This window comes from Odocoileus virginianus, chromosome 21, assembly GCF_023699985.2.
Source record: "Odocoileus virginianus isolate 20LAN1187 ecotype Illinois chromosome 21, Ovbor_1.2, whole genome shotgun sequence".
NCBI lineage: Eukaryota > Metazoa > Chordata > Mammalia > Artiodactyla > Cervidae > Odocoileus > Odocoileus virginianus.
The window spans coordinates 25514253-25586341 of record NC_069694.1 but is presented as its reverse complement, the minus strand read 5'-3'; the positions used below and the strand labels follow the sequence as shown (position 1 = coordinate 25586341).

The window sequence follows — 72089 nt, the reverse complement described above, 5'->3', positions numbered from 1 at the left end:
TTTCTACTGAATCTTTCTCCTGGGCTTTAAATTTAATGCTTCCTGTGAGTTTTCTATATCTCCCTTCCATGGGATGAAATAGACATCTGAAAAGGAAAGAAGTAAATACTTTGGGTTATAATGCTAAAACACAAGCATCAAGAGTTAATTTTTATTTTTTAAGTGCTTACTATGTGCCATATACTGTGGTATTTTACATGGATAATTTCTAGTCATCACAACAATTCCGCAAAAGACTTTCATTATATGCACTTTTTGGTTGAAGAAACTGACACAGAGATATTAAGTGACTTGGCAATCTTATCAGTGAAAGAGAAAGACACAGAAAATACCCTAAAGGAAGGCCAGGATGTGTGACAATTGATAAAAGCCAATATTTAGGGCTATATAATCTATGCCATTACTATTCCAAATACTTTGTATATATTTATTAATATTATTACCAGAATTATACGTTTTAAGAGATGAGAAAACTGAGAGACAGAATATTCGAAGTCAAGTTAGCTGATGGTCCCAGAGAATCCCTGAGATTTAGAGAATGGTCAGAATACAAAATAAAAGAAGACTGCATTCCTGATTTTTCACAGGGAGAAAAACTTGCCCACTTTGAACATTTTGCAGAGTTATGTCAACAAAATATAAATATTCAATATATTAAGCAACTTAAATATCAGTGTTTATTGTTAGAGTTGCTAACATAACTTTTGGCTTCCCTGGTAGCTCAGATGATAAAGAATCTACCTGCAATGCTACAGTCCCAGGTTTGACCCATGGGTCAGTAAGTTCCTTAGAAGGGAAGAGCTACCTACTCCAGTATCCTTACCTGGAGAATTCCATGGACAGAGGCTACAGTCTTGGGGTTGCAAAGAGTCAGACACATAACTATTATGATAATGACAAAGATGGTACTAATTGTTATATCAATAGTTCCCTAAGTGCATAAATTTGTTAAGAAGTAGAATCAGTATCATAATTAGATATAGCTAGATGTAGATCCAGATATAGCTATCTATATCTATGTGAGTGTGTGTGCTCAGGCATGTCTGACTCTTTGTGACCCAATGGACTGTAGCCTGCCAGGTTTCTCTGTCCATGGAATTTTCCAGGCAAGAATACTGGAGTGGATTATCATTTCCTACTCCAGGGTATATTCCTGACCGGATTGAAACCCGCATCTCTTGCATTGGCAGGTGGGTTCTTTACCACTAGCACCACCTCAGAAGCCCAATATACATCAATATTGATCGATAGAGTATAGACATAGAGATAGATGACAGACAGACACATGGGTAGATCTATTTCTACTCACATGTCCTTCTATCTATTTACCTATCTATCCACCAGCTTTTACTGTAGTGTCAAACAACCCCAATATTTCAATTGTTTTGAATATTTATTTCTTATTCATGTACACAGTTCAGTTCAGTCACTCAGTTATGTCCAACTCTTTGCGACCCCATGGACTGTAACACACTAGGCTTCCCTGTCCATCACCAACTCCCAGAGCTTGCTCAAACCCACGCCCATTCAGTCGGTGATGCTGTCCAACCATCTCATCCTCTGTTGTCTGGAGTTAGACATCTGTCTTACATTGTCTGTAGTTAGATTAGGCTGATCTGGGCTGTTCCAGGTTCTGGACTATGCTGTACTTGGTTCTATATGTCTTCTCACTTCAGAAACAAAACTAAAATTAGAGTTCCCCTCTGTGACATGATTTTCTTAAAATGGAGGCCAAAAAAGAGAAAGAAACATGCACAGGTACTTTAAAAAATTTGGTTCACATGTGGTATATGGCATATTAGCTCACATTTAATTGTCCAAGAGTCAACTTAGTTGTGAGTCTCAGAGCTATTAAATGTAGTAACACTTGTTTATACAAAAATACAGTCCATTTCTTCCTCAAATGGACTTTGAGATCTGTTAAAGTTTCTTTCACTTTATAGAAGAAATGTTATGTATTTCTGTGAGTGTCTTAAGCACTGCCTTGTCATGTGGCTGTGACTGATGAAAATGATGATAATAATAGACATGATCTAATAGACATGACCTTCACCCTCTGAGAGTTGATGGGGCAATTGATGTGATGCCAAGATGGACGTAATACTCACAGCACATCAAGTAATTTAGACATCTTTAAACTCCTGGAAGGTACATGATATTAGTTAATATAAATGAAATCCTTTCATGTCAGTTCAGAATATACATATGCAGCCTTGTCTCCAGGTCAGTGGCATAAGGAGGAATTAAGCAATTTAGTTTGTTTCTAAGGACAAAATCAGTTGAACTCAGTTTGGTATTTCATTCTTAAGGTAAGTTGGGATAAAATGAGTGGGAAGTCTTCTTTTTCATGTTATATAACATGGAGTGCACTGTGAAGACTTAATTATAAAACTAAAATTAAGTAATAAATTATTATAAATTCATTAATAGTTTTATAAGAAGATACTGGAGAAGGAAATAACAACCCACTCCAGTATTCTTGCCTAGAGAATCCCATAGACAGTGGAGTTTGGCAGGCTACAGTCCCTGGCATTGCAAAGAGTCAGACACAACTGAGTGACTAACATTCACTCAAGAAGATACTATTAAAATTCTTCCTTGCTAATCAGCTGTATGGGAGGAAATAAATATATGGAAGAAAAAAAAATTTTAAATTATGTGTTCAAAATTTAATAAAATAATTGATGCTGTAATTTCAAACTCATGACAAAATCAACATTGTTTATAATCATGAAAAATTAAAAAGATCCTAAATATCCAAAAATATGAAGAAGTTACTCAAATTTTGACATGTTTGCATAATTAATATTATTAATAGGAAGTTATCAATAGATTATACACTTTTTATACTACATATTTTGTGAACAGTACAAGTCCAGGAATAAAATACAGTGAAAATAGTGGAAAGAGAGAGACAAAATACGTAATGTAAACATTAGCTGTATTTGAGTAATAAGAATATTTAATTTTCCTTTATTTGAAAAATGTTAGGTGATAGGCACGGTTCTCAGCATCTTGTGAATATTAATTTATTTAAGCCTCCAAATTACTCCATGAAAGAGGGACTATATATTAGTTTTCCATAGCTGTGTAAAAAAAAGTATCATAAACTTAGCAGCTGTTTATTATGGTGTAGCTACTGCGGATTGGGTGTCCAGGCATGGCTTAGCTGTGTCTTCTGTTTCAGGTACCTGGGTGTTCATTGGAAGGACTGATGCTGAAGCTGAAACTCCAGCACTTTGGCCACCTCATGCGAAGAGTTGACTCATTGGAAAAGATCCTGATGCTGGGAGGGATTGGGGGCAGGAGGAGAAGGGGGCAAGAGAGGATGAGAGGGTTGGATGGCATCACCGACTTGATGGGCATGAGTTTGAGTAAACTCCGGTAGTTGGTGATGGACAGGGAGGCCTGGCGTGCTGCGATTGAACTGAGCGATTGAACTGAACTGAACTGAACTGAAAGCTGCAGTTGCGCTTTAACAGGGCTGCCCTGTGATCTGGAGTCTCAACTAGGAAAGAATCTTCTTCTGAGCTCGCATACACTGTGGGCAGAATTCATTTCCTGTTACTTTAAAAGTAAAGGCCCAGACTTCTGACCATCACTGGGAAAACATCCTTGGGTTTTTAGAAGCTGCCTGAACTTCCCTGCCATGAGCTCTTCTCCATAGGGCATTCAAGGCCTCATTCAAGGACATTTGTGGCCTCAGTGTCAGCAGGGAACATCTCTTAGTGCAGCCTGCTAAGACAGAGTCATACAATGCGATGGAGTCATGGGAGGGATGGTGTGTCTTGTTTCCCATACAGTGTTCCCTAATCAATGGAGTGACATACCATCATTTTGACATATTCTATCTATTAGAGACAAGTCACAGATTCTGCATGCACTCAGGAGGAAATCATACAAGGGCATGACTTTTTGGAGGTGATCTAATTTGCATCAGCCATATACTGTTTTTGTTTTTTCCTCTTTTTTTTGTTAATCAGAGGATTGAGATTGAGAGAGATAAATTAGCTTGCCTATGGTTAGAAGTTAGTTGTAGGAAATGGTATGTGGATCTAGGATCCTTGCTTTTAATCATTTCTCTAAAATTCAGTATACATTCAGTGTATAATTTGAGTGTCTCCAATGTATTAAGTATTGTGATAAACTTTGGAACTATTGTAGCAGAAGAGATATGATTTTTGCTCTTAAAGAGTATGCTGTCAGGAGGGGGTTTCAGGATGGGGGATACATGTACACCCATGGCTGATTCATGTGAGTGTATGGCAAAAACCATCACAATATTGTAAAGTAATTAGCCTCCAATTATAATAAATAAATTAATTTACAAAAAAAAAGTGTATGCTTTCTAGTAGGCAGATGACTTCCCAGGTAGGCAATAAGTATAGTTGAGTATAAAGACCATGCTGACCAAGTGTGGGGATACTGTGGAAGCCCAGAGAATGGTCACCTAATCTAGAATTGTAGAATCAATGGAGACTTCCAAGAAAACATGACCTGAAAGCTATGGCAAGATGAATGAATAGGAAGGGAGAAGGAGGGCAAGAAATGAATGAAAGTAGTAGGTAGGTGAAGTGCTTTGGGAGATGGAAGCAACCAAGTTGAGAGGTGCTTCGTCAGAGTAACATCCCTCTGACCAAAATTAAAAATGTCTCTACAACTTCAGTCAGAGGTTATGGGACCATGATGGGAATGGTTTTAACACTCCTTAATGACCAAAACACTGCTGCGTTATGTGTAAGGAAGGGAATTGTGAAGGACTTGGCTTTATATGACATGATGCCAAGTCACTGAAGAAAAAAAGTTTTTCAATGTATAAATCTTCACTTGGATGCAGATAGAAAGATAACTGCAGGCTATGGGCCCAGCTAGAATATGATTGTAATAATCTGGGTGAGAGATAACAGTGATTTGGACCAGGTTAGTGAGATTTGGGTTGGAAAGAGTTGATCCATTTAGAAACTATCTCTATGCTTTTTGGTTTGTCTTACAGATTTTTTTTTTTTTTTGGTATGTTTTTCAGAATTATATTTAATAAGCATATTTCACCTTTAATGTCAGAGAACTGTGCTTTTAATAAGGGATCAATAAAGCAGATATTCTCCCCAAATACAGTGCTCAACTCATTTTCCTACTAAAGTTAGATTAATTTACTGAGAAGAATAATTTTTACCAGCTGAGACATTTGTGCATTTTTTTCCACCTTCTTTTCTAAATAGCTTAAGGTTTCGTAATGAAAGGCTGCTTTATTAGTTCTAATGGGTTCCCTGTCACATGAATCTATCCAGAATTATACTTTCATAGTTATCAATTGAAAAATCAAAGGACCCAAAAGCATATCTTATCAGGGCCATGGGATAAGGATGTGAGTATGTTCTTAGAGAGGGGCTACAAAGCTCATATTGCAGCACAGAGGACTGTGGTATCTCATAAGAAGGTGTGAGGAACTCAATGTGAGTCTCAGCATTGTTTCCTGCCCAGATGCTCAAAGAAATGTGGCCCAAAAAAGTTGACAGAAAGAGTCTGAAGTCCTGCATTTAGGAGCATCTGCTCAATTTCCATCATCTCAGAACATTCCACTGAATAGCCTTGCTATATACATTTTCCCCAAGCATTACAATAGGATGACTAGAGTTTGAATGATTCATTCTAAATAGTGATGAGACCTCAATGTGCTCGAACTCTCCTCAGTTTGGAAAAGAAAAAAAAAACAAAACAATGCTCAATAAATCATGCTTGCCCCACCCACTAATATTAGGCTATTATCTGAAAGCATTTTGGGAGATAGACAGTAGGCTGGATAATGACCGCCTAAATATTTCAAGTATTAGTTCTTGAAGCTTGTAAATCTTATTTGAGGAAAAGATTTTTACAGATACAAAATAAAGGATTTTAAGATGTCGAGATTACCTTCGGTGATGCATTTGGACCCTGAATGCTATCAGAAGTATTCTTATAATAGAGAGAGACAACAGGAGAGAACACAGAAGAGAATGTGATGCTGGATGGAGATGTAGCCACAATGGAGGGATGCCAAGAGCTGCCAGAAGCTGGAAGAGGTGAGGGATGGATTCTAGTATAGAGCCTCCAGAGGACGTGTCACTCTGCGGACACCTTGATTTCAGACTTCTAACCTCTAGAACTGTTAGAAAACACAATTATGTGCTTTAAGCCTCTAAGTTTGTGTTAATTTGTTATGACAGCCCTAGGAAAGTACCACAGCAAGGATGAAATATTGTTAGAACACTTTCTGTGCAGATTAAGAAAGGACTTCGCTCTTTGAATGGGCGGAGTTCTATAGACAAGCAGTGTGGAGAGAAGATACACGTGGATTGGATTTTAGCCTCCACTTACCTCTTCAGAAGGTACCTTTGTGGAGAGGACAACTTGTGTCACAGTCTTAAGAGTGGAAGAGATAACAAGATTCTGGGTTTACACAAAGGAAGACTGCTAAAAATTAAAAAGAAAGTGCAGAAATAAGAGTCAGATGACATGAAGGCCACACTCCAAAAATAATGATTATAATTCTCCTTTCAGAGCATATCTCAAAACTACTTCATGTGAATTATCTCTGTGTCCCAGCAATACACCGTGAGGGAGACATTAGCTCTATTGCCTTTGAATTCTGTTGGATGCTCTAAGAAGATTCACTTCCAAATATTCTCCTCTGTTTCTTAGTTTCCTGTCACCGTTGGGTTGACTAGGCAGAATCATTTTATTCTATAGAGAGTTTAATTAGGCAATTCTTTCAGGAAGCCCCATCAAGTCTAGATTGATTAAGATTGCTTTCAGAATGATATTTAATTGGGATAATGGTTTAAATTGGTTATTGATGAGGGAAGATTTGCTTGTGACTAGCTTAATTCCCTCTGGATGAGATTAGAAAGCTTTCCCCAGACAGTGTGTGGTTCTTCAGATAATTTGAAAAAAAATATATCAGGCATGAAAATTAGTGATTGAGATAATGCTTGGCTAAGGTGATCTAAGAATTTAACCAAACCATTAAGGGTATAAACTCTCAAGAGGAGACACATTCTAAGTGACAAACCATTTCCTCAGAATTGGCTGTGAATTTCATGCTAATTCTCTGCATTCATAATGTATACTAAGGGTCAGAATTAGACATTTGCAGGATAAGCAACAGCTAAGAAGTCCAGAGTCCGGCTACGGACAGAATTAGGTGCTCAACACTCCATTCTTTTAATCACAACACTACTGTGAGTAAAAGCTTTATCACTCTCATTTAGCAAGGTTCTGAGATAACAAATAGACATTCCAAGTTTACACAATGAGTGAATAATGATTGGAAGCTTTAAAGCTCAGATCCCTGGAAGTCTGACACTAGTTCGTTCATTTAGCAATTGTTTAATAAATGCCCACAGTGAACTACACACTACTCTAGGCACTTGGGATAAAGCAGAATAAAACAGATTCTGTCATCAGAAAGCTTACATCTGAGTGTGGGATTCAGAGAGTAAATGGGTACAAAAGAAAATAAATTCTATGTCAGGGTACATGCATGTGTACTAAGTTGCTTCAGTCATGTCCGACTCTTTGTGTCCCTAAGGACCATAACCTGCCAGGCTCCTCTGTCTATAGGATTATCCAGGCAAGAATATTGGAGTGGGTACCCCCTCCTCCAGGGGTTCTTCCCAACCCAGGATGAAACCCACATCTCTTATGTCTCCTGCATTGGCAAGCAAGTTCTTTAACACTGGCACCACCTGGGAAGCCCATATCAGGATATAGGGGAAGTCAAATATTCCAAAACATACTGTTCTCTACTCAATACTTTTCTCTTTTTTCCCAAGATTTGGCTTTGGAAGGGACTGCACAGGGTCATGGACTCAGACAAGAACTTTGAACTGTTAGTTTCCAGGAAGACATCATAGAAGTAGATGAGGGCAAGGTGAAGAGTCCCTTGCTTCTATCTAAGCAGTTATAATGATGATTTTTTAAAAATGAGGTAATAATCCCCTGTTGTTGAGCTTCTCAGAGTGTCCCATTAAATCATTTTTAGCACCCCATTTTTTTTTTTTTTTTTTTTGCTAATCACTGGTGCCCTAGAACAAACAGGAGCGAATTCTTACTTGAGTGTAGATTTCTTTGGTAACAACATCCAAGGTTAGAATCACACCTTGTCACCCACTAGTTGAGCCTGTTTCTTATCTGTAAAGGTGACTGAAGAATCAATGGGTAAACACAGGGAAAGTGCTTAGGATAGGGCTTGGTATATAGTAATGCTAAACAAATATTAGCAATTAATAATCATTATTATTCCTTCAAGATAATTTATGGTGAAGGAGCTTGTTGGTGATTGGGCAAGGTCTTTGGTGACAAAAGTCTGAGGCTTCTTTCTTTCCTCAGCTCCTTCCCTGGCTTGTCCTATGACTGACTCTTTCCCTTATATGAGTAAGTCACAACCCAAGTAGCTTAGTCCTGCCTCCTCCTCATGCTTTCCAAGTATTTGCTTGTCAACTTCATTGTGAATTCCTCTAAATTCTGCATTTGCGTTTTCTTGCCTGTATGGCTTCCAGTAAGTTTCCTAACCATCTGGGCCTAAGTATTTTTGCTTTTCAAAATCAGGATAGTAGCACCAGTATAGAATTGTTAAGGAAGTTAATAATTACTAATACTACATTATATGTATACATATATAAATATATATATATATAACCATATTTATTGATAACTTATTTGTATCAGGCAGACAGTAAATACTTTATGAATGTCTTCTCAACACCACTGTCCAGTGAGAAATATTTTTCTAAATTTGTTTCACAGATGAGAAAACTGAGACTTAGTGATTGAATATGATATAAAATTGATATAAAAAAGTAATGTAAGATTAAATAGCAATAGGTGGGACATTATAAAAGAAGCAATGATACAGTTTCCTCTAGAGGACTGAAGACATTGCTATGGTCACGTGTTAATAAAATTTCCAAATGGCATTGCTTTAAATTTATATTAGAACTTAAAGAACCTGGAAATCTTTGATCAGCCAGGGCAGCAAACAGTGCTAGCAGGAAATACAACTTTTAGAGTTAAAAACTACCTCCATACATTTTTTCCATGCTTTCAAAATTTCTGAAAAAGTGGTGTATCTTAAAATGGAGGTCATTGTAGGTCATGCTATTTCTTTTTTATCTAAAAATCTGTGATCAAAACAATGATTTTATTTTGTTGTTGTTTAAATAACATGTTGTTTTGCATCAGGAAAACTGGAATTATCCGTGTTTATTATATATATATATATATCTTCTGGGGAATATCTCTCTCAATTTACTTCCAATAATCAAAGAAACAGAACTACATTTTGTGTTTGTTAAATTCTGCTAGGTTGGGGTCAGGAGAACTGGCTGCAAACCCTTACTTTTCCATTCACTAACTCTGTAGTTAAGGTCATGTATGGAACAATTTGATAATTTGTTTCCTCTGCTATGAAACCAGGATAATTTTCCTGTCCAACTCATAGGGTTGTTTACAAATTTAATAAATAGGAACTCTCATGACATCTTGAATATTTTGTATGAAATGCCTTTTATATTTTGTAAATTATTTTTCTTAAATTTTTATTGGAATACAGTTGCTTTCCAATGTTGTGTTACTTTCTGCTGTACAGTAAAGTGAATCAGTTATATATTTTCCACTCTTTAGGTTTCCTTCCCATTTAGGTCACCCCAGGTCGTTGAGTAGAGTTCCCTTTGCCAACCAGTAGATTCTCATCAGTTATTTATTTTATACATAGTGGTGTATATATGCCAGTTCTAATCTCCCCATTTGTCCCACTCCCTTTTCTCCCCTTGGTAACTGTAAGTTTCTTCTCTCCATTTATGACTCTATTCTTTGCTAACAAGTTCATCTATATAATTTTTCTAGATTGCACATATAAGCAATTATTATATATATATATTTATGTCACTCTGTATGGCAGTCTTTCCTTTTATGGCTGAGTAATATCCCTTTGTATTATATATGTACCACATCTTCTTTTTCCATTCCTTTGTTGATGAACATTTAGACTGCTTCTATATTTTGACTATTGTAAATAGTGCTGCAATGAATATCAGAGTGCCTGCATTTTTTCAAATTATGATTTTCTCTAGATATACACCTTGGAGTGGGATTGCTAGGTCATATGTTTGCTCTCTAGTCTTTTAAGGAACCTCCATAATGTTTTCCATAATGGCTGTACCACTTTATATTCCCACCAATAAAGTAGCAGGATTCCCTTTTCTCCACACTTTTTTCAGCATTTATTGTTTGTAGACTTTTTGGTGATGGCTACCCTAACTAGTGTGAAGTGATACTTCAGTATAGTTTTGATTTGCATTTCTCTCATAATTAGTGATACTGAGCATCTGTTCATGTGCTTTTTGGCCATTTGTTTGTCATCTTAGAAGGATGGCTATTTAAATCTTCCCCTTATTTTTTTGGTTGGGTTATTCCATGCACCTATGTTCACCTAATCTATGACAAAGGAGGCAAGGATATACAATGGAGAAAAGACAATCTCTTCAATAAGTGGTGCTGGGAAAACTGGACAGTGACATGTAAAAGAATGAAACTGGGATACTCCCTAATATCATTACACCAAAATAAACTAAAAAACGGATTACAGACCTAAATGTAAGGGCAGACACTAAAAAACTCTTAGAGGAAAACATAGGCATAGGCAGAACACTCTGATGTAAATTGCAGCAAGATTTTTTTGATCCACCTCCTAGAGTAATGAAAATAAAAACAAAAATAAACAACTGGGATCTAATTAAACTTAAAAACTTTTGCACAGCAAAGGAAACCATAACCAAAGGGAAAAGACAGCTCTTAGAATGGGAGAAAATATTTGCAAAGGAAGCAACCAAAAAGAGATTAATCCCCAAAGTATATATACAGCTCACGTAGCTCAATACATTTTTGTAAATTCATTATGGCCCTCAAAAAATTAATTTTCTGTATTTTGTTTATTCAGGTAATATTGGCCTTTTAAATAAACCTATGATTATAAACATGTGAAAAACAAAATTGAAGAAACACACACACACACAACACACAGAGGCACATGTTATTGTTAGGCAATCAACTGTTGGAAATGAAAGAACCATCAAAATTAAGCTTGTATCAAGTGCCCCACACTATCCTTGAAGTTGAATATGCAGTTGTGAACAGGATGAGCACAAGCCCTGCCCACAGTGCCTTATAATCTTGCAGGATTTAAAGCATCTGCACAGTTCAGTAGAGGCATCCATTGTCCCTCAGGGTGCAGGGAATTGTTCTGTTTTAAAAATTTATTTAGAAAGTAAGTGAATCACTCTGGTCATTCAGACAGCTTTTCAGTTTTTAAGTTAGTACCAGTAGTATAGAAATAGGAGAAACCACTTTTCAAAACACGGGTAAGACCTGTTTTGTTTTCTGACACTGGATATTGTAAAATGTAGGCAAAGACAGAGTAATGACTTAAATTCACTTATCTCTAAAATATGCTTTTTTAATTTAAAAAATAGGTGTATTCTTTGGTTTTATTTTTAAAGACCTTTCTACCATTACAAATTCATAAAAATTGCCCATAAAACAATGAAGAAATAAGTCATCTAGTACTGTTTCTTTGCATGTTTAATTATTAAGCAAACTTAGTGAGAATTTCCTTCAGAATTAGTAATAAAACTCTGGATTTCAGTTGCATTCTAATCAGCAAATGAGTGTCTAAAAGAATAGATTAATCTGTGAAAGCTTCCTACTTGTATGCAAAAAGCCTGTTTAACATTTGAATGGCTATCTAGGTGTCATTCTGGTAGCAGACTTTCTAGAATGGGAAGACAAAAGATCACCTTTGTGGGGGTATATGTTTATCTTGAGATTAATGTGAAACATCAGTAAAGAAGATTCTATGTCTATTGCACTCAAAGTGATTTTCTTTTCCTATTACCATATAGCTAATTTCTTAATTATTCTAGATTTCTTTCTGATACATTTAACAAACCAAATAAAATGTCCATTCACTCTGTTATTAAATAATGCCTTTTCCACATTGCCAATTATTGATTGAGAGTAACTCTTGGCCTTTAAATAATTCAGATCTAAGGAAAATAGAAATAAAACCTCTGTCAAGAGAATAACTGAGTGATTCTTGAAAAATAGCTGAAGATATTTGTTCAATTCTGCTGCCAGAAAGCCCCAGAAGAAATGAAGAAAATGTGTCTTGCAACAAGATGGGAGGACTAGATCAAATATATATTTCATAGCAAATATATAATAAAAATCCCACAAAATTATATACAATATAAAAACAAAATACTGGAAGCAATGCGATTCAGAAAATTTTAAAATTAAAGGATGGTCAAAGGCATAGAAAATGATATAAAAACTACAAGCAGACTTAGGCAGAAACACAGTATTAAGAGTTATAAATATATATATTTTTAACATCTACTTCCCAATTAAAGTACCCTCATAGCTCAGTTGGTGAAGAATCCTCCTGCAATGCAGGAGACCCTGGTTCAATTCCTGGGTCAGGAAGATCCCCTGGAGAAGGGATAGGCTACCCACTCCAGTATTCTTGGGCTTCCTTTATGGCTCGGGTAGTAAAGAATCTGCCTGCAATGCAGGAGACCTGGGTTAGATCCCTGGGTTGGGAAGATCCCCTGGAGACAGGAAAGACTACTCCAATATTCTGGCCTGGAGAATTCCATGGTCTGTATAGTCTATGGGGTCTCAAAGAGTCAGACATGACTGAGCGACTTTCACTTTCCCAGTTAAAGTAGACAATAATAAGAATGATACAGACAATTTACTTTTAAGTGGGCATTCAACAGTTCATATAATAGGTTTGATAAAAATTAAACCATTTTTATTAAAATTCTAACTAGTGGAATTAGTATGTCTTGGATACTTTGATACAAAAGGCATGATTTCCCATTCCAGCTCAGCCACCTTGGTCAGTTCTTACAGTTTTCCCAAGTTTCAGAAATCTTATTGTAAAATGGAAATTGTAGAGGTCCTTACCTTATACAGTTATTGTATGTGTTAAATGGTTAATAATAAGTAAAGCTCTTAGAACATTGTCTGGCATTATATAAGTATCAGCTGTTATTACTTCTGGTTCTTTTCTTCTCAAATAATAAGTTCTCTGTTCTATATATCTTTTTTAAGCTATCATATTATTTTTCTTTTACTTCTGCATCTGGAGGGTTGTGCAGCTTTGCTTCAGCTTGCTTCAATTCTCAATAATGCCAGTTTTTTTTTCTTTATTGCCTGTCAATATATTTCAATTTTATTGCTGCATTTCATATATCCTCATGTGTCCATAAAATAATGATTGTTTTTCATCTCTGAAATTATTTCATTTTATCTCCATATGATATCTTAACTCTCAATTTATTAAAAAAACACACCTTCTTACAAATAGTTTATGATATTTAGGCAATGCTTTCTAAAAGTTTAATCTTTCAAGTGATTATCTCCAGAGAATCTTATTTTTTCTGAATTATAAGATAATGCAAGTTTTTAATATATTTCCTGAAAAATAGCTAGAATAGCTATGTACACTTTTGATATATGTTTGCAGTTTTTATTCATTCACAGAGGTGATAGATGGGTCTGTAGTACTCTTCACTGTGTGATCAGTGACTAGACCTTTTATAGCCATCAGATATCCATTCAGTTATCAAGAAAGTATATGCTGAGGAGTTACTAACTTGCAGACACAGTTCTAAATGATGGGGATACATGAAGCACAGGCCAGAAATGATTACTGCTTATGTAATGGACAGACAGTAGATAAACAATATATGTATACCTAAAATAACCTTGGAGAAGGACATGGCAACCCACTTCAGTACTCTTGCCTGGAAAACCCCATGGACGGAGGAGCCTAGTGGGCTACAGTCCATGGGGTTGCGAAGAGTCAGACACGACTAAACGACTTCACTTTCACTTTTCACTTTCATGCATTGGAGAAGGAAATGGCAGCCCACTCCAGTGTTCTTGCCTGGAGAATCCCAGGGACGGGGGAGCCTGGTGGGCTGCCGTCTATGGGGTCACACAGAGTTGGACACAACTGAAGCAACTTAACAGCAGCAGCAAAATAACCTATGGATAAGGAACTGGAGAGTTTTAGAGACTAGAATGGAAGGAGGATGCAATTAGACAAAGAACTTAATGAAGAAAGGTAGGTTTTCTGCAAGCAAATGGGCATAGGACATTCTAGGCATATGTGCAAGGCCAGTGTAAAGGCTCTGAGGTGCATAGAGTTGGTCTGTTTGAGAAACAGTCAAAGACCAGTGTAGCCGGACCAGAAATATAAGCCCAAAGCTCTCATGCAGCCTTTTATTAAATTACTGATACCCAACAAATACTCGATTGTCCTGGAGCTCCTTGCATGAGGGAGGATACTTTCTTCCCCTCACTATTAGGTTTTTTGACTGAAATAGAGTCAAATGCACTTTTTTTTAACTTTCTGAGGACAGAGGTTAAGGGTACTCTTTCACCATCTAATAGCATCCAGTTTTCTGATCAAATATACTTTTTATATTCCACAATTAGACACAATGGGGAGAAAAAGGGAAAATCTTTTCCTGATTTCCTTGAGAGTATATCCTATTCTGTGTTAGATTGGAACATATGCTATGTGTAGGATTATGTGTTTTTCTAAATCTGTTGGCATTCATACCACTGATAGAAGGTTTATCCGTATGATCATATATGCTCTATGCAAGTTTTTAATACATAGATCTGTTGTCAATTTTTGCTTTTTTACATATCTTAGTTAATAGAGAATTTCAAGGAGACAACACCAGATCAATCCATTGCTGTGTTCACCTGTGAGTTCTAAGGGAACAGCTTTGAGGAGTGGATGATGGATTTGATTTGATAGACCTTGAAACTTTCCATTTAGAGCTCTCTGGTGTGTAGCAAAACTCAGGGGGGACGTCAAGTTTGGAAATAGAGCTCTTTGAGTGTTTCAAATAGAAGTGAGTGTTTTGCGTATTCTGAAGCAAGGTGAATATTTCTCATTTTAACAGTCCCTGTGCTTGGTGAAAGGCTGTCTAAGTGGCATTGATTAAATTTATCTCCTTTGCTTTACTTCTCTTAGCTTATCCCTTTTTAAGATTCTTTTCAGATTTTTTCTTCTCATACAGATCTTCCTTTATCAAACAATCTATCATTAGGGATTTGGTGTTTATTGCCTCATGACTACCTCTTTTATTTTGTATCACTATCCTTCATGAAATAACTATATATGCTTTTGTCTTTTTCTTTAAAATTGTCTTCATCATTAGATTTCAGGTTCACTGAAAACAGGGTTGATATCACTTTTGTTTATCATTGTACTCTAACACAATGTTTGCCCCGTATGAAAAGTTATTATTTGTAGAAGGAATGAGAGGAAGACCAAATAACACAGAAGATGCTTGATAAATAGGTATTCAATGAGCACATTATGAGAGAAGAAAAAGGAAACATGAGATGAAGGGAACTGTGGAAGAAAATCATATCACCAAGGAAATAAAAACACAACACAGAGAGAGAGAGAGAGAGAGAGAGAGAGAGAGAGAGAGAGAAATAAAAGTAGAAAATGAGAAAAGATCCAGATTTAGTCAACCTAGTGTTGTTCAATGGTAGCTTCTTGTTTTTCTGGAAAAACTTCTAAGAAACACATATTATAATTAAGTATAAAATTTGTTTTTTATCACCAATAAATTTCTAGTTAGCACAAATATTCCTGTTATAACACCAGTAGACAAATAACCTCACCTACGGAATAATACTTCATACATTATGCATAAGATTCAAGAGACAGAGTTTCACTAGAGATTCATGTCTTCTAAGTTATACATCTATCCAAAAGGAATTAGTCTGGTTTTGGTAAGAATGTGAGTGGGACCAAAGAGGTATATGTGAGGTGAGAGGATATTAGAAACATCAACTTGATCAAAATTCTCTATGAGAGATCAGAGAAAATAGAGAATATAGGCTGTGTTCAAAGATAAATTGAGGCATATTAAAATTTTAAGAGTTTATTTGACCAAAAATCCACTGGAATAGGGTAGCACCAAACTGCAAGTAGTTAGGAGTACTCCAAACTTAGGAGCTGGGGAAAAGCTTTTGTAGAGAAAAGGCAGAAGCAAAGTAAGAAAATTATTGATTCATTATAAAGCCCAGTTGTCTGTTAGCAATTGATTGTCCTTGCATTTGTTTTTTGGTTTTTTTTTTGGCTGTTGCTATGTTTCTGGATTTTTTTTTTTTAATGTGGACCATTCTTAAAGTCTGTATTAAATATGATACAATATTGTTTCTGTTTTCATTTTGGGTTTTTTGGGGGACCACAAGGCATTTGGGATCTCAGCTCCTCAAGCAGGGGTGGAACTCACACCCCCTGCATTGGAAGGCAAAGTTTTAACCACTGGACAGTCAGAGAATTACCTGTCCTTAGATTTTAACTTTGCAACCTTGAGGTATTTACAAATTTTAGGTTTTGCTTTTCTCAATATATTCGAGCCCCCTCAGTCTAATTTGGCCACCTTGTTTAATTGATTTAGCAGTTAAAAAATTGTTTTTCCTAAAGAAATGGAGAAAGAGCAAGAAACAATTACTAAGTTACTTTTTAAAACATCATCTGACCAGTAAGCAAGAGCTTTAATGAGTAAACTGGGCAAGATTTCTCTTATCCTGCTTAAGAAAAGCTGGACAGGGAAAATGTTTCCTAAATAAACACAATTTCTTTTCCTTACTTAGAGGTTCATGCTTGAAAACTGATAGAAAATGGGCAGAGCCAGAAAGTTGAAAGGAAAGACAGTTGTTGCAATTTCTGTGACTTTCTTGAAAATTCAGATACTTCAGGGCCTTCCATGCAAACTAAGCCTCCAACAGGAAATACTGGTCCCAGACTAAGGAATGAGGTATAAATAAGTGGGTCCTTTTTGTGGATGGCTCATCCTAAGAGATGGGCTTCCCTTGTAGCTCAGTTGGTAGAGAATCTGCCTGCAATGCGGGAGACCCAGATTCAATTCCTGTGTCGGGAAGATCCCCTAAGGAAGGAAATGCAACCCACTCCAGTAGTCTTGCCTGGACAGAGGGACCTGGCAGACTACAGTCCGTGGGGTCGCAGGAATTGGACACGGCTTAGCGACTAAACCACTACCATCCTAAGAGAGTTCAGTTAGGAGTATTCTAACTTTTTTTTTCCTATCAGTTGTTCAATGAAGAGAACAGGAATGCAGGAGTGGTGGAAGAAATCTCAGATGGCAATTCACATGAATAACATCTCAGTAACAGACAAAAAAAAAAAAACATTGTCTCACATTTTAGAATAACGAGGAAAGGGACATTACACAGTCATCATTAGAAGTCAATTGTGATTTTATATGCTTTTGTTTTTATCTGGCTTATTTCACTTCGTATAGTAATCTCTAGGTCCATCCATGTTGCTACAATTGGTTTTACTTCATTATTTTTATGGCTAAGTAATATTCTATTATATAAACACACTGTATCTTTTTTATCTGCATGATACTGCTTATATGTAGATTCTAAAAATTGATACAAATGAATTTACATACAAAGCAGAAATAGATTCACAGACATAGAAGACAAACTTATGATTACCTAAGGGGCAAGGAAAGTAGAAGGGAGGGATAAATTAGGAGTTTGGGATAAACATATGCACATTGCTATATATGAAATAGAAAACCCAAAAAGACCTATTGCATAGTACAGAGAACTATACTCAATATTTTGTAATAACCTTAAGGAAAAGAAGTCATATATATATATGATTATATATACACATACATGTTGCATAACTGAATCACTTTACTTCTGAAACTAGCACAACATTGTAAAGCAGCTATATTTCAATTAAAAATTAAGTTAAAAAAAGTCAGTTGCAATAAACAGAGTGGGAAACAGCAGAATGAAGGAGGGGAGGGGACTTCTGATAGAGGATTTGGCAAATGCATTAAGACACTGTGCCCTACAGAGCAAATCTCTCTTCCACACCTTATACTGTAATTTGACCTCTTCATATAAACTTTGAAGAATATAGACCTTTGAATTTTGCAATGGCATACAAAATAAGAAATCCCAAGAACAAAGATCAAATTTAGAATTTAAAGAAAATACACTTATCACTTGAGATAATTTATTACTATTATTTTCACTACTGATAATAACAAAGAAGTTTTCATTTTTCACAGAAAGCTTTTCTTTAGAAAGGAAACTAGAATTTGGGGTATGTTTATTGAAAACAAAAAATGCAGTAACATTCTTTTCAGAATCTACTTGATATATTCTGGTACTATTCACTTTGTCTGTTTCAGGAATGAGGGAGGGATTTTTGGTTTTCCTGACCTCTGAGCTAAACACCCATGGCTGATTCATGTCAATGTATGGCAAAAACCACTACAATATTATAAAGTAATTAACCTCCAATTAAAATAAAAATTTTTAAAAAAGCAAAACAAATGTGATACAAACAGAAACTTAAAAAGTAAAAAAAAAGAAAAAAAAAAGAAATGAGCAGACGGCTGTAGTCCACAATGGGGCTCACAGAACTCCAGAGTGAGGTATTAGGGTTCGAGTGACAGAATTTCTTCCCTGGTGCCTTTACTCAGGTGTGAAATGAAAAGATCTCCAACTTCATCTTGTTTGTCTGGGGATGATTATTCTCCCCAAATATTTCTTTATTCATATATATTAGAATGATAATGTACCACATCATTAAACTGGGGCAATCAGAAATCTAAAAATAGATTCACCTTCAGTAATTCATGGAAAATCCAAGCCTCCAGGATACAATTTATTAAAATGGAGATAATAAATAGCAATTGGAACCTTGCATTAATTGACAATTTTGTTATCCAGTATTCCTGGTATACTCTCTTAATCACATTAGAAATGACACACGGGTGCTCTTTAAGTCCAATAATTGCACTCAAGGCTTTGCTAGATTTCTGGTTTTCTTGGCAGATAAAGGAGACTCTGACCTCTACTCTTGCTGAGATAGTGGTTCTTTGATAAAAATCTAGTGCTTAACAAAATTTTTTTGGCTCCTCAATAGGTTTAATTTTAATTTAAGAAGATCTTTGACAGTTAAGAGAAGCTTAATAGAGTATTGTTCTTTAGGAGAGGCAATTAATGAATTCCAGATGAAGACCCCTCACCTCCTTCATTTTCTGTATACATGAAATGCAAGAGTGACCCATGGATCTTCAGCAGAAGTCATGGTGACCTTTGTAAAGGGCTAGAACATTACATATTTAATAAAAATGTGAGTAATTAACATCTAGGAAACATTGTTCTGATCCTGTGACAGCTAAAAAGATCATGTGGATCAGAAATTGTTGCTTAGAAGTTAACAGTCTTGTAATGGAGATGAAATGTGTACATAAATAACTGTAGTAATAGTTAGAACTAATGTAAATTCACCCTAAACAAAAATCCAGTATGAGAATTTCAATCAGAGAATAGCAGTCTAGCTGTCAAAATAAGGAAAATGTATTCCAACTAAGGAAAATGCGTGTGTGTGATCAGTCATGTCCAACACTTTGCGACCCCATACACTGTAGTCACCAGCTCCTCTCTCCACGGAATTTTCCAGGGAAGAATACTGGAGTGGGTTGCCACTTCCCATTCCAGAGGATCTTCTTGACCCAAGGATCACACCTGTGTCTCTTGGGCCTCCTACGTTGGCAGGAGGATTCTTTACCACTACATCACCTGTTCAGGTCGGTTCAGTCGCTCAGTCATGTCTGACTCTTTGCAACACCATGGACTGCATCATGCCAAACTTCCCTCTTCTTCACCAACTCCCAGAGCTTACTCAAACTCATGTCCATCAAGTCGGTGATGCCATCCAACCATCTCATCCTCTGTTGTCCGCTTCTCTTCCCGCCTTCAATCTTTCCCAGAATCAGGGTCTTTTCTAATGAGTCACTTCTTCACATCAGGCAGCCAAAGTATTGGTGTTTCAGCTTTGACATCAGTCCTTCCAAAGAATATTCAGGATTGATTTCTTTTAGGATTGACTGGTTGGATCTCCTTGCATTCCAAGGGACTCTCAAGAGTTTTGTCCAATGTCACAGATCAAAAGTATCGATTCTTTGGTGCTCAGTTTTCCTTATAGTCCAACTCTCACATCCATACATGATTACTGGAAAAACCATAGCTTTGACTAGACAGAACTTTGTTGGCAAACTAATGTCTCTGCTTTTTAATATGCTGTCTAGGTTGGTCATAACTTTTCTTCCAAGGAGCAAATGTCTTTAATATCATGGCTGCAGTCACCATCTTCTGTAATTTTGGAGAGCAAAAAGATAAAGTCTGTCACTGTTTCCATTGTTGCCCATCTATTTGCTATGGAGTGATGGGACCAGATGCCATGATCTTAGTTTTCTGAATGTTGAGTTTTAAGCCAACTTTTTCACTCTCCTCTTTCACTTTCATCAAGAGACTCTTCAGTTCCTCTTCACTTTCTGCCATAAGTGTGGTGTTATGTGCATATCTGAGGTTATTGATATTTCTCCTGGCAATCTTGATTCCAGCTCGTGCTTCCTCTAGCCCAGCATTTTTCATGATGTACTCTGCACAGAAGTTAAATAAGCAGGCTGACAATATACATCTTTCATGTACTCCTTTCCCAAATTGGAACCAGTCTGTTGTTCCACGTCTAGTTCTAATTGTTGTTTCTTGACCTGCATACAGAGTTCTCAGGAGGCAGGTCAGGTGGTCTGGTATTCCCATCTCTTGAAGAATTTTCCACAGTTTGTTGTGATCCATACAGTCAAAGGCTTTGGCATAGTCAACAAAGCAGAAGTAGATGTTTTTCTGGAACTCTCTCACTTTTTTGATGATCCAACAGATGTTGATAATTTGATTTCTGGTTCCTCTGCCTTTTCTAAAATCAGTTTGAACATCTGGAATTTCATGGTTCATGTACTGTTGAAGCCTGGCTAGCCCCCTAAAGAAAATATATAGCTAAAATGAAGAACATAGCAAGTTCTAAATGGAAAGACAGCATGTAAACTGTGAAAAGAAAATAAGAGACAGTTTGGTTATAAGAAATAATTTGGCAATAAAAACAGGTTAGAAATAATAAGACCTTTATTCCAAGCTTCTAGGGCATAGAAAATATTTTCAGCAATGACAATAAAGTTGGAGAATTACTTTCTGGGTCCTTAAAATTCTTGGATATATATGAAGTAGTAGAAGTGCTAATTGAAAGCTTCTTTGAAGGTGACTACCTGAGGCCTTTGTGTAATTAGAACTGGAGATTTAGAATATTAATCTGTCAATAGTTATTAAGATAGATTTTGGTAGCTAGAAATTGTTTGTTCTAGTTAAGAGATTACTGTTGTGAAATTGTTTTAGCAGTACCATTGAAGTGGCAAATATTACTATTGGCACCTGATTGGATGGCAGATGCAAAGGTCCAGGAAAAAAATGTTGTGAACTTTTTAAATTAGCATTTTGTCATTTTTTTCCTGCAAAATGCTAATTGAAAAGAGTCGCTGTGTCTAAAAGGATGCTTTGGTGAAATGTGTTGAATAGATAATAAAATACTTGATTTTTAGCTCTTTCAAAGCCTTTATTTTATTGACTTGCCTTGTCAAGAGAGTTGTATTATAAATGGTGATATCTAAAGACTAATAATGATGATAATGATGATTATGATGATTTCAACAACACTGTGAAGCAGTGTGCCAAACTCTGTATATTTATTATCTCATTTGAAACCATTAGTGGTCTTATGAACTAGGTATTATTATTATACCCATTTATAAATAACATAACTTACACATCATTAATCTGAAGTGTGAACGAAGACGGTTGACTCCTAACCTATACTCATAGCCATGATGATATAATTACTAAGAAATTATTCATATATATGACAATAATCTCTATATTTGTATTGTCCACCAGCTGGACCTTCCCTGGTGGCTCAGACCATAAAGAGTCTGCCTGTAATGTGGGAGACCCCAGTTTGATCCTGGGTAGGGAAGATCCCCTATGAAATGGCAACCCACTCCATTGTTCTTGCCTGGAAAATTCCAGGGACAGAGAAATTTGGCCGGCCACAGTTCATGGGATAACAAAGAGCCAGACGCCACTGAGTGACTAATGATTTCTACTTTTTACTTTTCACCAGCTGAAGTCTCTCTCATCACAATCCATTCCTCTTAAAAGAAAATCCAAAATTCTCCCAATGCCTCCAAGGCAAAAGTCAGAAGGAGTAGGTGATCAGGCTAGTTTGATTCAAGAAAAGTATTTTGCGGAGTGAGATTGCCTCATTAAAGAAGGGCCAGATGAAAGAAAAGCAAACCATGCGTGAATATAGCTCTTCACATGGGACATCATCAAAGACACAGTTCCACATTTGCCTGAGCAGAAGAAAGGTGACAATTTGTTTTCACTTAATTCCTTATATACATATATTCATTTGCTGTTTACCATTTTATGTATAATCTAAACTGCTGAGAGAACCCTGCATTTTATTGCTTTCATCTATTAGTGGACATTAAGACACTAGTGCCTAGCCTTTAGGAAGCAGTCATGGTGAATCTGTTCTAAGCGTTATGTCTTTCTTAGAGTTAAAGGTGTCACCACAGATTACTCAACAGTCACTTAGCTAGAGCTAGAAAATCCATTTCAGACTAGCGATTTTTTCTTTCCTTTTTACTTGTACTGTTGCATGACTAGGGATCAGGAGCCCATTTCAGCATATATACCTTTCAAAATTAAACTTGGCTAAATCAGGGAGACTTTATTTTCAAGCAATTTGTTCAGTATTGTTAACACAAAAATAGATAAAATTGGACCATTTAGCAAGCTGATTTTTTATTCTTCCATTTAAAGGATTAGTTTGAACCACGAAAGAAAGACAGACTCATATGTTTGTAAACATGAGAATTTTTCATATTCAGGGAGATTTGGAATATTTAAAATATTTTTGATGTTTTTCTATAAGCTTTAAAAATTATTAACTTAAACATTAGCATGCAGAATTTTTAATCCAAATGTAAAACAAAGTGGAATATCTTTTCTAAATAAGGGAGAGAGATATTGTTACTAAGAATACACAGTAGGAAAAGTAGAATCAGTAACTGACAATTTAAACTTTTAAGGATCATGACAGAGAGCCATCTGGAGTTAATCAGCATAAATCTATAGCTTGCATTAGCTCCACAATTAAGATACTCATAAAAATCCACTGTGTAAGAGCTTTCCTGAATCATAATTTAACCATGATATTCTATCAAATGACTTTTTATGCTTCAATTTAAGACCACAAAGAAAATACAAGAAGCAAATGGGTTCTGAAAAAGCAAAAAAGAAAATTTCTAGTTGGCTGTTACTTTTCTTCTTGTTAATGTAAGTGATAAGAAATAACCATTTTAATGATTTGATCATTCTAATTTTATAATATATGATATTATTTATTAATAAGTTATATAACAATTATGGATAACAGATTAAATATATTTACACTTCATAAACCAAAAGAAGCTAGATGTTTTAATTTTAAAAGAAGCAATTATCACCATAGTAATAATATAAGGAAAACTATGAGCTCTAGCTCCATTGTGCCTGAAGTTTAGAAGAGAGCTTGTTATTAATTATATTGTATTTCATTCTATTGCATTTTATATATATCTAAAATATTATCATCTTTCAGAAAATATAGAAGATGACATGAGTGAGTTAAAAAACACACAATAAAAGAAAATTGTTAAATTGGAAAATGGTGGAATTCAAACCTGACCACTTGAACAGTGGATTAGTAAAATTAATAAGAACTTTTTAATCATGTATTTGTGTTTTTTAGGACAGAGAGAAGAATTTTAGTCCATGAGGCAGAGATGAGATTTGGAGCTTAGCAGAGATGGGACGTTGAATTACTAGATAGTCAAAGAAATATTCAGGAAGAAAATGAAATTTTCACCACCTCATGAGATAAAGTCTAATCTATTTTTTTTTTTAATCTCTGCAAGCAAAATAATGTCAATGGACACCTGGATTACTATTAGGTTGGTGCAAACTCGATTGCAGTTTCACATCATACCACAGTCATGTCTAGGCTCAAACACATCTTTAGTAACTAAAATAGGAACTGTTACAACTGACACATTTTTGTCAATGAGAAACAAATTTATTACTATTATGTTAAAATCCACTCTTAGGGATTCCATGAACTCTTGGAAAGCATTTTCTGTTTCCTGTTGGTTGTAGAAACATTTTCCCTGCAAAAAGTTATTGAAGTGCTTGAATAAGTGGTAGTCAGCTGGCAAGAGGTCTGGTGAATGTGGTGCATGAGGCAAAGCTTTGTAGCCCAATTCATTCAACTTTTGAAGCCCTGGATATGTGACGACTTGTGGTCAGGTACTGTCATGGAGAAGAATTGGGCCCTTTCTTTTGACCAATGGTGGCTGTGGGCATTGCAGTTTTTGGTTCATCTCATCAATTTGCTGAGCATACTTCTCAGATATAGTGGTTTTTCCAGGATTCAAAAATTGTAGTGGATCAGATCAGCAGCAGACCACCAAACAGTGACCATGAGCATTTTTTGGTGTAAGTTTGACTTTGGAAAGTGCTTTGGAGCTTCTTCTCAGTCCAACCACTTGTCCGGTTTTCACTGGTTCTTGTATAAAATTCACTTTTCATCACATGTCACAGTCAGATCTAGAAATGGTTCATCATTGTTGCCTAGAAGAGAAGATGGCACTTCAAAATGACAGTTTTTTTAATTTTCAGTCTGCACATGAGGCACCCACTTACTGACCTTTTTCACCTTTCCAATTTGCTTTAAATGCCAAATTACCATAGAATAGTCCATGTTGTGTTCTTTGGCAACTTCTTGTGCAGTTGGGAGAGGATTAGCTTTGATGATTGCTCTCAGTTGGTCATTGTCAATTTCTGATGGCTGGCCACTGTGCTTCTCATCTTTGAGGCTCTCGTTTCCTTGCAAAACTTCTTGAAGCTCTGCTGCACTATATGCTCATTAGCAGTTCCTGGGCCAAATGCATTGTTGATGTTGAGACTTGTCTCTGCTGCTTTAAGACCTATTTTGAACTTGAATGAGAAAATCCCTTGAATTGCTTTTCTTCTAATGTCATATCTATAGTCAAAAATGAATATAAAATGCACAGCAACTGATAAGTCACTAGCAAAAAAAACAAAAAACAAACAAACAAAAAAAAACCACAAAGGGAGAAATACGAATTAAAGTGATATGTAACATAACCACATTTAACAATGTATTCCAATATCAAATGGCAGAGTTCAACAATGCAAAACCACAGTTACTTTTGCACCAACCTTCCCTTGTGACTCAGATGCTACAGAATCTGTCTGCAATATGGAAGATCTGGATTTGACTCCTATCTTGAGAAGATCTCCTGGAGAAGGGAATGGCAACCCGTTCTAGTATTCTTGCCTGGAAAATTCCGTGGACAGAGGAGCCTGAAGGGCTATGGGGCCACAAAGAGTCAGACATGACTGAGCATCTAACACTTTCACTTTCAATAGTTAGTTGAACAGTCAATATGTTTGAGAGAGAAAAGAAAAAGAAGTTGTGATGATATGGATGAGAACCTGGGTGGAGAGAACAGAGTAATAAAAGTTCAGTACAGAAAGATGTAGCTAAATTAAGAAATTTATCTATGGCTATGGCATAGATGAGCAAATGATTTTCTGTAAACAGAGCTTAAAATGTTAATAGTGGTTGAATTTATGAAGTGTAAGACTCTTTGAAAAGTAAAAAATAAAATGAAAAATATAGGAGCAAGAGAGGATGTATCAGGGCACAGTTAGGAAGTACTCTTACTCTGCAAGGGATGGATATAATTAAATATCATCATATGCCTGCATTAAGGAAGGCTATGTGCAAGGGGATTCTGTAGAAGCTTACTTGCCTATGAAAATATCTGCCTTTCTTCAATTAGGAGAAGTATAGTTCTGTACTCTTATCACCTTGGAAAGTGTTGACTCCTCCATGGAAATTCATAATCCACTCAGTTCTGTCTGACTCTCTGCAACCCTGTGGACTGTAGCCCACCAACCTTCTCTGTCCATGAGGATTCTCCAGGCAAGAATACTGACCTTAACAAAGACCAAGTGGAGGGTGAAGGTCATGCCTTCCTCCAGGGGAATCTTCCCAACCCAGGGGTCGAAACCAGTTCCCCTGCACTGCAGGCAGATTCTTGACATTTTGAGTCACCAGAGAAGCCCATGATTCATATTAGCACACTAAAATTCTGGGGGAAAACGTGCACTGAAAAAAGTAAATATTTGTAACCAATTTACCTTTGTTTGACACAGTGTTAGGGCTTCCCTGGAGGCTCAGACAACAGTAAAGAATCTGCCTGCAGTGCAGGAGACCCGGATTCAATCCCTGGGTTGGGAAAAGCCCCTGGAGAATGGAATGGCAACCCACTCCAGTATTCTTGCCTGGAGAATCCCATGGACAGAGGAGCCTGGTGGGCTTCAGTCCATGGGGTCGCACAGAGTTGGAACGACTGAATGACTAGCACATACAACACAGTTTAAAACTTCTTAAAAGGGACATCATTTTCTCTCCCATAAAAGTGTGATAAAAGTTGGAAAATAGCAATGCTGACAGCACAAGCCTAGAAGAGGCTGTTCAAGGATTTAAGCCTATACTGAGCTGATTTCCTGTGATTTTTTTGAACAGTAAATTACGTTTTCTAGAAACATCCATTTTTTGTGTGTGTAGTAACGATTTTCTTCCTGAAGTGATATTGGGTTTTGGACTAGAATAGATAGCAAGCCAAATAACAGGGGTTGCAAAATAAGAACGAAATACAGAGTAGGCTTTCTCTGCCCCTTTTCTCATACACTTATGGATACTACAAGAAAACCAAGACAAGTAGTGACAGTAACTGAACTGAGAGAGTTTCTCTTTAAGTTTGCACAGAGGGAGGACTTCTAGTGAAAGCCATACAAGTAGTTGTTATTCTAAAATAATAAATAACTTGTAGAATACACATGTGATGGAATAATAGTGAGTAATAAAAAGAGGCAATGTATTGACACATGCTACTATAAGGATGAATATTGAACATTATGATCAGCATGTGAAACTAGAATATATACTGTATAGAGCCATTTATATGAAGTTCTAAAGCAAAAATAATCAATAATGCAAACAGATCAGAACTGTGCTTACTTCAGAAGATTTGTTGACTGCCAAGAACAACAATGGAGCATTCTTAGGGGGTAAAGAAGTTCTACATCTTGATAGTGATATAGGTTATACTGGAGTATACATCTGATAAAATCTGTCTAATTGTATACTTATGATCTGTGCATACCATTATAAGGAAATGCCACATTCTCCATAAAAAAAAAAAAAAAAGAAACAGTAAACAAATTTAGGACTCTAGTTGGTGGAATGTCTTTAAAAAAATTATATGGGTTCGATCTTCAGGAACTACTTTTTATGTATTTTTAGCTTATGTGCATTCCTGCTCAGCTGTGTTCAATTCTTTGCGGCTTCATGGACTGTAGCCCTCTAGGCTCCTCTGTCCGTGGGACATTTTGTCCAAAAAATAAGTGCATGACTAAATAGACATTGCAGTGCTGGACCTCCAGTTGATCTTCCTGACTCAGGGATTGAACCCATGATAGTTACACAGATCAATTAACTGCTCAGTACAGAGAGAGCAAAGCTCTTTTTTTACAGCAGAATATCAAATTAAAAGAAAACATAAAAGGAATGACGGAGTAAGAGAGTTATTACTGTTGCTAAAGTTACTGGGTAAATTTTTGTTAGAAAATTTCATGTGATATTATGATATCTCCCCACAAATTATCTCTTTGAATCAAAGGAAACTTCGTAGTGAAAAACAGTTACAGATAGTTCAGTTGCTCAGTTGCGTCTGACTGTTTGTGACCTGTGGACTTCAGCACAACAGGCGTCCCTGTCCAACACCAACTCCTGTAGCCTACTCAAACTCATGTCCATTGTGTCAGTGGTGCCATTCAACAATCTCATCCTCTGTCATCCCCTTCTCCTCCTGCCTTCAATATTCCCAGCATCAGGGTCTTTTTCAGTGAGTCAGTTCTTCCCATCAGGTGGCCAAAGTATTGGAGCTTCAGCTTCAGCATCAGTCCTTCCAATGATTTCCTTTAGGATTGACAGGATGGATCTCTTTGCAGTCCAAGGGACTCTCAAGAGTCTTCTCCAACACCACAGTTCAAAACAGTTATCTCTTATATGGGGAAAAATCAACATCATGTGATGTGATTCACAAATAAAGAATGTATCACTTTTTAATTCCTCCAAAAATGCACAAAATGATAGCAATGTTTAGTACACTTAGTTGTTTAGTATGTTTCTCCCTTCAACATATTCCTTAAAGCCTTATTGTGAATCTCTAACACAGGGGTGATGTAGACACCTTGAGCATTTGCTGACCTCTGGCTTAGGGAAAAAGAAGAAATGCACTGATATATTGATTTCCAAGAGCTGACCAGCAAACTGATTCCTTTATTCTCAGAGAACAAGGGCACTAACAAATTTTTAGCCTTTACATGACTAAGTTTCTTCTTATCATCACAAATGTATTTTATTCAGACTGAAATTATTATAACAGTCCTCAGAAGCTGGTTTGTCATTCAGCTCTGGGGTGAGAGTTTATGGCTGCTGGTCACCTTTTAGAATGCACCACTGAGTGGAAAAACAAGTAATTGCTTGATATATTGAAGTTAATACTACCTCATTCCCTTAGAGTGAAGAGTAGTTAATAAAACTGTAGATTTGAAAATTTGGGGAATTCTGATTAAAGAGAATGGACTTAGTGTAGAATCATGGTAACCAAATTACCACTAGGCCACACACAGCTTTTAAAAATTTCAAAATATTGATGAGGATTCAGAAGGAAAAGAGAGACCATACACTTTACAATAAAATGCTAAGCTTTTGAGCTCAGGGAATCAGTTTTACGCTTTCCTATTCTCCACACTGGCATTACCTACAGAGTGCTGAGAGCACGATAACTTCTTGATTAGTATGTGCTAGTTATAGTCTGTACTAATCCAGTAACCAGTACTGATTGGGTAAGGACTTGTGGTTTCCTTACTAGCTTTAGAGACAGAACTTGGCTACATTCTTAAGAGAGATAAAGGAAGTGGTGGAAGAAATAGCATGGATGTTTTAAAATTTGTCTGCAAACTCCTTTGACACTGTTTTCACTGAGATAAGCATCTGTGTGCCCCCTGCTTAAAAATGAGTGTACATTTGTGATTATTTCAACCAATAGAGTTTAACAGGACATAATATTAATGACATGTGAAGCTATATCATAAAATATATATATCATAAATATGATATAGCTTCAGCCTTGATCAATGGAATACTCACACTTGAAATGTTTAGATGCCATGTAAACATCGTGATAGCTTTGGTCTGTCAAGCTTTGAAGAAGCTGAAAGTAGCCCAAATGGAGAGACTTTATGTAGCGGCTTTGAGACCACACACACACACACACACACACACACACATATGTGCCCCCCCGCCAGACACACTCATGCACATGCCCAGAAAGCCCTAGTTATTCCAGTCTCTTGATGTTCCATCTCCAGCCACGGTCTGACTGTAAGTGCATGAGAGAACCCAAATCAGAGCTCCCCATAGTTTTCTACTCCCAGAAAGACAACCTGAAAGATAATGGTGATGGCTGTTGTTTTAAGGCACTAATGAGTTGTTACACAGTGATAGGTGGCCAGAACAAGTGTTCTTATTGTTTTTCTTCCTTTTTCTCATAGGATCTCAAATTTAATGATGTGTGGTTAGATATAGTGTTTGAAATGAGTGTAAAATTTAAGAGTCATTAAATGTACAATAACCAGAAAATACCCACCTGTGTTCACTAAGGCAGGGTTCTGCACATAAAATAAGAACCAATACACACATAGAGACTTGTTTTAAATTATTGGTTCACATAAATTGTGTCGGCTAGGAAAGTTCAAAGTTTGATTGGAGATACTAGCTGGAGACCCAGGGAAGAGATGTAATTTGAATTTAGAGGTAGTCTGCTGGTGGACCAGGAAGAGCTGATAAAGCAGAAAAAGTACAAAGGTGGTCTGTTGGCAGAATGCCTTGTTGGGGAAGGTCAGCGTTTTGTTCTAGTCAAACCTTTACCTTATTTGTTAAGGCTCACCCACAATCTGGAGGTCATTCTGCTTTACTCAAAATGTACTTATTTAAACATAAATCTCTTCCAAGAATCATCTTTACATCCAGAACAATGTTTCACGGAATATCTGGGTACCATTGCCCAGCCAAATTGACATACAGAATTAACCATCACACTATGTGGGTAAAAAGCCAGGTGGTCTTTTTTGATATAGGGTCACATTTCTTCATTAATTGCTTGAAAGACTGAAGAGAAAATTTTTAACATTTCTCTGCCTCATTATTATCCTGTATGACATGGGACATGACTGAAGCGACTTAGCATGCAAACATGCATGACACTGGTTTAATAAATAAAATTTTAATAAATTATATTTATACAGATGTTATAAAAATATAAATAAAATTACTAATATTTCTAACACAAATGTATCTGGCATAAGTAAGCATCAATGAGTGGTGTTCCCGGTACTTTTCACTTTAATATATGCCATAGATATACACAGAAACGTATAAGAAGAGGATTTGTACCCAGGGGTCATCTAGCTCACATTTATATCAAAAACATCCTACTATTCTTTTTGTGCATTGAATAGAAGCCAGAATAGGAAAGGTAATAATGCAGGTTTCACATCCTGGATAAATGATTCATTTAGTTGAGACCTTAAGAGGCAAAGAATCCCTCCCAACACAATATTGCCAGCAGCCACTATTAACAAATAGGAGTTGATATTTAAGATGAAACAGTGGTTTCCTGATCATGGTCCAGTAATTCCACAGTCATTAATCACCAGACCTTTTATTACGTGCCTTGCCTTATGTCTGTTTTACATCTGCTACCTTACTCTTCATGGGCTTCCCAGGTGGTTCAGGGGTAAAGAATCTGCCTCCCAATACAGGAGACTCAAGAGATATGGGTTTGATCTCTGGGTCTAATCTATGAGTCAGGGGGTCCCTTGGAGTAGGAAATGACAATCCACTCCAGTGTTATTGTCTGAAAAATCCCATGGATAGAAGAGCCTGATGGGCTACAATTCATGGGATTGCAAAAAGTTGAATGTGACTGAGCATGCACTTTACTCTTCATCTTATTAATTTCCCACTAAGCTTTACATATGCATGTACAGTCCTTGCTTCAAAAAAAGTAACCTGGTAGCCATGTTATATTTGTTATGTCCTACTTTATCTTGGATGGGTTTATGAAAGGAAAGATGGGGTTATGAGAAAGAGAAAATTTTACCTGGGTCCAAATACTGAGATAGTTTCCAAGTTCTGAGGCCACATTCAAGGACTGAGATGAAAGAGACATCAATAAAATATAATGATGCAAGAAATTCAGTTCAAGGGGTAAAATAAAGATGATGAAAAGACCTTAAACAGATTCTAGTATGGGAGGGAAAGATCTGATTGGGTTTTATTCATATAACTGGACTCAGGCTCACAAAACAATAGATAGTGTTAAGTTGCAAAGTTTCCATTTAATTCACATTACATATTTGTTTCTTTTAGGACAATTGTTTGTTATTGAGGCTGCGAGGGATGATACTGCTGAGGAGAGAATGCTGGTTCCCATTATAGGAAGGACAGTGATGCTGAACAGGAAGCATGAGAGCTTAATACCCCCATCTTGTCTTATAAGGGGAGCCCCATGTGACTTCCAACGGAATATACACTGTTGAATATTTCATCACATCATTTTTGATTCAGTGTTAAGTTGATATAGGAAACCCCCACATACCTTGAATTCTGATTCACTGATTTTTTTTTAATGTGTTCTCTATTTTTTTCTCCTTTCACATGTATGAATATATGCATATTTCTTTCTGATTTTTTCTGAGATTAAAGTAGACATCTCATTATAACTCTTTATCACTATTGTGGATTATACTGTGATCCCCCAAAATGCCATGTTGGAATCCTAACCTCAGTATCTCAAAGTTGGACCATATTTGGAAATTGTCTTTGTGGAGGTAACAAAGTTAAAATGAAGTCATCCAGGTGGGCCTTAATCCAATACAAATGTTAATCTTCTAAAAAGTATTGGACACAGGTACACACATAGGGAACACTTCATATAAAGATTGGAATTGTGCTGACACAAGTCAAATAACCACCAGAAGTCAAAAGAGAAGCCTGGATCAGATCGTTTCCTAGAGTCTTCAGAGGGACCCTGTCTCCACTGCTATGTTAATCTCGGACTTTTAGTCTCCAGTCTTCATCTCACAAGATGAGGGATGTCTGAATCCCCTGTGGAGACCCTAGAGAAAGTTACAAAGAATACAGTTCTGTCGTTGAAGCCACTAAGTGTGTGCTCCTTCATTATGGCAGCCCTAGCAGACTAATACAATCTTTAAATATTTGAGAGCATTTTCTAAAGAATAAGAAAGTTTCCTTATATAACTAAAAATTTTCTTTTTCATCCTTTTTCTTCTTTCTTCTCCATTTTTCTCTTTTCCTCTTCTGGGACTATAATTATGCAATAAATATATTTGATAGCTTGATATTGTCTTCCTGAAACCAGTTCTATTTATTTTTCTAATAGTTTTTGTATTTCTATTCTGAAGATGGGTGATCTGTATTCGTAAATCTTTAAGTTAATTGACCATTTCTTCTGTGTTTACCAATGTGCTTTTGAAACCCATCTAAAGATTATTTTTCTAATTTCATATGTTTACTTTCTAGTTTGAGTATTTGCTTATGATTATTTATATTTTCTATTTGCTGAAAGTCCCCACTTGTTAATTATAATTTTGTTTTACTTTAAAGTTGCAATTATATCATGATTGCCTTCATCTTTTTTTTTTTTTTTTGCCTTCATCTTAAGATCATTTGTAGTGACTCCTTTTCTCTGTAGCCTGTGATTCATGCTTTCTTGTTTGTTTGTTTGTTTGTTTTTTCCCTTTCTAAGTTTAGTAATTCATGATTCTATTATGGAAATTAATGATGATGTATTATGATGATTTGGACTTTTGTTAACTTCTAAAGAATGCAGTGTTTTTGTTTGATTTGTTTTAATATAGCAAGCTGTAAATCTGGCTTTACTGAAATCCTGTCTTTCCTGCAGTGGTTCACAGTAATGATCAGCTACCTCAGCTTTCTAGTCCCTACTGTATGCCTAAATTCTTGGCATTTCTTCCACTTGTGGGTAGTTGCATATTAGCTAAGGGATTGTACAGAGTTTACACACAGATTTAGGTTTCATTCTCTGAGTAGTCCAAGGTTTTATCCCTTACTTTTCAACTGTGTGAGCCAATCTGAATTCCATTCTCTAACTCCTTTTTGAAATAAATACAAAAGTATTTGTCATTTAGATTTATATTGAGTTTGTAGCCAATTGAATTACTGTTTTGCTCAATGCTATATTTATTCCTTGGAATTTTTTTTTCACTAGTTTTTTTTTTAATATAAATGTATTTCTTTTCATTGGAGGCTAATTGCTTTACAAAATTGTAGTGATTTTGCCATACCTTGACATGAATACACCACAGAATAATGTTTTGCATATAACCATTCAACATTGATAGACTGGTATTTCTCTAGGATTCCCTATTTGTCAGGTAGAATAATGCTGAGACAGACACGTATAAGCAAGATTTAGTATATACATTTACATGGTACTTAATCAAGAGAAAACTATGTAGTCAAGAATTGATAATATGATTTGATAAAAGAAGTATAGCAAATATTATGGAAGCATAGTACAAAATTATAAGGAATAATTGGAGAAGTAGTGAAAACTTTGAAAGGGAGGTAAATTTTGAACATAATAGTAGAGTAAAAGGACAATGTGTTTTTCAAAGTAGATAAATTGGAGACGGTGAGCATTCCAAATATGGGAAACAACCTGCCTGAGGAACAGAGAATTGAAGAAAGTGAGATTCGCAAGCCATTAGGTACAGATGGGAAATGAGAAAAAAAAGAATGAAGGAAAGAAAGACATAGTTATGTGACCTAGAACTTGAAGAACCTTCTATAATTTGTAAAGGAGTGGATTTTTTGCAATTAGATATTTTAAAAATATGCATATAAAAGATATGAAAGCAACCTAAGTGTCCATCAACAGATGTGTATATATATATATATATATACACAATGGAATAGCACTCACCAAGAGAAAAAAAAGAATAGAATTTTGCTGTTTGCAACAACATGGGAGGTTATTATGCTAGGTGAAATAAATCATACAGTAAATACAAACATTGTATGATATCAATTGTATGTGGAAGGTAAAAAACAAAACAAACCGATGAATATATAAAAAAAAGGAACAGGCTCATAGGTATAGAAAAAAAGCTAGTGGTTACAGCGAGGAGAAGAAAGTGGGAATTGACAAGATAGGGGTAGGGGATTAAGTCATACAAATTATTATGTCTAAAATAAATAAACTATAAGGATATAGTTTATATAGTAATTTATCATAATTCTAAATGAAATATAACTTTTACAGTGGTCAACCACTGTGTTATACATCTGTAACTTATAAAATATTATACATCAACTATTCTTCAGTAAAAAAAAAAAACTTTAAGAATTGTTAGTGTTTAGTCAGTAAGTCAGGTCTGAAAACTGTGTCCCCATGGATTGTAGCCCACCAGGCTCCTCTGTCCTTGGGATTTCCCAGGCAGGAATACTGGACTGAGTTGCCATTTCCTTCTCCAGGGCATCTTCCCAACCCAGGGATCAAACCCACATCTCCTGCATTGCAGGCAGAGTTTTACCTCTGAGCCACCAGGGAAGCCCCTAATGAAGAATAATGACCATGGTTTTATTTTGGAAGGGTAACTTGTACCACTCACAATAAGAGAAGATTGATGTTGGAAATATCAGTTAGGTGAAAAATGCTTAGGACTTGAACCAAAGCTCTCATGATAGTAGAAAGGAGGTAACAGATTAAAGAAGCATTCAGAAAACAAATAATTCAAGTCAGACATAAAAAGACTGATTCAAGGACGACCCTGGGGCTGCAAACTTGAGTAACAGAATGTTTTAGCTAGACTAGATCTATTTACCAGAATAAAACACAAAAGACATTGAAATAAAAGGCACACATTCAGAGCCTATAAAAACAACAAGCTGAGTTTGTTTTAAAATGTTCAGCTTGAGATTCTTAGGGATTTATTACATCTCATTACATTAGTGTCACTCCATCATTTCAGTCTTTCTGACCCTTTCTAACTCACAGTTCAGATAAAATAAAATCAAACAACAACAACAACAAAAATTTGTGTTTTTAAAATATCTGTTTTTTGTTTTTTTTTTAATCTGAATTGTGAGTTAGACTTCTTGGCTGTGATATCACTGATGATGAGAAATGTGTGAAATATAATAGAATTAAAATTATTCTTTCTTAAGCCCCTTCTTGCTATCAGACACCACTCTACATGATATTCATATATTTGTTTTAATCTGAAATTCAGAGTAGTTATTAGTAGAAATTAGGTCTTTGTGAAATGTGCCATTTTTTGAGGTCAGTGCATGCGTGCTAAGTCGCTTCAATCATTGTAGCCTGCCATGCTCCTCTAAGGGATTTTCCAGGCAAGGATGCTAGAGTGGGTTTCCATTCCCTTCTCCAGGGGATATTCCTGACCCAGGGATTGAACCTGGGTCTCCTGCATTGCAGGCAGAATCTTTACCATCTGTGCCATCAGGGAAGTCCATGGTTCTCATAAGTATATTCAAACAATACCCATAGCCAATTGGGTATTCTTGGTACTCAGTGGTAGACAGGAAGAGTTCCATTAGCTGTTTTACAGAGTGGTAATTTGAGATGTGTAGAGAAATCCTTCTGGTTAAATACATGTTATCTCCTTCCAAGTACATTTAATATCTTTTCCATTTCTTTCACTCAGCTCTCACATGCTACTCCATTATTGAGCCATCGGGGATGCTACCCACCGCTATTAAGGAGACCACAGGATGAATTGTGTCTTCATGTCGTAAACCACTTAGACCTTTCTAGATAGAGTAAATGTTACCACTTGAGGGCATCCTGTCATTAAGTTCTGTGATAGTCCTCAACTTCTAAATCCACCTCAAAACCAGAGCTCTCTGACAGAGGGACTAAGGGGAGAAAAAAAGTCTTTGCCGGAAACGCTGAGGCAGCAGTGAAAATGGTAATTTACCATGCTAAATTGGTGTTTCCTGGAGTACTAGGTCAGTGAAGACTGTATTTCAGGAAATGCTAAGTCAACAGAAGCAGGCAAGTGACACAGATAGAAGTTGATGGAATCTTCCTGGCAGGGACCAAAATAGGCCTTTCAGGCACACCGAGTGCCCTGCAAATTAAAGTGATTTTGGAGGAGAATCTACATTCAAAGTTTTCTTTGAGCGTGGTTCAAAGAAAAGACCATTGTCAGCAGCATTCCTTCAGGTAATAGTGACAGCTCATCTACTTTGAGTCCATTGGTTGTGAGGAAAAGTTGAGAATGAATGACATACCTAATTGGAAATTTTTAATTGATAGTAACCCTAAACATTTACAATGTTTTCCCCTTGGGTTTTCAGTAAATATGATCAGACAAATGCATCAAAATTGGTACAAATGTGTCTGAAAATTTAGAATTAGTATTAAAATTCAATATATTTTCATCTAATGTAGGATAGTAAATTTAAAATGTTCATATCCATTATGACCACTTAATTTCCCTTCTGAGTCCATTCAGACTTACAGAAAATAACAAAAACAATAAAAAATAAACCCTAACTAAGAAATTAGTTCTAAGGAAAGAGAAGTATTGTGCCTTAAAGAGAATGTCATAGTCAAAAGGACATACAAAACTATATCATAAAATATTAAACTATGGTGAACCACTGTATTTACCTCATCTAATAAAATCTATAATTTGGCAGAGTGCCAAAAAGTGCCTATTAAAAAAAAAATAAAACTTTGTAGTTTCACCCAAATTTTATACATTTTATAAATGTACATTTTATAATTTGAATGAATAAGAATAATTTTTTCTTTACCAAATTGCCTTTTCTGTTGTCTAGGGGATTAAAATGTCATATGTATGAAAAAATACATGACAAGTCTGTTTCTTATGTTTAAAGGACATTGAACTATTTTTCTATTAAATTTAGTGTGATGTGTATTATATATTAAATTATATAATGTACAATAATAAAGCCTAAATCAGAATTAATCTTAAAGCTATTATCCCATACATAACAAAACATAACATAATATATAACTTCTAAGTACCAAGGTTAATTATATTTATGGAACAGCTGGTTAGTCTTAGGGAACTTGGTTCAATACCACTCCCGACAGTTTTTAAATGAAGGGATCATGAGTGTTAGATTTTTTTTCTCTCTTCATGGTTTAATGCTTCACACCAGTAGCTGCTGTTAGGCTATTAGCAGCCACAGCAGGTCAGCAGAGGAATGAGCCATGTCAAGTCGTTATTGGTTAGAGGTCAGTATTCTTTAACACACTGTCATGACTGCTTCCTTATGACAAGATAGCATCTGAAAAAGATCAGAAAGTAAGCTTCTTATTGAAGGCAAACTATCAATTCTCCTAACCAGGAACATTTGTCAGAGATTTCCTCAGAAACCTGGGCTTGGATTTCTTCTTCTTCTTCTTCTTTTTAATTAACTTTTATTGGAGTATAGTTGGATTTCTGTTCAAAATGGAGTTAAAATCCTGCATATACATTCAAAAAAAGACAATCTCCTGGGTCCAGAGATAAAGACTATTACAGTTGGATAAAATAAAATTTTCTAGTTTGGATTTTACTGATAGCTTTGGAAAGACAGAAGCTCTAGTGGTAGTAGACAAGAAAAAAAAAAAATCCCCTAGGGAACTGAAAATCATTTACTGCAGGCAAATCAACAAAGAGGGGTAGGGAACAAAATCTAGCAATTTTTTGTTAGTGAATTTCAAACAAAGCATGTGAGTGTATGTGATATATAGTAAACAACTATCCCAAATTGATTACCTCAAGGGAATAAAGAAAGGTTGCTACCCAGCAAGCTTTAAGAGTAATGCCAGAGAAAAACCACACAGAGATCATTACTATGAAATTTTCAATCACCCTATAAATGGAGGGTAAAAAGCAATGGATTGCCAGGCTAACTTCTCTTTTCATTTAATCAACAAGCTGCTTCTGTTCCATGAAATGGAATGAAATGAATGCCATGACATTTTTAAACAGCACAGAGGATCTTTTTATTGTGAGAAGAGATTTGCTGAATAACTGTAAAATGCAGAGATAATTTTGGAACTCAGTTAACAGCCTTGCCGTGGAGACCCTCAGAATCCACCTGCCCATGATATCTATTCCCCCTCCAGCAGGCATCTCACTTATTGGAAATCATTTTTATTGCCATCATCAGCTGAGGTATCTGTCCGGTTTTAAAGAAAAGGGAGTTGAGAAATAGCGACAATGACACATGCTATCTCTTGGCATGGTAAAGATAAGGGACATGGAAAATTGTCACTCAGTGTCCATTAATTTAATTGTAAAGCAGAAGAGTAAATGTGTTTCAGATTTTTTCATTAGCACATGTCTACTGTGGTTCTCTGTGTGACTGACATGACAGGAAGGTGAGGGTTGAGATGAAAAAGGTGCAGTCTTTTCTGGTGGTCCATAAAGGTATTTCTCACTCCACTGGCTAGAAAGAGATGGGGTTTATTAAAAAATGTTGCATACTGAATCTTTAGTATTATTTTGAATATCAATTATAAACGTTTGGAAATGCAATTTTCTGGAATTTTACTTTTACCCTAAGTTATAATACAAAACAAACTAAAAAATGTAGCATTCACTTTTGTACCAATATTGAAAGCAGAGACAATGAAATTCTGATAAAGTAGGTGCAAAGATGCTCAAAGACATAAAATACACAAAAGTTATTCTTGTATTTAGCAATGTAGCTTATATAGAGAGGAAAAACAATAGTGAGAATATAACCAAATGCAACAAACTCATTCTGAACCCTTCCTCCACCTTTATCATCCCCAGTTGTTATTCAACCCATACTACATACTTAATGGTAAAATAAGTAAATGAATTTTTGAGGATAGTTAGAAGATAAATATAATGTAGGCTTGAAGACATTACTTTGGAATAAAGGCGTAAAGGAAACACAAAAACAGCCGAGATTGTGATTCAGAGCATAACAGTAACCAAGTAAGGAAAAATATAGTTCTTTGATCATGTGTGACATTCAGAAAAGCCCAATTATCTGAATAGTGAATACTGACCTTCTTTAAAGTTATATAGATGTCAATTTTTATAGATCTCTACACAAGCAGGTATTCTGTTATTGAGTTTTGACTTAAATGGGAGACTTCTATTTCCAGTAGCATGATCATCTATATACTCTGATGACCATCCCCATAAAATCAATGAAGTGTTTGAAAATAAAATATATTTTAAATCTTATTTACTGTATTCCAGAGCAGGCATGAAAGGAAAAGAAATTATCAGAGACCAAAGTAAAGTAAAAGCAGAAATCCTAGAGAGTAAGTGGTCTCCAAAACCAGCTGGGGGTTTTCTACTAGAAAATTTTGGCCTAAAATGGAACCCCCAACATGCTGTATGCTTTTTTTTTTAAACTGCAGAGATGGAGCTCTTATCTATAGACATATAATGCCTGACCATATGAGACACACCACACACTATTTCATATAGACTCCACAAGTCCTGCAGTTAGGTTTCCTGATTCTTTTTGGACCAAAGAAGAAAAAATTTGCCTCTTAACCTGTTTTAGAATTTAGAAAACATTTAGACTTATATTTCCTCATTTATCCTCAAAATGACTCTGTGATGTCAGAATCTTTTATTACCCTGGTTAGAAGATAAGGAAACCGATGATCAGTGAGAACAAAGACTGATGCAGAATTTGGAATTAAACCTAGTTTTTCTGATTCTGAAGCCTGTTTGCTGTCCAAAATTGTCCAAACACAGTTTGTTAATATGGTGAACTTTACCTCCTAAAGCATCCAGCCTACATTTGTAGAGTAGTTCCTGCTCCAGGAAACATTAACTCTCTGCCAAATAGATTCTTAAAAGCCTTAAATATGTGCAACAGTTTTAAAAAATGTATTTATGGATGTATGTATGTATGTACTTTCTGATGTCCAAACTTAGAAAGACAAACAGCACAGCAGAAAGCAATGATACTCACATGTCATACTAAAGCATCTTCTGGGACTTCCCTGGCAGTCCAGTGGTTAAAACTCTATGCTTCCAATGGAGGGGACACAGTTCAATCCCTGGTCAGGGAACTAAGACCCCACACACCAGGCAGTATGACAAAATAAATAAAAAAATAAAGCTTCTTCTCTGAACAGTAAGGTAACATTGTTTAAAATAGCTATGGAGGTTATTAAACACAACTACTTAAGTCTCACCTATGTGGATAGTTTAATTAATCAGAATCAGGGGAGTTAACCAGTGACAGTTCAAAATCATCTCCATCTGAGGCTTCATACCAACTCCTTTCTCTTCCTCAAATGCATTGAGCCATCTATGAGTCTGAAAAGGATTTTGCATTAACAATCTTAAAATCTGTGTTTACAATTTTTATTTAATAAAACAATATAAAGTTTTAATCAGATGTCTGATCTTAAAAAACTCAAAAAACTAAAAACAAACAAAGAAAGGTAACCTAATAACCCACTGCAGGAATTTTATGGCAAACAAAATCTTATACCAAGAAAGCAATGGGAGTTAAGCTTCCATCAAAAGAAAAATTTTAATGATGATAGTGATTATGATACTGGTGAAAATAATGTATGATTTGAGATACATATTTCTATTTATCTATCTACATCTCTTCCTTATGCAGTTAGATGTAATTATATTAAGATGTTGTTTTCCTTTGACATTTGAGATATTCAGGAGTGGAAGAATACAGTGGCTAGGGCTCTACTATTACAAGGACAACCTATTACACTGTAACAATGGAAGTCTACTAAGGAAATGGAAAGCTAGCTCCCAAAATCCTAAGGAGTTTGACAAGCAGCTCAGTAATCCAGCAGATGACAGTTTCATATTCTGGATGCTGATAGCATAGTAAGTGAAAAGAACTCTGAATTCAAATTTGGATAGGTGAGTTCTCTCTCTCTCACTTTGATTTCTATCATTAGAAAAGAGTGAATTAAGAGAAAAAAGGGTCATTTAAAAAATGGAAATAAACCCACAGACATAGAAAACAAATTTATGATTATAAAAAGAGGGAAGAGGAGAAAATATAAATTAGGAGGATGGGATTAACAGATATATACTACATTATAAAATGGATAACCAACAAGAACCTACTGTACAGCACAGGAAACTTTACTCAATATTTTGTAAATACCTATAAGAGAAAATAAAGGACAGAAATGGTATGGACCTAACAAAAGCAGAAGATATTAAGAAGAGGTGGCAAGCGGAAGCAAATTTATGGTTATAAGAGGGGTCAGGGGAGGAAGTATAAATTAGGAGGATGGGATTAACAGATATATACTACATTTATAAATTGGATTACCAACAAGGACCTACTGTACAGCACACGGAACTTTACTCGTTATTTCGTAAATGGTAAAAGGGAAAATAAAAGACAGAAACAGTATGAATCTAACAGAAGCAGAAGGTATTAAGAAGAGGTGGCAAGAATACACAGAAGATCTATACAAAAAAGACATTCATGACCCAGATAACCACGATGGTGTGATCAATCACCTAGAGCCAGACGTCCTGGAATATGAAGTCAAGTGGGCCTCAGGAAGCATCACTATGAACAAAACTAGTGAAGGTGATGGAATTCCAGCTGAGCTAGTTCAAATCCTAAAATGATGATGCTGTGAAAGTGCTGCACTCAATCTGCCAGCAAATTTGGAAAACTCAGCAGTGGCCACAGGAGTAGAAAAGATCAGTTTTCATTCCTATCCCAAAGAAGGGCAATGGCAAAGAATGTTTAAACTACTGCACAATTACACTCATTTCATACGCTAGCAAAGTAATGCTGAAAATCCTCCAAGCTAGGCTTCAACAATATGTTAACTGAGAACTTCCAAATGTACAAGCTGGATTTAGAAAAGAAACCAGAGATCAAATTGCCAACATCAGCTGGATCATAGAAAAAGCAAGGGAATTCCAGAAAAACATCTACTTCACTATGATAAAGCCTTTGACTGTGTGGATCACAACAAACCATGGAAAATTCTTAAAAAGATGGAAATACCAGACCACCTTACCTGCCTCCTGAGAAATCTGTATGCAGGTCAAGAAGCAACTGTTAGAACCAGATATGGAACAACAGACTGGTTCAAAATTGGGAAAGGAGTATGTCAAGGCTGTATATTGTCACCATGGTTATTTAACTTATATGCAGAGTACATCATGTGAAATGCCAGGCTAGATAAAGCACAAGCTGGAATCAAGATTGCCAGGAGAAATATCAATAACCTTAGCATGCGAATGACACTGCCTTTATTGCAGAAAGTGGAGAGGAACTAAAGAGCCTCTTAAGGATGAAAGAGGAGAGTGAAAAGTCTGGCTTAAAACACAACATTTAAAAAACTAAGATCATAATATCTGATCCCATCAATTCATGACAAATAGATGGGGAAACAAGGGAAATAGTGACAGGCTTAATTTTATTAGACTTTTAAATCACTGCGGATGGTGACTCCAGCCATGAAGTTAAAAGATGCTTGCTCCTTGGAAGAAAAGCTATGACAAACCTAGACAGCATATTAAAAAGACATTACTTAAAAAGACATTACTTAAAAAGCAGAGACATTACTTAAAAAGGGACATTACTTAAACAGACATTAAAAAGCTGACAAATGTCCCTCGAATCAAAGCTATGATTTTTCCAGTAGTCATGTATGGATGTGAGAGTTGGACCATAAAGAAAGCTGAAATCTGAACTACTGGTGCTTTTGAACTGTGGTGTTGGAGAAGACTCTTGAGAGTTCCTTGGACTGCAAGGTGATCCAACCAGTCAATCCTAAAGGAAATCGGTCCTGAATATTCATCGGAAGGACTAATGCTGAAGTTGAAACTCCAATACTTTGGCCACCTGATGTGAAGAACTGACTTATTTGAAACAATCCTGATGCTGGGAAAGATTGAAGGCAGGAGGAGAAGGGGACAACAGAGGATGAGATGATTGGATGTTATCACCAGCTCAATGGATATGAGTTTGAGCAAACTCCAGGAGATGGTGAAGGACAGGGAAACCTGACGTGCTGCAGTCTATGGGGTCACAAAGAGTCAGACACAACTGAGTGACTGAACAATATCAGTAAGTGAAAAGAATCTGAAAAAGTATATATACATTTATATTTATATATATATGTAAAACTGGGAGAAAGAAATGGCACCTCACTCCAGTATTCTTGCCTAGAGAATCCCATGGACAGAGGAGCCTGGTGGGCTGCTGTGCATGGGGTCACACAGAGTCAGACACAACTGAAGCAACTTAGCATGCATGCATGCATTGGAGAAGGAAATGGCAACCCACTCCAGTCTTCTTGCCTGGAGAATCCCAGGGACAGAGGAGCCTGGTGGGTTGCTGTCCATGGGTCTCACAGGACACGACTAAAGCAACTTAGCAGCAGCACATGTAAAACTGGCAGGAAAGCTATGATAAGTCTAGACTGTGTGTTGAAAAGCAGATATATTACTCTGCCAACAAAGGTCCATATAGTCAAGGCTATGGTCTTCTGAGTGGTCACGTTGGTGTGAGAGCTGGACTGTAAAGAAGGCAGAACACCAAAGAATCTAAGCCTTCAAACTTCAAACTAACAAGACACTTTGAGTCAATTATACTTCAATTTTTTTTAAAGGTGAATTTTGCTCCCTTAACTGATACTGTGCAAAGATGACTGGGATAAATTTTGGCACCTTGCCTCTACCTGCAGTAGGAAATTCTTTTTCTAGCTCCTCCATCAGAGTCTGTCATCTCCTTCAGGCTTCTTGCAAAATAATAACAGCACTGCTAAATTGCATAACTATTGCTCTTCAGAAATTCATAAAACTCCTTCTAAGTATTATTTCATTTAATTATCACCACAGCTCTAAGATACTGGAAAGGCAGGTTCTTCTATTTCCATTTTTTAAGTAGAGAAACTGTTTAAATTGGAAAATGTTATTACTGAGGCTCACAGTGATTTCTCCCTCTTGGAAGTCCTACAGAACATATAGCCTATACCATTTTTTAACCTAGGTCTTTGATTGGGATGTTAAAATATTTCTGATGACTAAGAATATAATATTAACTACCACATATCATTCTTGCTATATGTCAAGCACTGTTTAAGAATTTCACATATATCAAATCATTTAATCTTCATCGTAACCCTGTGAGTTAGGCAATATGTTATTCACATTTTACAGATGAGGAAATTGAAACACAGAAAGGTTAAGTGACTTTTGTAAGGTCACACATTTAATAGGTGGTGGTGTGTATGCTCAGTCATGTTCAACTCTGTGATCCTATGAACTATTGCCCACCAGGCTTCTCTGTCTGTGGGATTTCATAGGCAAGAATACTGGAGTGGGTTGCCTTTTTCTCCTCCAGGGGATTGTCCTCACCTAGGAATTTAACCCTTGTCTTTAGTGTCTCCTTTTTTGGCAGGAGGATTCTTTACAACTAAGCCACCTGGAAAGCCCTTAATAGGTGATGTGTGCTAAGTTGCTTCAGTTGTGTCCCACTCTGTATGTCCACTCTATGGACCAATGGGATTCTCCAGGCAAGAATACTGAAGTAGATTGTCATGCCCTGCTCCAGGGGAGCCTCCCAACCCAGGGATCAAACCTATGTCTCTTACATCTACCTGCATTGGCCGGTGGGTTCTTTACCACTAGCACCACCTGGGAAGCCCAAATAGGTGATATAGACTGGATATAAGCTAAGATCTCCTGATCCCAGAATTTGCACTCTAATAGACTAGGCTTACACTGCAGTTTTGGCATAAATGGCATTAGTTTACTATTTACTGTCACAAAGTGCTTTATGTTTAATTATATAGCTGCAAGGATGATTTCAATTCTTAAATAGAATATGTGTGGAATTCTATCTGAAAACTATCAACCGCTGAATGTTCATGGGGAGGCTTTAGTGCTCTGTGCCTGCCCCAAGCCCAATAACTCAATTACTTGACATTATACTGAAACATAATATAGATTAGAAAATGGGAATGATGGCTCCTAAGATCATCAGGTTTCTTTGGCCAACTTTAAGTTTGCAATTTATCTATCAGAATGACACTGTGCCTCTGAGAGGAGAAGGGTAGAGACTGACTATACATATGCTGCTGCTAAGTCGCTTCAGTTGTGTCCGACTCTGTGCAACCCCATAGACAGCAGCCCACCAGGCTCCCCCATCCCTGGGATTCTCCAGGCAAGAATACTGGAGTGGGTTGCCATTTCCTCCTCCAATGCATGAAAGTGAAAGTGAAGTCGCTCAGTCATGTCCAACTCATGGCAACCCCATGGACTGCAGCCCACCAGGTTCTTCCGTCCATGGGATTTTCCAGGCAAGAGTACTGGAGTGGGGTGCCAGTGCCTTCTCTGGACCATATATATCGTTATCCCATATTTTACAAATCAGTACTTGAATGGAGACAGGTGTTGTTATTTTGTTTGAGAAAGTTGTTTTACTTTTCTATTTAGTACCTTTAGTTCACATTCCTGAGAGCATTTCAACATGTTTTTTCTTTAGTAAAAGTGTTCTTTCCTGGTAAAACCACTGTGTCTCCATTATCCTGAACTCAGCTGGGAGTGAAGTGGTCCATGTATCTCTCCACTGGAGCCCTAGAATTTTGGGAAGTTTCACCATACCCACAATTACCACCTCCCTCCTGGATCTCAAAGTGACCAGAGAGGTCACAACTCTTCCTGCTGATATTTGTGAGATTACTTTCCAGCATGACCAGCCCTGGCTCTTGAGATTTTTTTTCATCCTTTACTATGAAACCTTCCCATAACCAATGTTTTGGATATTGTCTAGAAGGTTCTTGTACAATTTCAAGTGCTTGGTTAATCAACAGATATTTAAGTACTTGAGATTCAGTTTAGGGAATCTTACATATAGTTTGATTCAAAATACTAAAAAAGATAAAATTGGAGGGCAAATTTCAACTCTCTGGCTTATTCCTTTGCAAATATCTGATAATTTGGGCATTTTATATGAAGTTAGGGAAAAAAAAGCATGGTACAGTGGTTAAAAGCAGACTCTGGGGGTAACCCACCTGGATTGACTGCCACCTGGCAAGAAGGCATTTTCAAACACTTAGACTAGTGCCTGTTAAGGTACTCATGCCACACAAGATTTCCAACTATCATTATAACTTACAAAGTCGTGTCTGACTCTTGCGACTCCATGGACTGTAGCCCACCTGGCTCCTCTGTCCATGGGATTTTCCAGGCAAGAACACTGGAGTGGATTGCCATTTTCTTCTCCAGGGGATCTTCCAATTTCAAGGATCTAACCCAGTCTTCTGCACTGCTGGCAGATTCTTTACCGACTGAGCTACCAGGGAAGCCCATACTCCAGATCAGTTGTACTCAAAGTATATTCTACCTAAGAAGGACATGAGGGGACTTTTAAAAGTATAAGTTTAAGAACTCTACCTCAGAACTATTTAATCTGTATTTCTGGCAAAATATAGCCTAGGAATTTCTTTTTGAAAGAATGATATTTATGCAAAGGAATCTGATATTGAACACAATTCCTTGAGCACAATTGATGAATTTTTGACATGTATAAACACTATTTCTTTAGTGTTATTGAAATTTCACATTTGTAAAACTGTGTAAAGACACCATCCTTGAGTATTTATGAAAAGTCTAGCTATATATTTTGCATATTTTCCAGCTAGAATAGACATGGCAGTGTTCATATTCATCTCACAATGGAGTGGAAGATATGGCAGTGCATGCTCAGTCATGTCCAACTATTTGCAACCCCCTGGACTATAGCCCATCAGGCTCCTCTATCCATGGGATTTTCCAGGTAAAAATACTGGAGTGGGTTGCCATTTCCTATTCCAGGGGATCTTCCTGAACCAGATATCAAACCTGGGTCTTTTGTGTCTCCTGCATTGGTAGGATGATTCTTTACCAACTGTGTCACCCGGGAGGATATTTAATATTAATACTACCCCAAATTGTCATCCCACCCAGCCTTCAGGATCTTTGGGATGCCATTAAAAAATAGAAGAGGGAATGAATAAGCTTTTGTAAACATTAGCAATTAAGGGGAAAAAGACAGTGAAGATCAGGTTATTCTTTTGAGAATTGTACTATAATGTGGTGTGTGGGTGTTTCCTTCTGCTTTGCACCATGTGATTGTTGGAGAAGTGACACTACAGGAAATGCTTGAGCAGGGGAAGCGTGAAAACTCAATGTTTTGACAAAAATGTGATGAGTTCTTAGAGTAGAAAAAGTAATAATGCCAACAAGTAACAAAGACCCTAATGTGCCAAAATCAGCCTAAACCAGCACTACAGAAGAATTAAGGGAAAGGAACAGTTTAAATGCTTAAGCGCTGCTGAAAAGACTACATTAACCATTAGGAAAGATTGTGAGACCAGTCAGTTCAAGAGGTCTAGGCAAAGTTCTCTCAGTTTCACTTAAAAGCAGTCAAGTTACTTTACATCACCCAATATGAACTATACTCTTCGAAGATGAGAAGTTTATGACTGTAAAGAGAACAATGGTACTTAAGTTATCAGGCTGTTGTGGTGGTTTAAAGGGATAGTAGTTTGAAAACACACAGATAAGTCCTTAGCACATGACTGTATACTATTTAATTATTATGTGTAATTTTAATATGTATTAATAAGATTACTGTATATTAGGAGGTCTCAAAGTATGGCCTCTAGACTCCTAGGTATTGCCAAGAAACTTTACATGTTCAAAAAGTTCAAAACTATTTTTTGTTTACATTTCAATTGTGGTTTAAAAAAAGAAAAGAAACATATGGCAGAGTGGATAAACAAAATTTGGTGTATACATAACAAAATTTTATTTATCAATCAGTCCACTGAATGGGACCTTGGATTGCTTCTACCTTTTGGATACTGTAACAATGCTACTTTGAGCATAGATGCACACATACCTATTCTAGCTCCTGCTTTCAATTCTTTTGAGTAAGTCCCAGAAGTTAGACTGTTGGATCTTATACTAATTCTATTTCAAATTTCTGAGAGCCACCATTTTTCTTTAATGACTGTGTCCTTTTACATTGCCAACAGTGCATAAATGTTCCAGTATTTCTACATTCTGACACAAACTTCTTTTTCTTCTTCTTCTTTTTTTTTTTGAGTAGCAATCTTAATTGGTGTGAAGTAATTAGACCTGATTCTTAAGTGATAGTTTCACTAGAATTGAGTTTTCTTCTAACTTTGTAGATGTTATTCTTTGATGCTTCTGACAATTCAGCTATGAATGTAAATAATCCTCTTTCATTTACAAGTAAGTCTATCCATTTTTTCTGATCTTTTTTAAGACTGTCTTTAGTGTTCAATACTTTGATTCATGTGTATCTAGGTGTTCAGTGATCTATTTAAATGTATTTATGAAGCCAACAATGACCTCCAAACTAAATCCTAAAATGCATTAATGTCTGTCTTCAGTCTTTCTACACATTTTAGCACTGTTCACCAGAAATAAATGATCCCATGTATTTGCAGCAGTCCTTCAGTTTATATAATTTCACATCTCATAAGTTTTCCTTTATTCAACTGGTAATTCCATTTGGACTTTTTTTTTTTGTATATTTCATATTACTGTCTGATCACTAGGTGATATTCCCAAGATTGGTTCTAGGTTTTACTCTCTTCTCTCTCTCTACACTGTCTCTCTGGATGATCACTTCCATGTCAATCACTTTACATTTCAACTATATGTATATATTCCTAGCCCAAACTTTCTTTGAACTTCAAACACATATGAGAGATCTGCTATACAGAATGGTCTCTGAAACTAATTAAGAATGTTATTAATGACACTCACCATTTGAACATCTTTCTCACTCAGCTCAGTCTGTTCCCTGTAAATAAATGATATCAACATCAAACCAGATGTTCAAGCCAAAATCCAGTAGTTAGCTCAGCTCTCTCTCTGTTGTCCATACATCTGAACTCTTCACATATTCTACAATTATTATCTTCATTTTCAGTGCATATCCATGGTTAAAACCCCTCATCTCTCAACTGGTCACCTCCAAGATGATCCCCAAGACTTGCCTTTGCAGCTTACCTTTCTACAATATATCGTATTTTAACTGGAGCAATTTTTCAAAAAGGTAAATCAAATTAGATTTCTCCCCTGCTCAAAAGCTTGCAATGGACATAGAATAAAGCCTGAACTCCCCAAAGATAACCCACAAACTTAGCAGGAGTTTTGCTTTGTTCGCCTCTGCCACTGCTCTCTTTGTTGCTCACTGGTCTGCAGTCCAAGGATTTCCTTACAGTTACTCGAAACTATGCTGTACCTTTTAGTCTCTTTTCTTATCTCTATGATCAAAACAGATCATAGAGACCTGTTGTTGTTGTTTTTTCCTATGTGCTTTTCAGCTTTCAGATCTCAGTTTAAATTCTGTTCAGGACAAATATTAATCTTTTCTTGAGTGACACCATCCTCTCATGCACAATTATCACTACCTCATGGTGTTTTATTTTCCATGAAGCACTTATCAAAACCCAATATCATCCTAAATATTTTATCATCTTCCATTTCTACAAGAACGTAAACTTCCCGAGACAGAGACCATGCTTGTCCAGGACCTATCATGCATCCTATCACAGAAGATACCCAATAAGTGTTTGCTAAATTAACTCTAAGTAAATAATCAAGTAGCAAATGGTGATTAAAATATGTTCCTGATGTTATTTCTGTATAATAGTGGCAATTAGCATTAAATAAACATTTTTCCAAACAATAATAAACTGTGATAATAATATAAAAGATGATAATAGAACTATATGTACATATACTGTTTATAATTTTTATTTTCATTAACTATTTTTGACTCTGATTTTGTACTTATTTAACATTCAGTAATCTTTATGAAATAAATGACCACACTGATTAGATAATAGAGTCGATATGTCAGAAACATCTGGATCCTCTTAGATGGACAAAGAGGGACTGGTGAACAGCTTCTGGATCTTCAAGAGGGATTATATTGCAGAAGCCCTCATCTGTCAAAATCAATTTGTTCTTTCCTTTTATTTCTTTGAGTTCTATTTGCTTCCTGTAGCTTCAGGTCTTGGCAGATTTTTATTATATCTCACCAAAGTCATTACTAGTAGCATTTACTTGTCTCTAACCTTATTCTCTTTATCCACATCCTCTTGAGGCTCTTCTCTAGAGTTTTAGGACACTTTTTATATTTTTTATACTGCTCCGCTAGCTCTGACCTCTAAGTTAGTTTCTAGTCTTACCTTCAGAGGACCAAGTCTTATTTAGAATAGTGGTGCTGAAATAGTTCAGAGAAGAAAGCAGCTGAACCAGAGAAGTTAAGGATGACTTGCATAGTTCATTTCTCTTCATCATCAGCATAGCATGATGAATCAACTTTCATTTCTGTAAGGTCAGGGCTTTGCATCTTAGAGAATAAGAAAAAAAAACTGCTTAAGCAAAAACAAAATCATACCATCCACCATCCTAAAATAACTTTAAGTTCTTCACGTGTGATTGCCCACCACAAACAAGATTCATTCCTTAAAAATAAATAAATAAATAACTATGGAGATGTCACTTTCTTCCAAGCACTGGAAAATCCACAGTGAACATGTAAAAGGGGCCTCTGACCCAATGAAATGTATATTTTGCTGGGAGAGAGAAGATAATAAACACATAAATACAGATGAGATAAATCAATATGTCGTAAGTATATATATATATATATGATAATATTCTAGATACTTGTATTGCAGAAGTTAAAAAAAAGATAACAGATTCTATGATAAAATAAAATGGAGTAATAGGATGGATAGTAATGTTATGGAAGAGATCAATATTATACATTTAGATCCATGGCCAGAGAGGACTATCCGGTTGGAATCTGAATGATCATGAGGGAACAACCATGCAAAGATCTGAAAGTAGAAGGGACTGAGAAAACAGTCCAAACATGGCAAGTCGTGAACTTGGCTTGATGGAGAGACAGCCGAAAGCCTTTGTGTTTGTAACACGTTGAAAGGGAACATAGTTGCAGATGAGACTGTGTAAATAGACAAGGTCAGAGGTTTAGAGATAATGATCAGCAAATGTTATTTTATCTAGTGACATTGTACAATCATGAATTAAATTCTTCACAAGGATTTTGGATACAGACAACCAGATGAATAGTGTATTCAGTTTCTTTGCAAATAGCTGTTTTACAAAAGGTTGACCCAGCTACTCTTGACTTGAGCCAGAAGCACTACTTGCATTCCTTGATTATGCCATCCATCGCAGTCAATGATATACGTCTACAGGAAGTGGACCTTCCCTGGCCTTCACAGGTGCTTTTAATATCTGGTTACAAAGTTAGGGAGGGTTTATAGAGTGTATGTCTGGAAGCTCCATTGGAGAATTAAAGGAAAATTGTTTTCCTAATACTTAGACAACTGCTTGCCCTCAGATAAATTTGCATAGAAACTGTTTTGGTGAGTGTGTCTGCTGTTCCACTTGGTCTTTGAAACATTGTTAGTTTATAACAGTTTGTAACTTTGTAATTATCAAAGTTAAGAATGCTCTTGATCAAATTTTAAAATTTTGAATCCAAAAAGGATCTGGGGAGTTTATAGACCAATCTCGAAATATTCTCTTCAAGTCTGTCCTGTATCCTTTCAGTAATCCACATACTACTTGAGAAGCCTAATCATATTTTGATCACATATTACTGCCAGAAAAAATTATCTAATGAATAAAATTTTTCTCGAAACTTCCACTCTGTGTAGTCCTAGTTTTATTCTCCAGAAAGATTTCATATTCCATAGATAGTCATGCGAGAACACAGTCATATCTCAGCCTAACTCCTCTCTAAATGGAACACATAAAATTATATTAAATTGATCCCATTTAAATCAGTTTGAAATCTTTTTTTCTATTTGGTTGCTTCCCAGGGATAAAGTCAAATATATCAATATTCTTTTTAAAGTGTTATGTCTAGAAAAATGAAATATCTCTGATGGACTCTAACCAGCACTAAATAGTTATTATCACCTTCTGTTATTATCATCTTCTGAAACCCCCTGTTCTTTCTAAAAGCATAATCACTAAGATACTTCCTGCTCCAGAACCTTGTCCTAAAGAACTTTTCACATTACACACTAGTTTTGAATGTTCATGGAAAACCTCCTGAAGAACAGTGGTGCTCTCTCTCTTTAGTAATAAATAGCATCTATGGAGTTGTTATTTTGTACTATGTACTATTACAAACTCTTCATTTGCCAAGTCATTTAATGCTTATCCCTATGTGGTAAATGCTGGTTTTATTCCCAATGTATTGCTGGATAATTGAGTGAAAGAATAAGTGAAAGAATTCTGATCATTTTCTCACCTTGTCTGGAGCCAAGTAGAGTCTGACTATCCTTCCAGTTCTTTAAACATCATGCTTTCAAGATGGCATTAGCTGACTTGCTAATACAGAATATTACCTCTCCAATAAGGAAGTCTGAGATGTAGATAACTTTTTAAAAGTCTCAAAAATAAAGCTGTAATGAACAAAGCAACATACCTAGGTTGACTACTAAGCAGAGGGCTTGCTCACCTTAAAAACCATTCCATTTAGGCAATGCCTTATTTTCTGTACTCTCTAGCTGACCCTGCCCAAATCCACACAGGTGACCTCTCAGGAGCCCGACAGGATAATTACAGGGAGGCTTCCATTCTAGTCCCCTCACTCTGGTGTGCCAAAAAGTCATTCAGTCAATCTGGGTAGTTTCTAGGAATTGTCCCTGTTCCCTGAAATTCCTGTAAGGCAGCAGCCTACACATTCTCCTTTTCTTAGCATACAGAAGTTTCCCGTTCATATGCTGTCATGACTTAGAAAGCACAGACTAACTCCCAAATTTAATTTCAGACACATGTGCCTTGGATCAAATATTCTGCTGGCTGCTGCCCAAACCTTTTTTTTTTTTTTTCCACTTTGGATTTCCTAACTTAGTTATCTCAAACTCAGATAAAGCCAGATGCAAATTGTATGAAAAGTCCTATCATTAGCCATTATGGAATGGACTTCAGATTTGAAACAATTACAGAACATGAGTTGTGGTAAAATAATGAGGAATAGTGTTATTCACGCCTAAAACAGTTTTTCTAATCAGCATTTTACTAGGTGTGAATATGTTTTAAATGTGTTTTCTTCTACTTGCCATCTTTGTCAGTTCCCCAGTAAATAGGTCCATGTAGCAAAACCTGGACTGGAATTGGGGAAGAGTGACTCAATAACCACCTCCATTATCCCCAGTATGATTATATGGAGGATGGTGACCAGCTGTTCTCTCTCTCTGATGAGGCCAGAATAAGAGAAGAGGGGCATAAATCGCAGTTGGAGAGAATTCAAATGATGTAAGGAGGGACTCTGGGGGTAGCAAGCATGGCTAGGCAGCAGAGAAGTTAGCAGAGCTGTTAATTCCATCCCTGACAATGTGTCTGGAATAGTTTGGTGAGCTTTACATAAGGCAAGGAGTTCACCTAGATGAGTTTGACAGAGCTTTCTGGTTCCAAGATTCTGCCTTCACTCCATCCTGCACTTCACTTGGTGGCACTCACAGTCTACATTATAATGCGAATGATTTGTGAAAGCAAAATCAATGGAGGCATTTTAAAACTTAGACAACTACAAACATTATATATTGAAGAGACTACAAAAGTTGGACTTGAGAATCAGGCAGACAAGAAGAGCCCAGGCTCAGCTTGGAATTTGTTTTCTGACCTCAGGCAAGTCATGGAATGTTCCTTGGCTTAGTTCACAGTGGTGTTGAGAGAAATGGATAAATTGTCTGTAAAGCACAGAATACAAATAAATTAAAATACTCCTACTTTAATCAGCAAATCATGGTGGACTTTGTAATTGTTTCTTTGGACCATATGTAGGATTTATATCTTCTTCAGTTTCACCAAAACACTTGAGATTGAGGGTTAGTATTTTATAGTGCTGAATCTGAGACTTAAAGAAACTGAGAAATTTGTCCAAGATGTGGCTAATAAACATGATTTCAAAGCTAGATTAGAAACTTCTCCTTGCTTCTCTAGATCTAGATCAACTGTTTTCTATTGTTTCATTATTTATCACACTTTACCTAATGAAGTCTGTTAATTTACTGTGACAAAAGAGAGGAACAACCATATCCATCACAACTGTGACCTTTTCTCAGAAGGCACTTTAAAACAGCCTGTTCTGGGGACATCTTAATCTATTGTTCCAAAAAAAGAGTCGATGTTATTTTATGACAATGTTCAGCTGTTAAGTCTTTACTTAGTAAGTTCCCTTTTCTCTTTGTATATACTTACATTATTTTGTGATAATTTTCCAGCTTCACAGACAGTGATCAATGGGGCCTGACACTCCATCTTCACTGACTAAATTTAAATGGCTATATATCTAAGTGGGCAATTCTTCCAGTTCAGTTCAGTTCAGTTCAGTTTCTCAGTCGTGTCCAGCTCTTTGCAAACCCATGAACCGCAGCACACTAGGCCTCCCTGTCCATCACCAATTCCCGGAGTCCACCCAAACCCATGTCCATTGTGTCGGTGATGCCATTCAACCATCTCATCCTCTATTATCCCCTTCTCTGGCTGCCCTCAATCTTTCCAGCATCAGGGTCTTTTCAAATGAGTCAGCTCTCCGTATCAGGTGGCCAAAGTATTGGAGTTTCAGCTTCAACATCTGTCCTTCCAATGAACACCCAGGACTGATCTCCTTTAAGATGGACTGGTTGGATCTCCTTGCAGTCCAAGGGACTCTCAAGAGTCTTCTCTAACACCACAGTTCAAAAGCATCAATTCTTTGGGCTAAGCTTTCCTTATAGTCCAACTCTCACATGCATACATGACTACTGGAAAAACCATAGCCTTGACCAGACGGACCTTTGTTGGCAAAGTAAAGTCTCTGCTTCTTAATATGCTGTCTAGGTTGGTCTTAACTTTCCTTCCAAGGAGCAAGTGTCTTTTAATTTCATGGCTGCAATCACCATCCGCAGTGATTTTGGAGCCCAGAAAAATAAAGTCAGCTACTCTTTCCCCATCTATTTGCCAGAAGTGATGGGACCAGATGCCATGATCTTAGTTTTCTGAATGTTGAGCTTTAAGCCAACTTTTTCACTCTCCTCTTTCATGTTCATCAAGAGGCTCTTTAGTTCTTCTTCTCTTTCTGCCATAAGGGTGGTGTCATCTGCATATCTGAAGTTATTGATATTTCTTCTGGCAATCTTGATTCCAGCTTGTGCTTCCTCCAGCCCAGCATTTCTCATGATGTACTCTGCATATAAGTTAAATAATCAGGGTGACAATATACAGCCTTGATGTACTCCTTTTCCTATTTGGAACCAGTCTGTTGTTCCATGCCCAGTTCTTTAAGGGAGAAAAATTCTATAGAAAATGAAAAGACCTATTAAGTAGCTTCCCCAGGTTAAGATTCTGTAAAACCTAGCTTAGACTGGAAGGAATGAGCTCTCATGGGTGTCAGTATCCACCTGGCCCTAAATTATGGGTCAGTGTTTGCTGGTCAGATGATCTCTTTCCCACAGTTTTTGAGAGTGGAGGAGTGACAGAATATATGTAGTTTTCCTGAGCTCAAGTGTGATTCTTCATCTAAATTGCATAATCCAGAAAATGATCCCAGTAACCATTACCTAAGTTCCTTCAAAGATGATACTTAGGTAGTAGCATACTAGATGAACAGGAAAGTGGGAAACTCACTAGGTAAAATAGATGCCTCTTGGAGATTCACGGTGTAATTCTCTTGTGTAGCCCTGTTTAGAAAGGCTGATGAAAGCAACTATATAGCTGGTCTTTCCTTATTCACTGGGGTCCCTAATGGTCTCAGTCTTCTTAAGATGTTCCATCTCCACTATCCACTAGAAAAATGTAACTGTTACCATTAGTCCTCATTATCCATGGGCCCTAGTACCATCTCTAGATCGCTCTGGCTTTGCTTTAGCACTAGTTAGAAAAAAGCAAATAGCAAAATGAGTATGTGAATGCATTTATCATGTGAGTACAAATGTTTATGTAAATTCAATTCATATTGGATAAATGTTACAAGCATATACTTGTGCTAAACATCACAAGGACAAGGAGGATTGAATAATCTCATTTACCTAACCATTCAAATCATGATTTATCAAATGGTTTCAATTATGATATATTCAGAAATGATAAAGGGACAATAGACACAATCAAATGTTATCATAAAAATTATTTTATAGCAATTTTTTAGATGAAATATAAGAACTAGGTATACAACTACTGGATCCACCCAAATGCCCAGATTTAGGAAACAATATGGATAGACTCTAGCTAAAAATCTGGTTGGTAAAAATATCAATTTATTAGGGAAGCAATATAAATCTCTCTTTATATATATATATATATATATGTGTGTGTGTGTGTGTGTGTGTGTGTGTGTGATTAAATTTGTTCCAGCTAACAGTGGGAAGTGGGAGGCAAGATAGTTGAGCTGGAAGCAAGTTAAAATTAACCTGTATATTATAGCTCTGTTAAAGTTACAAAAATGGAAAAGGGATGCTTGCCTCTTAGCTTGTTTTTACAGTGACACAGAATCCAGTGATCTTACCTGGACCTGCCTTTCTTCAGTTTTCCAGGACAAGAAGATGAGTGAAAACAGAAGATACCAAGGAAATGCTGTAGATCCTTAGCAATGGTATCTTTGTCCTGCCTGAAAGGCACTATGGTTAGGTAAAACTAAAACTGCTGTATGTTTGGCAATAGGGCCAGATGTTATGCTATATCAGCAAACTCTACCCAGAGCACAGTTTCCGAGGAATGCATCTGGAGTTCAAGGTAAAATTTTAGGCCTTCTATTTTTAATGGTGATATAACTGTATGTTACATACAGTATCTACTTCTACAAAGACCTACAAGACCTTCTGGAACTAACACCCCAAAAAGATGTCCTTTTCATTATAGGGGATTGGAATGCAAAAGCAGGAAGTCAAGAGAATCTGGCTGCTGTTTCTAAGTCGCTTCAGTTGCGTCCAACTCTGTGCGACCCCATAGACAGCAGCTCACCAGGCTCCCCCCTCCCTGGGATTTTTCAGGCAAGAACGCTGGAGTGGGTTGCCATTTCCTTCTCCAATGCATGAAAGTGAAAAGTGAAAGTGAAGTCGCTCACTCTTGTCTGACTCTTAGTGACCCCATGGACTGCAGCCTACCAGGCTCCTCTGTCCATGGGATTTTCCAGGCAAGAGTACTGGAGTGGGGTGCCATTGCCTTCTCAGGAGATACCTGGAGTAACAGGCAAACTTAGCCTTGGGGTACAAAAAGAAGCATGGCAAAGACTAACAGAGTTTTGCAACAGAACGCACTTGTCATATAAAACACCCTCTTCCAACAACAAAAGAGAAGACTTTACAAGTGCATAACACCAGATGATCAATACCGAAATCAGATTGATTATATTCTTTGCAGCCATAGATGGAGGAGCGCTATACAGTCGGCAGAAGCAAGACCAGGAGCTGACTGTGGCTCAGATCATGAACTCCTTATTGCCAAATTCAGATTTAAATTGAAGAAAGTAAGGAAAATCACTAAGCCATTCAGATATGACCTAAATCAAATCCCTTATAATTATACAGTAGAAGAGACAAACAGATTCAAGGGTTAGATCTGTTAGACAGAATGCCTGAAGAACTATGGATGGAGGTTTGTGACTTTGTACAGGAGGCAGTGATCAAGACCTTCCCCAAGAAAAAGAAATGCAAAAACGCAAAACAGTTGTCTGAGGAGGCCTTACAAATAGCTGTGAAAAGAAGAGAAGTGAAAGGCAAAGGAGAAAAGTCTCCTTATATCTTTTGATATACCCATTTCAATGCAGAATTCCAAAGAATAGTAAGGATACATAAGGAAACCTTCCTCAGTGATCAGTGCAAAGAAATAGAGGAAAACAATAGAATGGGAAAGACTAGAGCTCTCTTCAAGAAAATGAGAGATACCAAGGGAATATTTCATGCAAAGATGGGCACAGTAAAGGACAGAAACAGTATGGCTCTAACAGAAGCAGATTATATTAAGAGGTGGCAAGAATACACAGAAGAGCTATACAAAAAAGATCTTCATGATCCAGATATCCACGATGGTGTGATCACTCACCTAGAGATAGACATCCTGGAATGTGAAATCAATGGGGCCTTAGGAAGCATCACTATGAACAAAGCTAGTGGAGGTGATGGAATTCCAGTTGAGCTATTTCCTTTCCTAAAAGATGATGCTGTGAAAGTGCTGCCCTCAATATGCCAGCAAACTGGGAAAACTCAGCAGTGGCCACAGGACTGGAAAAGGTCAGTTTTCATTCCAATCCCAAAGAAAGGCAATGCCAAAGAATGCTCAAACTACCACACAATGTACTCATCTCACATGGTAGCAAAGTAATGCTCAAAATTCTCCAAGCCGGGCTTCAATAGGACATGAATCATAAACTTCTAGATGTTCAAGCTGAATTTAGAAAAGGCAGAGGAACCAGAGAACAAATTGCCAATGTCCATTGGATCATCGAGAAAGCAAAAGAGTTCCAGAAAAACATTTACTTCTGCGTTATTGACTGTGCCAGATTCTCTGATTGTGTGGATCACAACAAACTGTGGAAAATTCTGAAAGAAATGGAAATACCAGACCACCTTAATTGCCTCCTGAGAAATCTGTATGCAGGTCAAGAAGCAACAGTTAGAATTGGATGTGGAATCACAGACTGGTTCCCAATCGGGAAAGGAGCATGTCAAGGCTGCATATTGTCACCCTGATTATTTAACTTATATGCAGAGTACATCATGAGAAACACTGGGCTGGATGAAGCGCAAGCTGGAATCAAGATTGCCAGGAGAAATATCAATAACCTCAGTTATGCGGATGACACCACCCTTATGGCAGAAAGGGAAGAACAAAAGAGCCCCTTGATGAAATTGAAAAAGGTGAGTTTAAAAGCTGGCTTAAAATTCAACATTCAGAAAACTAACATCATGGCATCTGGTCCCATCACTTCATGGCAAATAGATGTTAAACAATGGAAACAGTGACAAATTTACTTTTTTATGCTCCAAAATCATTGCAGATGGTGATAGCAGCCATGAAATTAAAAGACACTTGCTCCTTGGAAGAAAAGGTATGACCAACCTAGACAGCATAGTAAAAGACAGAGACATTACTTTTCCAATAAAGGTCCATCTAGTCAAAGCTTAGGTTTTTTCAGCAGTCATGTATGGATGTGAGAGTTGGAGTATAAAGAAAGCTGAGCAGAAAGAATTGATGCTTTTGAACTGTGGTGTTGGAGAAGAGTCTTGAGAGTCCCTTGGACTGTAAGGAGATCCAACCAGTTCATCCTAAAGGAAATCAGTCCTGAATATTCATTGGAAGGACTGATGCTAAGGCTGAAACTCCAATATTTAGGCCATCTGATATGAAGAACTGATTCATTGGAAAATATCCTAATTCTGGGAAAAATTGAAGGCAGGAGGAGAAGGGGCTGGCAGAGATGAGATGGTTGGATGTCATCACCGACTTGATGGACATGAGTTTGAACAGGCTCTGGGAGTTGGTGATGAACAGGGAAACCTGGTGTGCTGCAGTCCATGGGGTGACAAAGAGTCAGACACAACTGAGTGACTAAACTGACTAAACTGTATGTTAGTAACTTACATTCACTAAATCTCTGTTTTCCTATATGAGAAACGTCTAGTGTTTGCAGAGATTATTAGCACTTAGGTATATATCTTATATATATGTAAGTGGTAATTATTTTCTAGATAAATACTCAAACTTATTTTTGCCCTCATAAAAAATGTATGTATATAATACCTATGGCTTATTTCTTTTTATATATGGCAGCAATCAGCACAATATTTTAAAGCAATTTTCCTCCAATTCAAAATAGACAAATTTATATAGATATGGAAGCCTACATCTTTATTTGGATTTTTTTCCCTTTGAGGGTCATCTTGCTTTTGCCCTTGTCATTAAACTGGGGGTAAAAAGGGGATATGTAATACAACTCAATGAAACAAACCCAATGTTCACTGTATAATCTGTCTTCCTGTTCCTTTGTTGAGTAGGAAATGTAAGACCAGGTGCCTTAGAAAATTGCCCAAAATATTGCATTTGTATGATAAAAATGGCCAAACAGTATGACCAAGGAATGGCCAAATCCATTTTCAATTCAAATGTCTGCCAATGCAGGTCCAGTGTATTGGAATAGCAGCTTAATTTTGCCTTGTGCTGCACCAACCTTCTGCTCAGGCCTTAAGTAGTCGCTGTAATTGAATAAGAAAGTGCAATAGCAAAAGAGAGAGTGAAAGGGAGCTTTGGGGAGTTAAATTGGTAATAGACTGAGAGAGCAGGGAAACTGGTAATGGACTAGCAGTCTGAAGCATGGCCCTGGACCTTGCACAAATTGTGACTGAAACTCATTACCACCTGCATGCTGCCCACTGAGCTGTGGGAATGTGTGCTCAGCACTGACACTCTTCCTGCTGGTCACAGGCCCAGTGCAGGAGCTCATCATTGGGGACACTTTTGGCAGCAAACAGAACAAAAATTAAATAAGTAAATAAAAAAGAGGACGGAAAAGAGGCGAGTGCTAGTCTAGTATAAAGAGAGAGCAGCCCTTTGTCCTGGAGATTCTCTCTCTGAATGCTTTGGTTCTCTGCATCCATAGAAACAGGTCAGACATATCCAACCCTTCTAAAAGCAGGAGGGAATTAATTACAAAATGAGAAAAGGTAAATGATTTTTCCCAATATATCTTTTTGAAACTCCTTCATCCTTAATGTATTAGGAGGATTTATAGACCTGTGACTTTAATACAGATGGTAGGCTGGTAAAAGATGACAACCTCAAGAATATTACACAATAATAGATATATTTTAAATTAATAGTATTACAATGATTGAAAAGCTACTGAGATAAAACTTTGCATACATTTCTCATTTAATTTCCTTAACAACACTATTAATTATATAACTTTAAACTCCAGGAGATAGTGAAAGACAGGCAAGCCTGGCATTCTGCAGTCCATGGGGTCGTAGAGTCAGATACGACTTTAGTGACTAAACAACGAACAAAAACAAGCCTCTTTCACAGGAGAGGAAGAGGAGTGTTATATGTTAAATTGTGTCCCCTATAATTCATATGTTGCATCCTTAACCTCTTTAAACAAGGTTAACTTACTTGACTATAAGGTCATTGCAGATGTGATTAGCTAAGACGAGGTCTGGAGTAGAGTCCCGATTGGGGAAATTTGGACATAGACACATGTACAAGGAGAAGACCACGTTGGTTACACAAACCAAGGAATACCAGTAGCTAGGAGAGAAGCCTAGAACAGATCCTTCCTTACTTGAGAGGAAGTATAGTCCTGACAACACCTTGATCTCAGAATTCTAGCTTCCAGAACTGTGAGACAATACATTTCTATTGTTTAAACTTCCAGTTTGTGGTATGTTGTCATGGCAGTTTTAGCAAACTAACTAGGAGTTTGAGCATGATAAAATGCTTTCTCCAATTTTACAGAGCCAATCAGTTGTGGAGTAGGGATTTGGACCAGACCTGTCTGGCTCCAGTTCATTTACTTAGCTCTTATGTTCTTTTTCTTCAAACAAGTGCATAGCCACATTGAAAGAGACTCAAGTGATGTTTGGTCGGACACATCTGATACCTTATTATACTTTACAAATAACATCTATACCAGTGACTCATCACATTTCTTATTCTATATCATCATAGGGAGCTATCTCTCTGCCTTCCCAAGCAGTACATTTCTACTTGGAATAATCTGTGTTGTTAGAAAGCCATTCACCGTTTTCAAAGCTTCATTCAAATCTTAGCCCCTCTGTGAAGCTTCTTTCAAATAACCACTTACCAGATGCAGAAAAATTAATGAAGCCTTTGGAATTTATATGGTACAATTTTTTATTGTTGTCAGCATAGTTCCTTTCCCCCCTTATCATTCTACTCTAATTTGATGAAGCAAGAAAATTTAATAGCTTAGAATACTTGTTTTCAATGTGTAGCCCCCAGTCAGTGAATGCCCTCTGGGAGCTTGTTAGAAATGTATATTCTCAGCTCCAACCTGAAACCTACTGAATCAGAAAGTATTGATGGGATCCAGTCATTGTCTTTTAATGAGTTCTTCAAGTGATTGTAATAGATACCAAACCTTGTAAGCCACTGGCTTAGGGCATGGACTTCAGTCATGTATAAAGAAGAATGCTAGAACTTAAAATACAGTCTATTGACTGTGTTTGTTCCCAATTTAACTTGTTCCATAATAGCATATATCAGGTAAATTTTGTTTATGATCAGCAAAATATTAATAGAATAAATTGGAATATAGTAACTTGGTAGATTAAAACTTTCTTAAACTAAAAAAAAAAAAACTATCTGAGCAAAGTGAAAAGATGATGTAAAATGAGTAAATAGAAACCTATATTTAGAAAAATAAAAAAAAAAGCATACTAACTTATTAGCAAAACAAATATCCACAAAGAATACAACTATGTTGTTTCAAAATTGTACTCTTCAAACTAGTTTCAGGAAAAAATTTTGAGGGGAAAATGCATGTCTAGCCTAGTTGGCTAGCATTTCTAAGAAAATGAAAAATATTTTTTCTGTGATTTAGAAACCATGCAACAATATACACATGTACAATTATTAAAGACACACACACACAACATGTTTTATTGATATTGTACCCCTGAAAGAATAAAAAGAGAAAAAAACAAAACCAAATGCTCAAAAAATGGATAACCATAGCAAAAATCCCAAATGTGCCTTCAACACCATCTGGATTCCTTATCTGCTTTCCCTGGTAAGACATTTTTCTACTCCCTACTGACCACTTGGTTTCTCTGATCTCCTTTGCCTTTTTCATTCTCTGCTAATGACCTTATAGACCTTCATAATGACCTTCATAATAGACCTTCATAGAATAACATTTTTATATCACGAAGGAATAACTGCATGTTTTCTCACAAATTTAAAAAACTCCTTCATCTCATTTCATACTTAATACTACATTGTAATAGAAGATATGATTGCACCTGGGTGGCTAAATCTTCAATATTTCATCTAGATCCCATCTACAACTGTCTTTCTGGTCTTATTAGTTGCCCTTCTTATGCCTATTTCTATCTCACTACTGTAACCTTCACAAACACATTGAAAATGCTGTTAATTCTCAAGCTCTAGTTCTTGATTCTCATTCCCTCTTCCTCCCATTTACATCTGGCTTCCTACCTGCTGAAACTTGCTATATCCACAAATGACCTAGTTGCTGAATCAAATACAGTTTTTTTTTAGTTTTTAATTTTACATTAATTTTGAAGTACACATTGTCAGTTGCCTATAAAGCATCTATTATTCTTGTCTTCCTTACTGACAGAATCTAGGCACATAACCCTTTACCACTAAGTCACATACACTCGAAGCTACCTGACCTATTTTCAATACCATCATGATTGATCTAAAAGTATTTCCATTTCTCTTGCCCATGCAGAAATGAGCAGGTGACCCAGTCATACTGGAACATAAAGAGATGTGGGGAAAGGTCTCAAAAAGGGAAAGCTCTCTTTTAAGGGATGTGAACTCATATAACTCTGTTTTCCAATGGCAAGAGAGAAGCTAGCCATAAGACAAAATTTGCACTGTGGACAGCAGAGCCAAGATTTAGAGAAATCATGCTCCTTTACGCCATCTTGAGATACTGGATCAATCAACAATAGCGTGGATAAGATGGAATCCAACACAATTCTTGTTGGCTTAAGCCAAACGTCTCTAGTTTAGATACACTAGTATCTAAAACATCCCTATGAATACACTGCTCAACACCATGACAGTCTGCTTTTTATAAAATTTCTGTGCTATTTCTCCTAACTCTTTGGCTACTTCCCCACATTCTACGTTTCATGATTTTGCTTCTCTTTCTGCCATAAATTTGAATGGCCCTGAAGCATCCTCTCCTATGCTCCAATAGTACAGAGCTATTAGCCTGTCTCTGAATTTGAAATAGATTTGACTTTGCATGATTATTATTATTTTTTAAGTAGGAGGTCTCTTCCACATCCTCCACATCTTGACTACAAAGACTCTATATGTTTGTTCTTTAAGTCATGTCTTAAATATCAGGTACTTTGACAGTCTTTTATTTCTCACACCCCACTCTATTTTAGAGTTCCTGCTTTGATCCCTCATACATTCCTCCACTTTTCCTTTATAGCACTTGTCTCAATTTGTTATTTAAATCTTCATAACACCAGTTGATGAAACTTTCAAATAGAAAAACAAAATTAGGTGATATCACAGATAAATACAGATGCAAATATTAAATACCATGATGACAAATTAAATATGTTTATACAGTAAAGAAAATGATAGAGCTTTATGCTGAAGCATAAAGAACATTTGATATTATGAAAATAATAATAATAATCATGCAATTGAGAAGAAATATACTATTCATTGATTCTATTATTAAATAACATTTTTCATTAAAAAATGCTTGCCATGTATTCTTTCTGAATTAATCTTTGATTTTGATACAGTAATTATTAAAATGGCAAATATATTGTTTAACATTTTTGACAATCAGTTCAGTTCAGATCAGTTCAGTCACTCAGTCATGTCTGACTCTTTTTAACCCCATAGGCTGCAGCAGACCAGATTTTCCTGTCCATCACCAACTCCCAGATTTTACTCAAACTCATGTTCATTGACTCAATGATGCCATCCAACCATCTTATTCTCTGTCATTGCTTTCTCATTCCACCTTCAATCATTCCTAGCATCAGGGTCTTTTCAAATGAGTCAGCTCTTTGCATCAGGTAGCCAAAGTATTGGAGTTTCAGCTTCAGCATCAGTCCTTCCAAAGAATATTCAGGACTCATTTCCTTTAGGATGGATTGGTTGGATCTCCTTGCAGTCCAAGGGACTCTCAAGAGTCTTCTTCAACACCACAGTTCAAAAGCATCAATTCTTTCTGCTCAGCTTTCTTTATACTCCAACTGTCACATCCATACATGACTGCTGAAAAGACCAAAGCTTTGACTAGATGGACCTTTATTGGAAAATTAATGTCTCTGTCTTTTACTATGCTGTCTAGGTTGGTCATACCTTTTCTTCCAAGGAGCAAGTGTCTTTTAATTTCATGGCTGCTATCACCATCTGCAGTGACTTTGGAGCTCAAAAAAAAAAAAAAAAAAAAAAAGTCTGTCACTGTTTCCATTGTTTCAACATCTATTTGCCAAGAAATGATGGGACCAGATGCCATGATCTTAATTTTCTGAATTTTGAATCTTAAACCAACCTTTTTACTCTCCTTTTTCAGTTTCATCAGGAGGCACTTTAGTTAATCTTTGCTTTCTGTTGGGGGTGGTGTCATCGCATAACTGAGGTTATTAATATTTCTCCCAGCAATTTTGATTCCAGCTTGTGCTTCATTCAGCCCAGCGTTTTGCATGATGTACTCTGTGTATAAGTTAAATAAGCAGGGTGACAATATGCAGCCTTAACATAATCCTTTCCCGATTGGGAACCAGTCATTTGTTCCATGTCCAGTTCTGACTGTTGCTTCTTGACCTGCATACAGAGTTCTCAGGAGGCAGATAAGGTGGTCTGGTATTCCCATCTCTTTCAGAATTTTCCACAGTTTGTTGTGATCCACATAGTCAAAGGATTTGCCATAGTCAATAAAGCAGAAGTAGATGATTTTCTGGAACTCTCCTGCTTTCTCAATGATCCAAAAGATGTTGGCAAATTTGATCTCTGGTTCCTCTGTCTCCTCTAAATCCAGCTTGAACATCGCGAAGTTCACAGTTTATGTACTGTTGAAGCCTGGATTGGAGAATTTTGAGCATTGCTTTGCTACTGTGTGAGATGAGTGCAATCGTGCAGTAGTTTGAGCATTCTTTGGCATTGCCTTTCTTTGGGATTGGAATGAAAGCTGACCTTTTCCAGTCCTGTGGCCACTGCTGAGTTTTCCCAGTTTGCTGGCATATTGAGGGCGGCACTTTCACAGCATCATCTTTTAGGAAAGGAAATAGCTCAACTGGAATTCCATCACCTCCACTAGCTTTGTTCATAGTGATGCTTCCTAAGGCCCACGTGACTTCACATTCCAAGATGTCTAGTTCTAGGTGAGTGATCACACCATCGTGGATATCTGGGTCATGAAGATCTTTTTGTACAGCTCTTCTGTGTATTCTTGCCACCTCTTCTTAATATCTTTTGCTTCTGTTACAGCCATACTGTTTCTATCCTTTACTGTGCCTATCTTTGCATGAAATATTCCCTTGGTATCATTGTCTTGAAGAGAGCTCTAGTCTTTCCCATTCTATTGTTTTCCTCTATTTCTTTGCACTGATCACTGAGGAAGGCTTTCTTATGTATCCTTGCTATTCTTTGGAATTCTTCATTGAAATGGGTATCTCTTTCCTTTTCTCCTTTGCCTTTCACTTCTCTTCTTTTCACAGCTATTTGTAAGGCCGCCTCAGAGAACTGTTTTGCCATTTTGGATTTCTTTTTCTTGGAGAAGGTCTTGATCACTGCCTTCTGTACAAAGTCACAAACCTCCATCCATAGTTCTTCAGACACTCTGTCTAAAAGACACCAACCCTCAAATCTGTTTGTCACTTCTACTGTATAATTATGAAGGATTTAATTTAGGTCATATCTGAATGGCTTAGTGATTTTCGCTACTTTCTTCAATTTAAATTTGAATTTGGCAATAAGGAATTCATGATCTGAGCCACAGCCAGCTCCCGGTCTTATTCCACTGACTGTATAGAGCTTCTTCATCTTTGGCTGCAAAGAATATAATCAATCTGATTTCGGTATTGATCAACTGGTGATATTCATGTGTAGAGTCTTCTCTTTTGTTGTTGGAAGAGGGTGTCCTTTTGGGAGAGCTCCAACAGCCTTTGCCCTGCTTCATTCTGTACTCTAAGGCCAAATTTGTCTGCTACTCCAGGTATTTCTTGACTTCCTACTTTTGCATTCCAGTGTCCTATAATGGAAAGGACATCTTTTTTGGGTGTTAGTTCTAAAAGGTCTTGTAAGTCTTCACAGAGCCATTCAACTTCAACTTCTTCAGCATTACTGGTCGGGGCATAGACTTGGATTACTGTGCTATTGAATGCTTTACCTTGGAAATGAACAGAGATCATTCTGTCATTTTTGAGATTGTATCCCAGTCCTACATTTCTGACTCTTTTTTTGACTATGAAGGCTACTCCATTTATTCTAAGGGATTCTTGCCCACAGTAATAGATCCCACTAGTTTGTTCCTGACGGCTTTTACTTGTTTTTAGAGGTAAGGTTTTCAAGATCTTCTATTTTTTTGCCAGGTGAATTGTTAAGTGTTTCACACTAGAAAAAGAAAATGTTACAGTATTCAAGTGGAGCAAGCAAAAGGGTTTTTATATCTACTTAGTCTGCAAACAATAAGACTGAACAAACTAGCTCAGTGCTGCAACAAAGGTTTAGAAATGCAGAGGCAACTACATAGGAGAAAAGGCTTGTAATTAGTACAGTTATAGTTAGAGCAAGAGCTCCTTGCAAGTTCCCTGGGGAAAATGCCTTTATTAACAAGGGCCCACACCCTGGGGTACATTTATTTATTTTATTTTATACTTATTTTACTTTTTAAATAGCAACCCCTACTAGACACGCCTAGACATCCTAGTCTCTTCACTTTCTTTTCATATGTTCCCCTCTTCAAACTGTAGTGAAATCACTTCAATTGACATGATTTGTCATTGTTCCCTTTTCTCTCTAATGGCTTTCTATTCTATTCTGTATTTGTTCATTCCTTCAACAAAGTGTTATTAAAATCAAAGTCCCTTATCTTGAGTGATGAAGTTTTTCTCTATATTTGCCTTGAATTTTCCTTTTAAAAAAATCTCCCTATGATTTTCTCTAGTCACAGAATATCTGTTCTTAAATGTACAAATCGTGTTATATAGCACACCTTCAGGAAACATGAATTAGTATTATTTAAAATTAATTTTGATTTTCAAATAAATTTTCATTTTCATATGTCTGTCCATAAGAATTTATTTTATTTCTCTTTGGGGACCTTCAATTTTGGGGCAGGTTTACCAAAAAAATTAATAACCCATTCTCTTTGATATAAGCTACTCAAAATGTACTAACATAAAATAAACCTTCATAACTTTAAAACTTCAATATTTTCATCTCCATGAAATGTTCTATATACAAAGCTATCTAGAGTAAATGTGAAATCATATTTTCCTCAATAAATGCTCTCCTTTTAAATATTAAGGTGGAAAGTCAATATAAAAACTGCATTAATTCCTCTTGCTTGAAATGCTCTTAGTAAATAGTTCTCTGTCCAAAAACGAGAAAATGTGGAATATTAATTCTAACTCCAGACTAAATCACTCACCAGTTAAGAGTATCTGTTTCTAAATTATTTCAATCATTCTGAAACTGCAAATAAAAATATGTGCAGTATTTATAAGAATCACAAGCACTTTGAGATTTATGAAATGGGGGAAACTTAGCCATTTTTCCATTCAGCTGTTGCAATCCTGAGAGTTATTGATGGATTAACGATATGTGTAAGTGGCAGCGATATAAGTAGGTGGAAAGTTTCAGAAGTCTGGAATGTGTAAGTTTTATGTCAAGAGGACTTTGAAATGGCGAGCTCTTGCAGTTCACTTTCAGCAACATGAAATAGCTATTCACTTAGGTTCCAATTTTAACCTCTATAATTGGTTTGCTGAAAAACAATAATACACCAAAATTCTTATTCAAGCAATTTTTCTATAGCAACAAGACTTTCTTTTATTACCTGTGTATTTTGGTTTAGTTTTTAAGAGTCAAGTAATTCCCAAAGAGGTTTGTATGTTTCCATTGACTTTTTAAAAGTAATGAGTTTCCACCTTATAAATGAAAGATAGGATGGAAGGTTAATTTTACAGTGGAAGAAGTTACAGGAACCAATACACCACATTTGTAGTTCATTCCAACAGGCAGTTGACAGCATTTACTAAATAGGAGCCAAGTGGTTACTTCCATCAGGAGTCAATTAGCAAGGGATGCAATTTCAATATGTTCTGCTATTAATGCATATTGCTATTTAAATATTTCACCTATTTTATATCTAATCTTCAAGATCATGGCAGTTGGTCAATGAGGTAGACATTTGGGTTCTCATAGTGCTTTGCCATTCAGTATGTCTTGTGGGACCCCCTGGTAGACTGGACAAAGCTAGGTGGCTTTCTGGTCTTCAGTGGCCATGTTAGATAATATTATGTTAAAATATTACATTTTTAAGAAGGCCTATAAAATAAAGAAATTTATAGAGATTATGAAGTTAGCAGAATTCATATAAAATATAAATAAACTTTGCCTAAGTCACAGCACACAGTCTAGAATCTTTGAGAAACATCACCCAGATCTTTGTGTAGGAATCCTGAACAAGTGAATACATAAAGATAGGCTATCTGTATGAATGAATACATGGTGAAGCAGCTATCCCATCACTGTACCATCATTTTTTCTGAACTATGGTGCCATTAAATAAATGAAAGTCTGGTTTGATGGGTTTTAAAAGGAATATATTACCTTACTAAGCCTAATTTTGTATGAGGGAGAGTGGTAGATACACTCCAGGAAAACAACCAGGATCCTCATCTTCTGATGTTCAAGCCCTTCTTAGTTACCTTCACCTTGAATATGGGCATGACCTGTGTTTGTCCCTAACAGAGAATACAATAAAGGTGATAGGATGCATGTAATTGTATATGGTTTTCACATAATACTGTAGGATCTGTCTTCCTGGAGTCTCTATTCTATTTTGCTGGATTTGAAGGACTAAGTGATTAACTTGGGAAACCTTATGTGTGTAGTCTTTAGAGCTAGGGCCACCTCTTGCTGACAGCAGGCAAGCACCTGGGGCCCGCAGTCCAACACTTCAAAGAACTGAATTTGTCAATGTTCTGAGCGAACTTAGAAGTGGATGTTTCCCCAGTTCAAGCCTCAGAGTAGACCACAGCCCTGGCCAATGTCTTGATTGCAATATTACAGAGAATGCAGTTAAACTGTGACAGGACTCCTAAGTCATAGAAGTTGTGATATAATAGAGAAGAACCATGTAGTATCCTATGTCTGTTTATTTTTCAACAAATAATAAACAAAGTCTATAAATCTGTAACACATACCTTGGCTACTCAAGAGTGGTCTTTGAAATTTGCATTCTTTCTTTTAGCTAATGTTTTTCTGAGTTCCTAAGCTATATCAAGTATTTCTTCAGCATTTTAAATATATTTACTTTAAGCCAAAACATATTTACATAGGTATGCATTCTTCATTTACTGATGAAATTAAATATCAAGAAGACTATTACTTTCCAAAGTTCACTCAAGTGGAAATCCAGGTTTGCAAAACTCCAGAACCTGTCCTCTCAACATTCTGATGTATCTCTCAATCAAAGTGTCATTTCAAATAACTCATTTGTGAAAGATATTATGCTTGTAACTTTGATAAGTTTTCTCAATGAATCCTCAAAATTCTAAGTGCATTTCTCTTTACAAAGCAGGAGACCTATTTAGAGAGTTTTAGTAATGTCACACTAAAGTGGCCTACCTGGGAGTCAAACTTATATCTTCTATGCCACATTTGCAACACTTCTACTATGCATTTTGTACCCCACACTGAACATTTCATATCCCCCACTGAAAAGAGTTTTGCATTTTGTGGCAATTTGTGTGGTCTCCCCATCATAAAGCATGCAAAGGGACAATCAGATGAGTGCTATGTGGGCCTGGATTTGTTTGCTGCACTAGAAAAAAAAATGGGCCATCCATCAAGATATGGGATAATTTGGTATCTGTTTAGTCAATTCCAAGTGTTTTGTTAAACAAAAGAAAAACAAACAAAGAAAAAACAGCAATAATCTGAAAAATCAGAAACATGACCAATTACAGTGGTAGATTTATTGAGTGGAAATTAATTATAATGATGGTTCAAATGAGTCTAAGGCTTAAAACATGGAGAGTTCCAATTTCAGCATATTCTTTCCAGCTAGTTCTGGGTAACTCTGATGAAGTCAGATGTATCCATACTTACTGTTCAGACAATACAAGAAACACAGGTAAACACACAGACAGTCACATGTCAGAGGACATATTCTAAATTTTTTATAATTACTATTGATGGCATAAAAACATAAAAAACAACTGAAACTTGGGAATATGCATGGATATTAAAAAGACCAAAATAAGTCAGTCAGATGGTTAAAAATCAAGACACTATGTAAACCTTAAATATGTTTACTTTTTTCATGTATTATAAAACAAATAAATACAACTTTAATAGATAACTAACTTCACAAATTACATAAAACAGAAATTTGAAGTCATTAACTGGGTTAGGAATAAAGTTCATTCATTACAACCAACCTTTGTTGAGTTTTAACTATGCTGTCTGTAGAATGCAAGGCATGGCATGGAATTCAGAACAGTATGGGCCAGTTTCCATCCCTAAGGATAGTGCAATCTAGTGGAGAAGACAATACCAACATTTACAAGACAGAATTGATCTATACAAAACAGGAATTCTTTTTCAGGATTGAGTTTCAGGGAATTGATTATGAACACAATAAGAATTCAGAGAACGGCCCTTCAGTAGGACTTCCTTGTCTCTGTCTTGACAAGGAAGATTTTAAGAAGATGAATGAATTCAAGTCTTGAGAGATGAGTAAAAATTGTCTGGGAAGAGATGCAAATGAAAAAGTCAGGTTG

General features: G+C 36.4%; 1 long non-coding RNA gene across 1 annotated transcript; it reads right to left on the bottom strand.

Annotated features, from left to right (window-relative positions):
• Positions 1-37344: 37344 nt before the first annotated feature.
• Positions 37345-61684, bottom strand: LOC110127918 (uncharacterized). The gene is made up of 4 exons (XR_002310981.1): positions 61498-61684; positions 50553-50716; positions 49120-49156; positions 37345-37624 (listed from the first exon to the last, which is right to left on the bottom strand). It is a non-coding gene; the product is annotated as an uncharacterized lncRNA (long non-coding RNA).
• Between the last annotated feature and the right edge of the window lie 10405 nt (positions 61685-72089).